This window comes from Cotesia glomerata, unplaced genomic scaffold (assembly GCF_020080835.1).
Source record: "Cotesia glomerata isolate CgM1 unplaced genomic scaffold, MPM_Cglom_v2.3 scaffold_13, whole genome shotgun sequence".
NCBI lineage: Eukaryota > Metazoa > Arthropoda > Insecta > Hymenoptera > Braconidae > Cotesia > Cotesia glomerata.
In genome coordinates, this window is record NW_025401664.1 from 167198 (window position 1) to 233010 (window position 65813).

Consider the following 65813-nt stretch of genomic DNA (forward strand, 5'->3'; position numbering starts at 1 on the left):
TGCATGCAAAAAATGATTATCGGCCGCCAGAATCTTTCTACTTACCGTTGGACTGAACAAGATGTAAGAAGAATGAAATATGCACCTATAACAGGGTCGGTTGACGTTGAAAAGGTCATTTAGTCAATATAAAAGTATGATTAAAGATCAAATCGACGAAGTTTTCTCGAAAAAAATTTGTTTAAATATGTAATTTATTGTAAGAGTTAACAATGCACTTGTATAGAAGTTCGTTATAATAAATTTTATAAAAATTTACGCAAAGTTTATACGAATTATCATTGAAATTTAGAACTCCGACGAAAAAATCAGAAAAGGTATAAGTAGTATATAAATTCATTTTTCTACACTATTTTTTGTTATATAAATATTAAACAGAAAAATAAGAGGCAACTACTGCTGGAGAACAGTAAATCGTGACGCAGTGGCTGTAACTTAATTGCATTAAAATAATCTTCGTTTTTACAATCTCAGTTTATCGGAAAAAAGTAGACTTTATTAAATCATTCAACTCTGTAAAGAGAAAAGTATTGAAAATAGTCAATTATAAACCAATTATAAAAATCACTGTATTGGAGGAGTAGGAAAAAAATTTTTTTATTTAACATGAAAGACACATTTCTGGGGGTATCTTTAGTATATAAGAAATACTGTACAACTGCAGTAGAGCAAAATTTTACAGTAAATGACCATTTTACCATCCAAAATATATTTATCTTTATCATTAAACAAGATTTAATCAATTGAAACTGACCTAGATAACGTACAACTCATTATGATATTGACAGAAGATAATTTATCTGCAATTAAATTGTTACAGCATTACTGCAGTACATGAAAAATTTATAATTGAGGTAATGTTGTTGTTAAATTTATTTCTTGAGTTATGAAAGGCGATTTAATAAGTTTGCTACGATTAAAATATCAAAGATTTCCGGGATATATTGATTGGTAACCAATTTTTCAATTAAAAAACGCATACTGCATAGTCGCAGTAAAGATGGAAAATAAATATTAATTGAAATTTGAACCTTTAACTTTTTTATCTAATGTGAAATACTACTTAATTAAGCCATTATTACCAAAATAGTGTACTTCTAACCAAAAATTGTTAGAAATGAGATTCCTTAACTATAAAATAGATACTGCATAAATGCAGTAGAGCAAAGTTTTACAGTTAAAAAAATTTTTATCACCAAGAATATTTTTTCGTTACTATTAAACGTGATTGAATTGGTTGGTACTGACGCAAATAATGTACAAGTCATTGTGATATTGACAGAAGATAATTTATCTGCAACTAATAATTTTATTGCAGAAAAATTATTTTCTATCAATACCGCGATGAATTTTTAATTACTCATGTCAGTAGCGACCAATAAAATCGCTGTTAATAAGAAAGAAAAACATTTCCGATAGCAAAAGCTTTATTAACTGTTAAATGTTGCTCTACTGCAGTTATGCAGTATCGTTTTTATGCTAAAAAAAATCAGTTTCTAACAATATTTGGTTAGAACTACATTATTTTGGTAATGACGGCTTAATTTACTAGCAATTCACATTAAACAAGAAAGTTAAATGTTCAGATTTCTATTAACATTTATTATTCATCTTTACTGCAACTATCCAGTATTGATTTTTTCATTAAAATATTAGTTTCCTATTAATACTTACTAAAAATCTTCGATAATTAAATCGTAGCAAGCTGATTAAATCGCTTTTCATAAAGAAAGAAAAAAATTTGACAGCAGAATGTCCTCACTACTAAAATTTAGCTCTACTGCAGTGATGCAGTAACACTTTAATTGCAGATAAAGTTATTTTCTATAAATTCCATAATAAGTTTTTAATCACTTACGTCAATGGTGAACAGTAGAATCGCTTTTAAGAAGAAAAAAAAATATTTTCGGTGGCAAAAGTTTTATTAACTGTAGATTATTGCTCTACTACAGTTATGCAGTATCTCTTTTATGGTAAAAAAAAAAAGGTTTCTAACAACATTTGGTTAGAATTACGTTATTTTAGTAATAACGGCTTAATTTACTAGCAATTCACATTGGATAAGGAAATTGAATGTTCAAATGTCCATTAATATATATTTTCCACCTTTACTGCAGCTATGCAGTATCCATTTTGATAAATATATTTGTTTCCTATCATTACTTATTGGAAATCTTCGATATTTAAGTCGTAGCGAACTGATTGAATTGCTTTTCATAATAAAAGAAATAAATTTGACAGCAGAATGTCCTTACTACTAAAATTTGGCTCTACTGCAACTAAGCAGTATCTCTTTAATGATAAAAAAAATCGGTTTCTAACACCATTTGGTTAGAACTACGTTATTTTGGTAATGACGGCTTAATTTACTGGCAATTCATATTAGATAATAAAGTTATATGTTCAGATTTCCATTAACATAAATTTTTCGTGTTGACTACAATTATGCAGTATTTAATTTTTAATTAATATAATTGTTTCCTATCAATACTTACTGAAAATCTTTGAAATTTCAATTTTCACAAACTGATTAAATCGCTGTTCATAATGAAAGAAATAAATTTGAGAAAGCAAATTGTCCCTCACTACTAAAATTTTGCTCTACTGCAGAGATGCAGTAACAATTTAATTGCAAATAAAATTATTTTCTATAAATTCCATGATAAATTTTTAATTATTCACGTCATAACGACCGATAAAATCGCTTTTAATAAGAAAGAAAAATATTTTAGACGGCAACAGTTTTATTAACTGTAAAATTTTGCTCTACTGCAGTTGCAGTATCTTTTTTATGATTAAAAAAATTGATTTCTAACGACATTTGGTGAGAACTACATTACTTTGGTGATGACAGCTTAATTTCCTAGCGATTTATATAAGACAATAAATTTATATATTCAGATTTATATTAACATTTATTTTTCACCTTTACTGCAACTATGCAGTATGCATTTTTTAATTAAAAAATTGGTTACCAATCAATATTCTCCAGAAATGTTTGATATTTAAATCGTAGCAAACTTACTAAATAGCTTATTATGAGGAAAGAAATAAATTTGACAGCAGAATGTTCTCACTAGTAAAATTTTGCTCTTCTGCAATTATGCAGTATCTCTTTTATGGCAAAAAAAATCGGTTTCTAACAACATTTAGTTAGAACTACGTTATTTTGGTAATGGTGGCTTAATTTACTGGCAATTTATACTAGATAATAAAGTTACAAGTTCAGCTTTCCATTAACATTTATTTTTCATCTTGACTGCGACTATGCAGTATTCAATTTTTAATTGAAATATTTATTTCCTATCAATTCTTACTGAAAATCTTTGAAATTTCAATTTTTACAAACTGATTAAATCGCTTTTCATGAAGAAAGAAGTAAATTTGACAGCAGAATGTATCCACTATTAAAATTTTGCTCTACTGCAGTGATGCAGTAACAATTTAATTGCAGATAAAATTTTTTTCTATAAATTCCATGATAAATTTTCAATTATTTACGTCGTAACGACCAATAAATTCACTTTTAATGAAAAAAAAAAAAAATATTTTCGACAGCAACAGTTTTATTAACAGTAAAATTTTGCTCTACTGCAGTTATGCAGTTTCTATTTTATGGTCAAAAAAATCGGATTCTAACAACATTTGGTTAGAACTACGTTATTTTAGTAATGACGGCTTAAATTATTAGCAATTTATATTAGATAATAAAGTTATATGTTCAGATTTCCATTAACATTTAATTTTCATATTGACTGCAACTATGCAGTATTTAATTTTTAATTAATATATTCGTGTTCTATCAATATTTACTGGAGATCTTTGAAATTTAAATCGTAGCAAACTGATTAAATCGCTTTTCATAAAGAAAAAAGTAAATTTGACAGCAGAATGTCCCCACTATTAATATTTTGCTCTACTGCAGTGATGCAGTAACAATTTAATTGCAGATAAAATTTTTTTCCATAAATTCCATGATAAATTTTAAATTATTTACGTCGTAACGACCAATAAATTCGCTTTTCATAAGAAAGAAAAATAGATAAAGATAGATTTATTTGCATTGTACAACAGTAAAAACTGCTTTTTACAATTTTTCATCACATTGTCTTAATTTGTACTGCATCTTAATAGTTACTTAAAGCTCTGGCTCTAGCACCATATTTACTTAAGTATTTCATTTCATGTTAACAATAATATCACTTTTTTACCAGCTTAAGAATTTAAGTATTTTTTAAATATTATAGAATTATTTTAAGTTCAATCACATTACAATACATTAGAAAATTAAAGAATCTACAGACTAACTTTTATGGCACTTGTTGTCTAAAAATAAGAAATTTAATACAGCCTCTTTGAGGCACTTATGAGTATCAATATTACTGCACTGGGTATCTTCTTCTTTTGGCTGCCATCTAATCACCGTCGTTTGGGACTTGTTGGACTGCTGCATCATGTTCTTCCCACAAGGGCTCAATCCCTTCCCTTGTGAGTTTTAGAAATTTACCGATTATCTGGCAAATTTCTTGTACTGGTTCACCTCTCAGAGTCTGCAGTAACAACCAGTAAAATCTGCTCCCTGCTTTACCACCAATCCAATCCAGGACAAAACCTCTCACCTCTGCCTTGACACTGTTCAAAACAGTTCTGCATCTTAAGATGTGCTCTACGGTCTCATCTTCACCTTGGCATAAACGACATTGCCAGTCCCTGAAGCCCTTTCTTTCCTGCCTTCCCAATGTTGCCGCACCTGACTCTGCACCAAGGGAGTTTCATCCAGCTTGGGATTTTTCTGTCTAACCAGTAAGGTTCAGTTCCCATACTGGTCTTGGAGGAATTTGAACATGGGGTTGTAGGACGATTCCATGATTTTTCTGTTCTCTTCCTCTCTCATTGTAGCTTGAAGATGGAGAAGGCCCTCCTGCAATCTCTGCTCTATCAGATTTATTTCCACTTTTTCCCAGATCATCTTTATTATGTCCTTGCAACGCATTTCCTCCAGAGTTTTGGCCAACCTGCCACCCCACTTTGAGGCCCTGCCATTCAGGATCCCTCTGCATTTTTCTCTCAATACGACTTTCGACCATCTGCCATCCTCCATTCTCAGCACATCTAGGAGGTACCCGCCTTCTCCCTCTCTACAGATGTAATTAAAATTTTCAAGCCCACCCTCGCACCTCCAGATATACTCAGGTGTGTTTCTGGCTAGACCCATCGCTGTCTTACAGTATCTGCTATACACTGCTTCAATTGCCTTGCTGCCTTCCCAACCCCAAATCTCTACTCCGTACAGTGCCTCTGATCTTACCAGAGATCGTTGTAGAGATACATCCTGTCTTTAAGTGAGTTCCTGCCTGTTCTCTCAATGAGCCCCCACGTAGAGTTTAGATCTTTCTTGGCCTTGACTGCCATCTCGTTGGTGTGCTTCCTCCAGCTGTTGCTGCTGGAATCCAGCAGCCCAGGTGCTTAAAGTCTTTTACTTCTTCTAGCTGGTCATCTCCATATTTCCAATTTGCAGAGGATTTCCTGTCTTTTCCGCCGATCACTAGCACTTTTGTCTTTTTTGTGTTTACCCTGAGAGAGTTTTTGGCTGCATAATTTTCCAAAACTTTTAACATCTGCTGGAGACTTGCTTCATCTGGGGCGATTGCTGCTATATCGTCTGCATATTTCCCCAGATACACCTTGATTTTGCCCATGGCTATTCCTCCGATGTTTCTCTTGCTGAACTCTTTGTCAATGTCGTCCAAAAAGATGTTGAAAAGCAGCGGGCTTAGTGGACAACCCTGCCTTACCCCTTGTGAAGCTTCAAACTTCCCTTTCGTTTCTCCATTGGCCACAATTTCGTTCACAGTCCTCTTGTATACTGCCTTGATAAATTTCAGCATTCTTCCTCTAATACCTGCTTCCTCAGCCTTGGCAAAAAGTAGTTTTCTATCCACGCTGTCTCAAAGTCCACGAAGCAAATAAAAGCTTTCTGTCCCTTTTCTTTCACCCAATGGTTTATGACTGCATTTATCACAAATACCTGGTCCCAGGTACCTCTTTTTCTTCTGAAACCTGCCTGACTTGCCTTGAGTATTTTATTTTCTTCACACCATTTCTCTAGCCTCATCGTGACTATGTTGGTAAGTATTTTATAACCTGCATTGAGAAGCGAAATTGGCCTGTAATTTCTTGGGTTGTTTGGGTCCCCTGCTTTGAAGATTGGCGCGATATGCGCCGATTCCCAGCCTTTCGGTAAATTTCCTTTCCTCCAAATCTCATTTAGTGCCTCCAACAGTTCCTGCTTTCCCTCCTCGGGCATCTCCTTGTAGAATTCTGTGACTAGCCCGTCTTCCCCTGGAGCCTTCTTATTTCTCATTCTTTTCAGTGCAGCCTTTAACTCTGCCATTTTTATCTCTGCTTCCATGTTATCTGCGTTCATCTCATTATCCTCTCCGTCGAGCAGCTCTTCTTCGAGCAGTTCTTCCTGACGCTCCTCCATCCCTTCTTGTATCTCTTCCGCGTGCTAGATTGGCTCTTCACTGGATTCAGCCCGACCTGCTGAGCCCCCCATGGTACCCATGAAGTGACTTGTCCATTGATGACCAGAAATTTCTTTGCTGGCTTCCTTTCTTGGTTTCCCTCTAAACGCGTTCACTGCTTCCCACCACTGCAACATGTTACGATTTTTATTGATCTTCGATCTTTTCCCCTCCAGTCATTCTCCTTATAAGAAAGAAAAATATTTTCGACGGCAACAGTTTTATTAACTGTAAAATTTTGCTCTACTGCAGTTATGCAGTTTCTATTTTATGGTAAAAAAAATCGGATTCTAACAACATTTGGTTAGAACTACGTTATTTAAGTAATGACGGCTTAAATTATTAGCAATTTATATTAGATAATAAAGTTATATGTTCAGATTTCTATTAACATTTATTTTTCATCTTGACTGCGACTATGCAGTATTCAATTTTTAATTAAAATATTCGTTTCCTATCAGTATTTACTGGAAATCTTTGAAATTTTAATCGCAGCAAACTGATTAAATCGCTTTTTACAAGGAAAGAAATAAATTTGACAGCAGAATGTTCTCACTACTAAAATTTTACTCTACTGCAGTGATGCAGTAACAATTAATTGCAAATAAAAGAATTTTCTATAAATTCCATGATAAATTTTCAATTATTTACGTCGTAAGGACCAATAAATTCACTTTTAATGAAAAAAAAAAAAAATATTTTCGACAGCAACAGTTTTATTAACAGTAAAATTTTGCTCTACTGCAGTTATGCAGTTTCTATTTTATGGTCAAAAAAATCGGATTCTAACAACATTTGGTTAGAACTACGTTATTTTAGTAATGACGGCTTAAATTATTAGCAATTTATATTAGATAATAAAGTTATATGTTCAGATTTCCATTAACATTTAATTTTCATATTGACTGCAACTATGCAGTATTCTATTTTTAATTTAAATAGTCGTTTCCTATCAATACTTACTGAAAATCTTTGAAATTTAAATTTTAACGAACTGATTAAATCGATTTTCATAATGAAAGAAATAAATTTGACAGCAAAATGTCCTCACTACCAAAATTTTGGTCTACTGCAGTGATGCAGTATCAATTTATTTGTGGAAAAATAATTTTCTATAAATACCGTGATAAATTTTTAATTACTCTCGTCAGTGGCGACCAGTTAAATTGCTTAAAATGAGAGAGAATAATATATTACACCCCTTGGTAAGGAAAATAAGAAAAGCCTTAGATCACATATAATGCCAAAGACAAACATGTGATCTGAGGTTTTCTTTTTTACTTTTCAAGGCGAAGGCGCAAAATGGCAACTTCGATCAACGCAGTGAAATGAAAGTTGGCACTTTCTGGCAAAAGTTTTATTAGCTGTAAAATTTTGCTCTACTGCCTTTATGCAGTATCTATTTTATGATCACGGAATCTCATTTCTAACAATATTTGGTTGGAATTACACTATTTTGGTAATGATGGCTTAATTAAGTAGTATCTCTCAGTAGATGAGATAGTTAAATGTTTAAATTTCAGTTAATATTCATTTTTCATTTTTACTGCAACTATGCAGTATTCATTTTTTAATTAAAAAATTGGTTACCAATTAATATTTTCCGAAAATCTTTGATATCTCAATCGCAGCAAACTTAGTTAATCGCCTTTTATAACTCAAGGAATAAATTTAACATTAAAATTATCTCAATTTAAAATTTTTGCTGTACTGCAGTGATGCAGTAAAAATTAGATCGTGGAAGGAATTATTATTTGAGCAATTTGAAGCTTCTGCGTGAAATATTCCTTTACTTTTTGTGTTACTTGATTGAGAGAGTAAATCATAGAGATGATTTTCGATTTAATTTAAATAAAATAATTTTTGTTTTACACTTTGAGGACCTCATCGGAAATAATAGACTCTATTTATGAAATCATTCAACTTTATAAAGAAAAATTATTCAAGTTCCAATTATTAACGTTACTGCATTGAAGCAGTAAGGGAAACACATTCATGAAATTTACGGCTTCATTGCAGTAAGATAAATACAGGATTCTCGATTAAATTAAATTGATTCAAGAGACAAAATTTTGATCCAAAAATACCATTTAAAAAAAAAAAATAATTTTCTTAAGTGAAAAGAATAAATTTTTGAAACAAGAAAATTTTTTTGGACCAAGAATAATTCTTCAACTCAAGAAATTATTCTCTTGACTCAAGTAAGTGTGAGAAGAATTTTCCTTTTTTTATAATTCTATATGTTACAAAATACTTAAAGCCCGGTAGAAAATTTCTTAAACGTTTGACAAGAAAAAGAAACATTCAAAAACATTACATATGGTGCCCCGAGGCGGGGGGTCTGAATACACCAAGAAATATTTATTACTCTCTTAAATCGAAATAGCGACTTTGGACTATTAAGTAGTGACTATTCACTATTTAGTAGTGAAAAGTATACCACTATTTGAATTAGTGATCTACTCTACACTGCAAAAATAGTGAATAGCCACTATAGTCACTATTTCGATTTAAGAGAGTAGATATATTAAGCAGACTTGATCATATAATTATGAAGACTTCATTTTGTGAAATAAAATAAAACGAATCAATTTTTACATAAAAATTAGTTAGTTTATCAACAGAAAACGACTGTTTGAATTATTTGAACTATTCGAATTATTGGAATATTCAATTCGAATTTCGAATCGAATAGCACTATTCGATTCGATTCGATTCGAACACTATTCGCACATCCCTAATATATAGATCGAATTTTCGAAAGTATACAACCTTATATTTTTAAAATTAACTATTAATCATTCAGCATTGATTTTATTATGGATTTCAATAAAGTATTTACATAAAGTTATCATGAAAATATGAATTTTTTTAGTTATTTAATAACGATCAATCTTTTCGAAACGTTTATTCAATTACTAGTCTTTATAAGAAATTATATTTTCGTGATAATAATATAAGAAATATTATATTTGTATAGTTTGATGTTATGTTAAATTTATGCTTTGCTCAGCAAGAATTAAGAAATTTAAAAAATAAAATATCTGTCAGCCTTAATTTTTGGAAAGCTCCCAAGCAGATGGGATTTAAATGGTGTATTCTTACTCGCAAGTCGGATCCTATCCTCGGAAAATTCTGTCATAGGAGGACCGCTATTCCTTACTCTCATGTGAATTATTTGAGCTCTAAAAATTTATATTGTTGTAGCTTTCGGAAACTAAAAGCTTCATCAGAAATATAAAATGAAGATAGTAACCTTGCTTACAGATTTACCCTCAGAATTGGAAATTTAGCACATTAGTAAATTAAAGTAAGATAATTAGCGCACTGAATGTTCAAACTGATCGAAAGAACCAGCAAAAAGATTGAGTTTGAGTTTTAGGCTTGAACATTGAATGTTATGATAGTTTTCCTTTTATTTTACAAAAAGTGACGTTGAGATTTCAATAAAAATGTAGGTGATGAAAATAAAATAAAATCAAAAATAATTAATTTGCTAAATCTTTGATGTTGCATAAGTATAGAAGAAAGCATACAATTTCACTAGATATGTACTCACTACCTATGTATGTATTACAAACTCAAAATTTTTTCGTATGCTTTTAATAGAAATACTTGAAGCATGTTTTTTCGTACCCTGGATAACATAAAAAGAAAAGAGAAAAAGGAACAAAATAAGATGCTCAATGTCAATTTCTAGATACGTTGAGGAAAAATTCGTATAGTTCAAATTAAAACTCAAACTTCGATTCACAAAGTTTATATAGTGATTTCGTCAGTTTAAGCTATTAGCCCTACATGAATTTTTTTTTCTCTTTTTCGATATCAATTGAGTCACATTGTTCATCATACAAGAAAGTTTATTAATTATGCACTAAAACCTAAATTAGTCCCAATGAATTTACTCACAAAATAATCAACACCTTCCTATTCTCTCTTACATGAAAAAATTATTCAGTACATACCAAATTTGTGGTTTATTTGAGATTTGATATGAACTCATGTTATTAACCGCGTAGATATTTGAATTTTGGTAGAAAGTCGGTCGAGGATGACTCCATTATTCATCCAAGTTTCTCTCATGGAAATTATCGACATAACTCCAAATAAAGTGAAAAAAACACTGCTATCGACACTAAAAGGCAGGATTGTTCTAGTATCAATGTCCAGGCAAGGGTGATAATTTTCGATGAAATGGTCCATTGCTGAAAAAAAAGTTGATTTTTTACTTAAAGTTCTGAAATATGCAATGTAATCACCAGGAGTCATCATAGTTGAGTTACAGTTTGAACTTAAATACTTGGGGACCTCTTAAAGTCACATAAATAAAGAAACGTCCAACCTGCTGAGAAACTACTATTTTTTCGTAACCTCCAAGTGTATTAAATCTGCAGCAATGATTTGCAAAATTATAAACATCTATGCAAAGTACATGCAACGGCGAAAAAGTTAATGCTGTAAAATATAAAAATAAAATTTCTAAATAAAAGAAAGCTTTTGTACCACATAAATTTTTTTAGCCTCAAAGGCAATACTATGAATATAAACATAAAAAAATAAAAATCAAGTAAGAACATTTTCAAGGGAAGCTAAAATAAGTTTGGTCGAAGAATATATTTTCTTGAGATTCGAAAATTCGACTTCACTCAAGATACTTACCTTTTTTCTGAATATTGTCTTTTCTTAATGAAACTTATGGAGTTAACAATAATTTTTTTTTGTGAAAGGCTTCGGTTAGAAACAAAAAATATTAATGTATTAAGCAAATAACAGTTTTCAAGGAATTAAAAAAATTTCAGAATTTGATACTTGCTAATAAACTAAAAGAAACTAAAAAAATACATGTACGATAAACAGAAGCTGAATGTTTGGATTTACTAATTTCACGCCTACAAATTAATTAATTAACGAAGCTTCGTTTTTTCTGAGATAAGAGTATTTTTTTTCTCAATGTGAAATGCATTATGAATTCAAGAAGCCTCTCACCAAAAAAAATTGTCATTGTGTTCTTCTTATATTTTAGAATATAGTATTGTTAGTTTTTAGAGTCTTATAGTTTTTCTTTAAAATATGATAAAACAGTTGTATGTACTGTAACAAGGTAAAATTACCCTGTATCGATAAGTCGCCAGAGATCGATAACTATTCGACTAGCAATGGTGCGCCTCGATCTTCGAGCCTAAAGAGAGAGTAGGAGGGGGTATTTTGAAGGTTGTTATATAGGTGAGACAGGAGTTGTGACAGGGAGAAGTAATGTAACCCCCAGACAGTGTGCCACAAATCAAGAAGACCCGATCCCCGGAGTAATTACGAGACGACAGAAGCCAATAACATCTAGGACTCCAATCTCGAGTAGTGAGTTAGATCGTCGTATAATCCAACAAGGTATCAATAATTACTTTGTGGGCAAGGAGTGGACCGCGGGGTTTATACTTAGTTTACTTCTCCTCTGATTGATTTTTCTCAATTTATTTAATAATAATTCAATAATCATTTAATTGCAATTAAATTTTATTCGTTAGTTGCCGTTGAGCGTACCTCTAGGGGGTTTATACCCGAAGACTGCTCAAGGACCTTGCGGTGTTAATTGTCGTGAGAATTTATTAATTTACTTGATTAATTCTAAATCATTCTGAACATCTGGAAAATCGGTTTAGTTACATTTATTTTATTTCATAAAATAAAACCGAGAATTAAAAGCTTCGAGAAAATTCCATTGTCTTCTCACGGATTAGCCAAGTGTCGGTTGAATTTTACAACGCAGTTAACGTGTACCCAAGGTCAAAGATTACTATGCACTAACGAATGCCGGCCTCCATTTTGAGCGCGCAAATTCCTGGCAATTATTTCACGTGATAATTAATTAGTAAGAACAATTGAATTATTATTATTTAATATTATTTGTTACAAGAAAGTATTATTTATTTAATATAATGTATTGATAATTGGCTACTGAACTTCGACGCAATTAGGATTGAATACCCGTGGATAATTTTTCGTGAATTTAGTTTACATTGAGATAAATTGTTTTATTAATTATTTATAAATCGAAAAATTCCACACGGTCATATTATAAATTGAACTATTGAAAATTAAAATTATTATTTTATTGGAATTATTTATAAAAATATTTAACGGCGTGGATTAAGTCCCAGAAAATTAGTTAGAACTTTATAAAGAAATATTCTTAAGAATTTATTTAAGATTTAAGAAATAAAATTACGAGTTGAAATTGGAATAAAATTTTACGTCGAATGATCCGGAAAATTTATTTAATATTGAGTATTAAACTCGTGATTAATTTGCAATAAATTCAGGCATCGGTTTTTAGTGTAGATTTTTTTGAGAGTTAAATTATTAATTGTGGAAATAATTTATAATTTTATTTGCGAGCTAATGACTGAAAAACTTTAGTAAAAATTAGTGTTGTGATTTTTGGAGTTTAATTTTATAAGTAAAAAATAAAAGTTAAGTAGAGCCAGTGTGTGTGTGTGTGTGTGTGTGTGTGTGTGTGTGTGTGTGTGTGTGTGTGTGTGTGTGTGTGTTTTTTTTTTTTTTAGGGGGGGAATCCTTTTTACGGATTCTAGGCATAGCTGTTTGGCCTGGATATGTGGCGACTCGACGCAGCGTCATACTGAAACTCGACACTAACGCCCCTACCCACTAAACCCTAAACCCCTTTTCCTTCTTTCCTCTAATCTCTCATGGAAACCGCCGTCAGGCATTACTTCGTGAAGGGAAGATCTAGCTACTGCTCTTCCTTCTGGTGGCTAAGGTGTTAACTATCTTCCTTCTATCTTCTGCTATTTGCTCTTTTTCTTTCGGTGGAACGCAAGTCTTTAAGGACTTCTGTTGCAAACGTGTTGGTAGCGTTGCAGGCAGCTTCTGATGACAACATTGCTTCTACTAGTGAATCTGGTTGCATTCTTTGGTTCAGGATCCTCTCCAGTTCTTCACGCTGTGGATCGAAACGAGGACATACAAAGAAGACGTGCTCCGCGTCTTCAGCAGCTCTTGGGCAGGACGGGCACTCCGAAGAGTCATCGTGCTTAAAGCGGTGTAGATACTCTCGAAAACACCCATGTCCCGACAACATCTGCGTAAGATAGTAATTGACCTCACCGTGATTCCGGTTAAGCCAAATGTCGATCCGAGGTATGAGACGGTGCGTCCACCTACTCTTCTCTGCAGCATCCCATTGTAGTTGCCATCGGCCTATGCCCTTCTGCCGTTCTTCAATTCTAAGTTCTTCAGTGATCAGTGCAGTTGACCTTTTTCGTTGGTAAAGGGCCCGTCTTTCCTCTACTAGAACTCTAAGAGGTAGGGTTCCAGCAATGACGCACACTGCTTCTTCTGATATAGTGCGGAAGGCACTAGCTACTCGTAGGGCACTCAGTCGATATACTGGTCCAGCCTTTCTCCATGATTCTTGTGTCTTTAATGCGTCGGCCCAAATGGATATTCCGTAAGTGAGCACCGATATGACTACTGATGACAATAATAGCCTCCTGCTCTGTTTTGGGCCTCCGACGTTCGGCATCAGTCGTGCGAGACTAGCCCTCACTACTGACGCTTTGGCACTGACATGTTCCACTTGCTGCTTGAAGTTGAGTCGGGCATCAAGCATCACTCCCAAATATCGGATATAAGGTTGTGATGTGATTTCTTGTTCGCCGACTTTCAGCTTAATGGTCTCTACCACTTTTCTGCTGGTAATAAGTACTGCCTCAGTCTTGTGTTGCACCAGTTGCAGGTTCACTGCGTCCATCCACCGGTTAACGTGCTCAAAAGTGAGATCGAACATATGATTTATCTCGTCAAGGTGTTTGGCAAAGATCACTACGGCTACGTCATCTGCATATGCTACGAGTTTGACGTTTCTTGGCAGAGTTAGTCTTAGTAGACCGTCATACATAATGTTCCACAGGAGCGGGCCTAGAACTGAACCTTGTGGTACCCCTCCAGTAATATCATACTCCCTCGGACCGTTCTTCGTGTCATACTTCAGGACCCTGTTTTCAAAGTAGCTTGCTACGATCTTAAGCAGGTATTCTGGTACATTCTTCTGTTGGAGGGCCTGCATGATGCATTTCCAATTGGCGGAGTTGAAGGCGTTTCTGATGTCTAGTGTCGCCACCAGGCAATACTTCTTCGTTCCACCTTTCCATCTGGTTCCTGCGATTGCTTCCTTGGCCGTATCAACAACCTGTTTGATTGCGTCCATGGTTGATCGTCCTTTCCGGAATCCATACTGATTATCTGCCAGGAGTAGGTCGACTACTGCTTCAATTCTCTGGTGAATTATGCGCTCAAATATCTTACCCGCCGTATCTAACATGCAAAGTGGACGGTAAGATGACGGTTTTTCTGGTGGTTTCTTCCCTTTAGGCAACAGTACCAATCGTTGCTGTTTCCACTTACGAGGAAAAGTCCCCTCCTTGAGGCATGCATTATAAGCATCGAGGAATAATGTTGGAGCTGCCTTTATGATGGTTTTCAAGGCTATATTAGGGATTCCGTCCAATCCCGGCGCTTTATTATTCCCTACACGCTTACAGGCCTCCAGTAGTTCTTCTTCAGTGACAGGTGGAATGTCGTCCAGTTCGCCAGGTGCCAACTGGTAATCGAAGTTGCGTTGCTGTGGGAACAGTGCAGTGACGATTTTCTGAAGAAGTTGAGGACACGTAGGTGATGGCATTTGTTGTTTTTTCAGGTGGGTCATAACCACCTTATAAGGCCTACCCCACACGTCTTTATCCACCTCGTATATAAGCTCTTTCGAGCATCTTCTTTTGCTCTCTTTGATGGCTTTATTCAGTTCACGACGCGCCTTTTTGTACTCTGCGATCAGCTCCGCAGAGTTAGGTCGTCGATAGCCACGCTGGGATATTCTTCTTTTCTTTAGACACTCTTTCCGAAGAACACTGATGTGGTCGTTCCACCAGTGCACTGCCGGGCGTTGGCTTATGCTGTGTTTCCGGATCATACTGGCGTCACAGGCCTGGACAACTCTTTTCATCAGGTCCTTGGTCATTTCTTCTGCGGATCCAGTAGTAATCGGTTCACTATTAAGGGCTATTACCAATGTGCTTGTGTCAAAAGGCTTCACTTTCCATCCAATGGTATTGAATGACTTGATTGGTCTTCTTGTATTCCGGTCATGTGATATTTCACAGAGAATTGCCTTGTGGTCGCTGGCTGTGTAGATATCCATCACCTTCCAGTCGTATTTCCCACTGATAAGGCTGCTGCTGACGAAAGTGAGATCTACGATAGAGCTTGTTTCTCCTTTAGTATAGGTTGGCGTATCACCACTGTTGAGCTGGACTACATCTAGTGTATAGAAAGCTTCTAGGAGTGCTTTTCCTCGCGCATTTGTCTGCTTGCTGCCCCAGTCTACTGCCCAGAAGTTGAAGTCACCGGCAATCGCGACCGGATAATGCTGCTTGGCGTCCTCGGTCAGTTTGTCCAAGAATTCAGTGAATTCAACAATGGATAGGCTAGGTGGTGCATAACAGCTGTAGAAACGGATGCCGTTAACTGTTGCTGCTACAAAGCCGGCATTATCATTGTTAACTACACTCTGGAAGGGATGCTTACCACAAGACCAGATGACAGCCTTGGTGGTGCTGTCAGATTCCCAAGGCTGGGTATTCAGGTATCTGTATGGCTCTGCTATCATAACTAAGTCTAACTCTAGTTCTGTTGCTGTTTGCATAAGCAGATCATGTGCAGCTTCGCAATGGTTTAGGTTTAGCTGCAATATCTTCATGTCTGTTTGTTTGTTATCTTCTGGAGTGCCTCTTTAAATACTGGGCACCTGGATGCGCCAGCATGATGAGCCGAGTTCTCCGCACTTTGATCCGCGCATAATACACATTTCACTGGGTTTTTGCATTCAGCAATCTTGTGTCCCTCTTGTCCGCACCTAATACATAGCTTAGACCGATCCACATTGCTCTTGCACTGGGATCCAAGATGTCCAAAGTGCCAGCACTTGAAACATTGGATTGGTCTCCTCGTAGCTCTGATTCGGCAGTTGGTCCAGCCGATCTGGACTTTACCGCTTCCTGTCAATATCTTGCGCGCTGCAGCTGCTGGTAGTGTCACAACAGCTGTCTGAGTACCTCTGTAGGCCTTATGAATCTTAATTGTCCCTAGTGGTATCTCGCAGGTTTCTCCGATTTCCGTTTGCAAGGCAGCCTGAATATCCTCCTTGGTTGTGGTACCGTCAAGATCTCGGATTTCGACGTCTTCCTGTGGCCCTTTGCAGATTACCTTCGCGTCTTCTTGGAGGATGTCCGCGATGGTCTTCTGTAAGGCTTGGCCTCGGTCAGCGCTCTTCCTCGAAAGCGTAATCAGCAAGCTCCCGGTCCTAGTTCTTTGGATCTTATCCACTGTAGTACGGACCTGTTCGTCAGGGACGTCCTGCTTTATTCGTTTCAGAATTTCAGCATACTTTGCCGTCTCTGCGGGACGGGTGATCAGTGCGTCCGGCCTGATCCGTTTGCGCGGTTCTTTCCGATTAGGCTCTGGCCTGGACTCCTTCGGCGGTTGCTTCTGGAGCTTTTCTACTGCTTGCTCTCTCTTGGACTTCCTTGACTGGACTTTTTGCCATTCATTCACCTCCTTTTTTCCGCCGTTCTGTGTTACCGCGTTTTTCGGGGGACTTGGTTTAAGGTCCTTCTTCTTCTTAGTACGGCTGGTCATTGAGTCTGGGGAATTTCGTTCTTACCTTTTCCCGGGCCTGAAATCAGTTCCAGTTTCCTCTCCGTCTTCGACAACTGACTCGACGTCACCCTCGCCACCTGTGTCCATCTCCTCGACAAACGTGTCGGCTTTTGCTGGTGAAACCGCTGTCACACTCGTCTTCATCACGATATTACCGTGTTGTTGTTGGATCTCCTGCCATTCTTGGTCCAGTTTTTTGAACCTTCTCAGGGCACTGCAGATGTTCGTCGACTTCGACTCGATCTCCTTGTGGACATTTTGCTTGGTTTGGAGAAAGTCCTGCAGTCCACTGACTAGCTTCTCCAGATGTGCCAGCGCATCTGTCCTCTTCATCTTTGCACTAAGTAGCAGTGCGTCTTGCTGGGCATGAGGCCGGTTTTCACTCTTGTTTGTTTCTTGTGCATTACTCATACTTTTTAATTTACCAGCGCATCGTACGGAGTGGAGCGGGTTGCCATAACTAGGAATGGGTGTACCCTCGGAGATAGTACTCCTACCCCAGTTCCCTGAGGCCTAGCCGACACTTAGCCAGTCCCGGAATACACGGACGGACTAGACTCGCTCGGAGCGGTGAAGATTCCGATCTCTAACACTCACTGCGTACTTCCTGATCAAGGCCCGAAGTGGCTGGCTCCTGATCCACTGCTGCAACTTACACCTCGGTAGAGCAAGCTCACATCAGCCGTGGCCTGCATCGTCGGAAACTACGATACAGGTTCCGGTCACTCCCAGTGGGTCACAGCAGAGAACGATCGTCTTGTTAGGTCAGTTAGTACGACCAACCCATTAAAGGGGAGTTTTGTCCACGGGAGCGTATTTTGTTTGGTTATTTTGCTTGGCTCCTACCCGCTGTACCTCATCAACTAAGAGATTAAGTGTCATCCAAGGACAGCGAGCGTTCTCCCATCCGCTCGGGGAGACGCGCCCGGTAGCAGTATCTCTTCTGCCCCGAGTGTGTGTGTGTTTTTTTTTTTTTTTTTTTTTTTTTCCTTAGGGGGGGGGAATACTTTTTACGGATTCTAGGCATAGCTGTTTGGCCTGGATATGTGGCGACTCGACGCAGCGTCATACTAAAACTCGACGCTAACGCCCCTACCCACTAAACCCTAAACCCCTTTCCTCTTTCCTCTAATCCCTCATGGAAACCACCGTTAGGCATTACTTCGTGGGGGAAGGATATAGCGACTGCTCTTCCTTCTGGTAATTAGGTATTATTTTACCTTTCTTCTAGTTGTTGTCATTTGCTCTTTTTCTTTCGATGGAACGCAAGTCTATAAGGACTTCTGTTGCAAACGTGTTTGCGGCGTTCCAGGCAGTCTGATGACAGCATTGCTTCTACTATTGTCTCTGGTTGGATTTTCTTCTTCAGGATCATCTCCAGCTCATCGCGCTGTAGGTAAAATCGTGGGCACTCAAAGAAAACGTGCTCCGCGTCTTCATTGATTCCTGGGCAGGACGGGCACTCCGGTGAATCATCATGCTTGAAGCGGTGAAGATACGTCCGAAAACATCCATGTCCTGACAACATCTGCGTCAGATAGTAATTGACCTCGCCATGACTCCGGTTTATCCAAATGTCAATTTTCGGTATGAGACGGTGTGTCCATCTTCCTGTTGTCACGGCGTCCCAATGCGATTGCCATCGTGCGATGCTGTTCTGCCGTTCTTCAGCTCTGAGTTCCTCGGCACAGTGTGGTTGACCTCTTTTGTTGGTAAAGGTTCCGTCTTTCCTCAGCTAGAACTCTAAGCGGCAGAGTTCCGGAAATGACACACACTGCTACTTCTGATATCGTGCGGAATGCACTGGCTAGTCTCACAGCGCTCAGTCGATATACTGGTCCAGCTTTTCTCCATGATTCTTGCAACTTCAGCGCGTCTGCCCAAATGGATATTCCATATGTGAGCACCGATGTGACAACTGATGATAGTAGTAGTCTCCTGCTCTGCTTTGGCCCTCCGACGTTCGGCATCAGTCGTGCGAGACTAGCCCTCACTACTGACGCTTTGGCACTGACGTGTTCCACTTGCTGTTTAAAGTTGAAACGGGCATCAAGTATCACTCCCAAATATCGGATGTAAGGTTGTGATGTGATTTCTTGTTCGCCGACTTTCAGCTTGATGGTCTCTAACACTTTTCTGCTGGATATAAGCACTGCCTCCGTTTTGTGTGTAGCCAGATGCAGGTTTACCGTATTCATCCACCGATGGACTTGCTCGAAGGTGAAGTCGAACATGTTGTTAATTTCGTCAAGGTGTTTAGCGACGATTACTACGGCTACGTCGTCTGCATATGCTACGAGTTTTACACTTCTTGGCAATTTCAATCTCAATAGGCCATCGTACATGATATTCCACAGCAGTGGACCAAGTACAGAGCCCTGGGGTACACCTCCTGTAATATCGTACTCTTTTAGACCATTCTTCGTGTTGTATTTAAGAACTCTATCGGTGAAATAGCTGGCCACTATTCTACACAGGTATTCTGGAACATTTTTCTCTCGAAGAGCTTGCATGATGCAATTCCAGTTGGCGGAATTGAAGGCGTTTTTAATGTCTAATGCCGCCACCAGGCAATACTTCTCTGTGCCACCCTTCCATCTGGTTCCTGCGATCGCTTCTTTAGCCGTGCTAACAACCAGATTGATCGCGTCCAGGGTTGATCGTCCTTTCCGGAATCCATACTGGTTGTCTGCCAGGAGTGGGTCGACGACTGCATCTATTCGTTGATGAATTATGCGCTCAAGTATCTTACCCGCCGTATCTAGCATGCAAAGTGGTCGGTAAGATGACGGTTCTTCTGGTGGTTTCTTCCCTTTAGGTAACAGTACCAAACGTTGCTGTTTCCACTTACGAGGAAAAATCCCCTCTTTGAGGCATGCATTATAAGCGTCTAGGAATAATGTTGGAGCTGCCTTTATGATGGTTTTCAAGGCTAAATTAGGGATTCCGTCCAATCCCGGCGCTTTATTATTCCCTACACGGTTACAAGCCTCCAGCAGTTCTTCTTCAGTGACAGGTGGGATGTCGTCCAATTCGCCTGGCGCCAACTGGTAATCGTAGTTGCGTTGCTGTGGAAACAGTGCAGTGACGATTTTCTGAAGAAGTTGAGGACACGTAGGTGATGGCATTTGTTATTTTTTCAGGTGGGTCATAACCACCTTATAAGGCCTACCCCACACGTCTTTATCCACCTCGTATATAAGCTCTTTCCAGCATCTTCTTTTGCTCTCTTTGATGGCTTTATTCAGTTCACGACGCGCCTTTTTGTACTCTGCGATCAGCTCCACTGAGTTGGGCCGTTGATAGCCGCGCTGAGAGATTCTTCTTTTCTTATGACACTCTTTACGGAGGACGCTGATGTGGTCGTTCCACCAATGCACCGAAGGTCTCGAATTTATGCCACGTTTACGAGGCATACTGGCATCATAAGCATGTGTTACTCTCCTCATCAGGTCCTTAGTCTGTTCTTCTGCACATCCAGTGTTGATCGGATCACCATCGAGGGCTATTAGTAATGCTTCTGGGTCAAAAGATTTTACCTTCCAACCAACGATGTTAGACTGCTTGACTGGTCTCTTGGGGTTCTGGTCGCTTGATATTTCCCAGAATATCGCATGATGGTCGCTGGCAGTGTAGATGTCCAACACTTTCCAGTTGCAGTCGCCTCTGGCAAGGCTATTACTGACAAAAGTGAGGTCTACAATTGAGCTTGCGTCACCTTTGGTGTAGGTCGGCGTATCACCACTGTTGAGCAAAACTACATCTAGTGTAGTAAAGGCCTCCAGTAGTGCTTTCCCTCGTGCGTTTGTATGTTTGCTGCCCCAGTCAACTGCCCAGGAGTTGAAGTCTCCGGCTATCGCTACTGGATGGTATTGCTTCGCATCTTCGGTTAGTCGATCCAGGAAATCAGTGAAGTCAACAATGGAGAGGCTAGGTGGTGCGTAGCAGCTATAGAAGCGGATGCCTTCTACTGATACTGCTACAAAGCCGGCATTGCTGTTGTCGACTGCATTTTGGAAAGAAAGCTTGCCACATGACCAGATGACAGCTTTGGATGTGCTGTCAGATTCCCAGGGTTGGGTACTCAGGTGTTTATATGGCTCTGCTATCAGTACCAAGTCCAGCTCTAATTCTCGCACAGATTGCATGAGCAGGTCATGCGCTGCTTCACAATGGTTGAGGTTGAGCTGCAATATCCTCATGCTTGTTTGTTCGTCAACTTCTGGAGCGCCTCCTGATATACCGGGCATCTGTAGGTGCCGGCATGGTGAGCCACGTCCTTTGCTCCTTGCTGGTCAGCACATATTGCACACTTGGCAGAATTTTTACAGTCCGCGATACGGTGCCCTTCTTGTCCACATCTGATGCAGAGTTTAGATCGGTCTACTCGGCTTTTACATTGGGGCCCAACATGTCCAAAGTGCCAGCATTTAAAGCATTGGATATGTCTTGTCGTCGCTTTGATTCGGCAGTTAACCCACCCGACATGGATCTTGCCGGTTCCTTCCACTAATTTTCGCGCGATGGTCATAGGTAAAGTGACTGCAGCCGTCTGCGTACCTCTGAAAGCCTTACGGATTTTTATTCCTTCTAGAGGTATCTCATGATCTTTTCCAACTTCCTCTTTCAGGGCGGCCTGGATCTCTTCCTTCGTCGTTTCTTCGTCGATGTCTCGAATCTCAATGGTCTCCTGTGGACCTTTACAGACTACCTTAGCATCGTCTTGAAGAATTCCTGTGATGGTCCTCTGCAAGGCTTGGCCTTTGTCAGCACTTTTCCTTGACAACGTGATCAGCATATCTCCGGTCATTGTCCTGCGGATCTTCTCGACGGTATTTCGAACCTGGTCTGCTGGGACATCACGCTTTATGCGGCGCAATATCTCGGAATACTTCTCTTTTTCGGCAGGGCGGATTATCAGCGCGTCAGGTCTGATCCATTTGCGCGATTTTTTCCGCTTAGGTTCCGGTCGTGGCTCCTTCGGCAATTGCTTTGGGAGGTGATCCTGCTCCGGCCTTCTCTTCTTCGATTCTACTTTTTGCCACGCGTCGACCTCCTCATTTTTGGCACTCCGTGGAGTGCCACTTCTTTCGGAGGACTTGGTTTTGTGTCCTTTTTCTTCATTACTTGGTTGACCGTTGGGTCAGGAGAGTTACGGTCTTTCCTCTTTCCAGACCTGACACCAGTGTCGCTTCTGTCTTCTGTTAGAGATTCACCATCGCCTTCGGCACCGGTGTCCATCTCTTCGACGGTGTCTGCGGCAGGTTGTCTGCTCTTCTTCGGTGTGACATTGGGAGTTTGCCGTTGTTGTGCCTGCCATCCGTCATCAAGTGTTCTGAACCTTTGAAGGGCGTTGACTACACCGGTTGTCTTCGTCTTGATCTCTTTGTGGATGTTGACTTTAGACTTAACAAACTCATGCAGCTCTCTAGTAAGCTTATCAAGGTGTTCCAGCGCTTGTGCCCTCTTCATCTCAGCGCTTGCTACGATAGCTGCTTGCTGGGCGTGAGCCCCGTTTTGATTCTTGTTTGTTTCCATATTTCTACTCATACTTTTTTGATTTACCAGCGCATCGTACGGAGTGGAGCGGGTTGCCATAACTAGGAACGGGTGTATCCTCGGAGATAGTACTCCTACCCCAGTTCCCTGAGGCCTAGCCGACACTTAGCCAGTCCCGGAATACACGGACGGACTAGACTCGCTCGGAGCGGTGAAGATTCCGATCTCTAACACTCACTGCGTACTTCCTGATCAAGGCCCGAAGTGGCTGGCTCCTGATCCACTGCTGCAACTTTCACCTCGGCAGAGCAAGCTCACATCAGCCGTGGCCTGCATCGTCGGAAACTACGATACAGGTTTTGTTTGGTTATTTTGCTTGGCTCCTACCCGCTGTACCTCATCAACTAAGAGATTAAGTGTCATCCAAGGACAGCGAGCGTTCTTCCATCCGCTCGGGGAGACGCGCCCGGTAGCAGTATCTCTTCTGCCCCGAGTGTGTGTGTGTGTGTGTGTGTGTGTGTGTGTGTGTGTGTGTAAGAGCGGGTTATGTGTGTGAAGATCGTGCGGGATATGTGTGTGTGAGTGTGTACATTCTCTACTTGTTGATGTTTTGCCGAGTAGAGTAGTTCGTACCGTCTAAGAGCGTGAGGGTCCGGTGGACAGCGCGACTTGGTTAGAAACTGCGGTATAGACGCTCCATAAGAGGGTACCGTCAGGATTAAGAATTTTGATATAACGTGAGGGTCCGGTGGACAGCGCAAAGTAGCTAGAAACTGCAGTAAAGCGCTCCTTATGAGGGTACTGTAGGATTAAGAATTTTTGTAACGATCTCTACTTGTTGATGAATTGCCGAGTAGAGGAATTAACATACCTTAGAAGCCGTTGTATAGATGCCAAAATGGGGTACAGCGGTAGTAAGCTAGAAACTGCAGTAAAGCGCTCCTTATGAGGGTACTGTAGGATTAAGAATTTTTGTTAGTTATAAGGAATTTACACATCGCCCTCGTATACGATAGCCTCTGTACGAGGTGCTTTGCTGGCTACTTAGGTTGAGTTGACGCGTCGGTTTTAGCCCGGAATCCTCGGTAGTAATAAGTCGTAGTGTTAAGTTAGTCTTAAGTGAGTCAGTGTACGTGCGAGTGAACAAGTTGTTATTTTATTTTGTTGTTAATAAATTTTTGGTACCATTGTTAAATAAAAATTTATTCATTTCAGATCACCTTCCTCCACTCTCTCTCCCTGTAGATAAGCTCAGCTCTGGCTCCGGTTCCGGGAACCGCGATTAAAAATCCCGGTGGCGCCCTTTTATTAATTAATTTAGATCCATTTGTTGGTTTTATTATTTCAATTAATTAATTTAAGGCGCCAATTGAGCGGAATAAACACCCGTTACAGTACATTACCATGGGCGAGACAGTGAGATGATTAATTTTCCCTTGTCTCGTTCTTTCTCATTAAAAGTGAGGAGATTGTAAATGAATATTTGTGACTGTCGAGTAAATGACCTGCCGTTGTATTTTTCAACGTGAATATCCATATCTTTCAAACGTCATTCTCTTTTTTTTGTATTTTTATCGACTCCTTTGTCTTCCATCATTGATGATTTCTACAAATGCAATAATAATAAAAATTTATTAATATATGTAAAATATCAGTATTTAAAGTATAAAATAAAAGTAATAAAGCAGTTGCGTATTTATACTTACATGATTATCAAAATGTAATATTAAATACAATGCGATGTTTTTAAATAAATAATGACCGTATCCAATTCAGCTGACTAAATAACCACAGGATATTGAATTTCGCAACAAACAAAATAAAATTTATTGAACATTAAAACAAAAAGAAAATGTAATGTACACTATTAATTTTTACACGCTCAAGTTATTATACTGAAATAAACAAGCATACTACAGTTTTTACATAGAACATGCGAAAAAATTCAATCTGTAGTAATGTAGAAAAACGTTGGATGTCAATTTTTAGAGATATTTTTCAATCACTAATTATTTTGTTGAAGAAAATATAAAAATTATCAGATGTCCGAGGATTCAGTACCATGTTCAAGTTAATAACAAAAGACATTCGAAACGTTTGCTAAATAACATATACCTGTACCGGTCATTAATTATTATTAACAAAGAGTACAATTAAAATACTAAAATATAACAAAAACAACATACCATAATGCAACAAAACCTCAACAGGAAAGAATTAACTGCGAAATTAAAGATGATATCCGTAATAAAGGAAAACCAGTGTCGAACTAAAATCGAATTTGTCAAATCTCTCCTTACAACGTTATTCCCGTAGTGGCGTTTTTGAGAAGTGCAGAAAGGGTATGGGCAACTCTAATGTACGGTCCCACTACGCGACGCGATTGTTTTGACAATTCGCGCGACTTCGTATGATAGCAGGGTGAAGGGAAAGTAAATAGTATAGAGTCAGAAGAAAATATAGGTTTTCATTGGTTTGAGTATGTTGCGAGTTTATTTTGTATATGTAGCGTTCACTTCATCTTAAAATTGGTTCTTTTTGCATCTATATGAATAAACTAAACCTACATTTATTGCTATATATCGTTAACAACAAAATTTTTCACCATAAATGATTATGAAAAATATACTACGCAAAATTCGACACAGAAAAAAAGTTTACTTGAGCCAAGAAAATATTTTTTTGGCTAATTATTTTCTTGAGCGAAAAAAAAAGTTTTTTTTGACACAAGAAATTTCACTTATTCCAACAAAATGAATTATCTTGCTTTAAAAAATACATATCTTGATCCAAAAAAATTTATTTAACTCAAGAAAATATTTTTGTTTTGAGAAAATTCAGCCTCTTGCCCCAAAAAATATAGTTCTTGATAGAAGTAAATTTTCTTGTCTTGAGAAAATTTCTCTCTTGCTCTAAAAAATTAAATATAAAGATAGACGTAAATTTTCATTAATTTTTTCATTTATTAACATGTCAAATGTTAAGATCAAATAATATTGAATAATTTTTTTCATTCAATATGTATAATTGCACGTAAAAACATTATAAAACGGGTATCAAATAATTAAGAGAAAAATTTTTTCACTGTGAGAAAATTTTTTTCTCAACTGAAGTAGGTGGGCTGCTTCCCTAAAGTATTCAAAAATCTTGATCAAATATAAAAATTTATTGTATCAAGTATTTATGATAATTTGATCATACACGAAGATTCATACATAATTTCGAATCTGTAGAAGTTACCATTTGGAAATTGAAATTGAACATTCTAATAACACCACCCCTGCTATCGTTGTTGGGTGTGGGTTGTCGTAAAAAACCCTTGTACATCACTTCTTCATCATATATAGAAGATTCCTACCAATTTTTGAGCCTATAGGAGCTATAGTTTAAAAATGGGGATTTTTTTTATCCTTAACGCCCTCGCAATCCTCTTTGGAGATGGAATTTCGTAAAATCCGTTCTTAGCTGACCTTTACATGGCAAAAATAATATTCTTATCAAATTTTAAGTTTTTAAAGCTCATGGTTCCCGAGGTTTCGTGATAAGTGGCTATAGATGGAAATCTTCTTTAATGGGAACGAATAGGTGAATGCGTGAAAAGGTGTAGATGGAAGCGCAGAATCGTGACTTCAAATTTGTTAAATTGCTGCTATGAATATAATCGCTAACTTCATCCAGACCATGCAATTAATTATTTAATAGAATTATTTAGTGACAAAAAATTTGGGTTCAATTCAGAGAAAAATTTTCTAACACTAAATTTTGATTTCGTTTATTATTTATACGCATACTTAATATTTATGTAAACATATATGTCTAAATATTCTCTAGAGATCATTTTTTTATATTGAAGAAAAATTGTACATTTAACAGTTGTTGATACATGAATTTTTGATCGGTATTTTAAATTATTTGTACGTAAATACTTTATTACAGTAATAATGGCAATCAATATTGCGATTAATTAAATTGATTTAATAATTTCGTTGAAATTTTTTGAATCATTTGGCCATGATGGTTCTTTCATTCTGCAACAAAAAACAAAAATTGATTTTTAAAATCGTATAAGTTTTTAGTGAAATAGGGGGACAAAAATGTTTTTTAAATTCCTAAACTGTAAAAACATTTATAAGATTACCAAAATAAAATGTTTTTTATTATTAAAAAAAATTTTTTGCGATAGAATATTTTTAAAAAGTTTCATATTGTCAAATTCATAATATTATTTGTGACATTTTTTAATAATTTTAATATAATTTATAAAAAAAATAATTGTCAAGTGTCTGCTGATTTTTTATTAAGACAAAAAAAATTAGTTTCTTACTTATTAATAAACATTATGTGTCAAGTATAATTTAGTTATTTGTGGAAATAGATTAACGAATAAATTTTGAATAAAATAATAAATTGCATGCTTCTAACATTTTGTAACGTGGTAGATTTTTATTCGACGCCCAATACTTGGGGTATTATAGCCTTCCAGGCTCGAATCCAACGTCGTGAATGTTATGTGTGAATGAATGAAAATTTTACCAATTTTTATGATGTAACGGGTGTTTTATGCCTGTTCATTGGCCCCTTAATTAATTTAATAAAATAAAACAATACCTAGCAAAAATGATTGTAAATTAACAAGGGCGCCACCAGGATTTTGTATCTCGGTTCCTGGAACCCGAAACCAGAACTGAGCTTATAATCTACAGGGACAGAGAGTGGAGGAAGGTGATCTGAAAGAAATAAATTTTTATTTAACAATATATCGATATTTATTAACCATATAAAATAACAAATGGTGATCACTCACGCACTCACACTACAATTAACAACTTAAGACTACAGCCTTACTAACGGCTGACCAGGACCTCTTAAAATTAAGAGCGTAACTGATGGCTGACCAGAACTTCTTAAAATTAACAGCCTAACTAACGGCTGACCAGAACTTCTTAGATAACAGCGAAGCACTCCGCAAAGAGACTAATCGTATGCAAAGGAACGCTGTTAACACTCACACACACATAACCCACGCGTCTTCACACACATAACCCACGCGTTTTCACACACACTGACTCTACTTTACTTTTTACTTCCGAACTTATAAAATTGAACTCCAAAACTTACAACGTTAACTTTACTACAATTTTTCCAGTCATTAGCTCGCAATTAAAATCATAAACAATTTCGACTATTAATAAAACAGAACCTTCAATAACTTCGGATTAAAACGACGCCTAAGCTTCTTCCAAATTTAACACGAGTTTAATACTCAACATTAGATAAATTTTTAAGAACATTCGATGTAAAATTTTACTCCAATTTCAACTCGTAATTTTATTTCTTAAATTTTTAATAAATTCTTGAGAATACTCTTTATAAAATTCTAATTTCTGGGACTTAATCCATGCCGTTAAATGTTTTTATAAATAATTTCAATAAAATAATAATTTTAGTCTTCAATAGTTCAATGTATAAATGACCTCGTGGAATTTTTCGATTTATAAATAATTATTTAAACAAATTATCTCAATGTAAAATAAATTCACGAAAAATTATCCACGGGGAATTCGATCTCAATGGCGTCGAAACTCAGTAACCGATTCTCAATGAATAAAATATTTTTAAATAATTAAATAATTTCCAATAACAAATTATATTGATAAATGATAATTCAATTGTTATAAATTGTAATGATAGTCCAATTGTTACTTTTATATTTTCTGCGTATTAAAATTAACAAGGAATTTGTGTGCTCAAAATGGACGCCGTTGTTCGTAACTGCGTAGCAAATATGACCTCGGGTATGCGACCGACGCTTGACCGGTTGTGAGCCGCCGATTGGAATAATTCTCGATATTCAAAAATTAAATTAATGTTTTATTAATGAAGTAAATTTATTTAAACCGATCTTAAGATGTTAATAATTATGAACTGGCCAAATTAATAAATTAATTACTTACGACTTCCAAACCCAAGAGGTCTAGAACATTCTTCGGGTATAAGATCCCCAAGAAGAATGCTCGGAATGCTAACGAATAAGATTTAATTACAATTAATTAATTATTTAATTACTATTAGGCAAAATATTATAAACAATTGAATTATCAAAAATTTGATTTAATAATGAGAAGTAGTAAAATTGATGAGCCGGGTATACGACCCCCTAGGCTCATCAAAAATGTGAAAGTCTCAATACCTGGTTAAATTTGTGCTGAGGAAACTCTTTGTTCAATACTGGCTTCCTTCTTGGACTTTTTGGATGCAGATGTTGTTGAACTGAGCACTGCACTACTTCGAACTCACCGCAGCTACGCGATCAGCCAAGAAACCTCAGACTTACCCCCACTTAACGCTAATGGGTCCCGAAGACTGAGACACGCCAGTGCTGCGTCGAATAATTATCATGCGTGATCGGTTTTACCGATACAGGGTAAATTACCCTGTTACAATGAATTATTTTGTATAAATACGTAACGCTGGGCGAGTAACGAAGACAGAGGGAGTCAGAACAAGTACGAGGCTATGCATTGGAGCAACAAGGATAGAGCTACGACGATAATAAGCGAGTACCGAAGCCAGCGAGGCACCGAGCGGCGTAAGCACCCTAGAGGTCTAGGGACAAGAGGCCAAGATTCTTCTAAGAGGCCAAGGATTCTTCAATTAGGAGGGAGGAAGAAGTTACAACACCTCCAGAAATAGAACAACATCCTGAAAATCCAAATGATGACTTGTTCAATTGGGATTCTAGTTTAATAACTAGAAATACAATTAAGCTAGATGACATCGAGAGCATTAAGAATTTAGAAGAGTTATTCACATCAAATCCATTAGAGCAAAGGACAACAGAGTCAAGTAAAACAAATGAAGTTATGGCATGTAAGACTTGGTCATGCTTCATTGAACTATCTCAAGAAATTGCAGAAAGTATATAATAAATTAGAGAAAGTTAAATTCGATGATTCAATTTTAGACTGTGAAATATGTATTATGTCAAAGATGCAAAAATTACCGTTTAAAGAAACTAGACAAAGAGCATCAAGACCACTACAAATAATACATACGGACACGATGGGTCCAATAAAACCAACTTCGCACCCAGGACACAAAAGATTTATTAATGTGTATATAGATGATTACTCCAGATTAGCTAGAGCATATGCAGTAAAGACTAAAGATGAATCAGGAGAAACATTAGAAAAATTTCTTATATCTACAAGAAATTTACTTGGCAAAGATGAAAAAGTATGCTACGTTAGATCGGATCAAGGAACAGAATCCACTGGTGGAAAATTTCTAGAGGTTTTAAGAAAAGAAAAGATAGAATTAGAATTAACACCGCCTTATACCCCTGAACACAATGGAGTCTCTGAAAGATTCAACGCTACGTTGCAGAGAAAAGTCAGAACCCATATGTTAGATTCTGGTTTACCCAAGAGTATGTGGGAGTTAGCAGTAGATGCAGCTGTACACTCATACAATAGAACACCACATAAATCTATAAATTATGATGTACCATTGATGAAATTTAATAAGAATGAAAATTGTCATTTTGATAAAATTAAAAGATTTGGATGTATTGGATATATTAGAATTCCAAAACCAGAGCACAAGTTCAGCGAGAGAGCAATTGAAGCAGTTATGGTGGGATATGAACTCACAGGATACTTGTTATGGCACCCAAGTACTGTAAAATTTCTAGAGTCACGACATGTTAGATTCAATGAAAAATTAGTGTACAAAGATGTATATAAGAATAAACAAACAGAAGAGACTGAAGATGAAATTAGTTGGAAGTCAGATGAAAATGTACCAAATAATTTAGAAGACACAAATAACGAAGAAAAGAAGGAACTGGAACAAAGAAAAAGAGGAAGACCCCGTAAAAATCCACTAGATGTTAAAAACTTAACTGAAAAGAAGAATTCATCAGAAGAAATTAGACCATGTACTAGAGGTGAGATGAAAAGAAAATTAGAATCTGAAAAGGATAAAGATAGAAAATTGATTGAAGACATAAGCTTTGCAAGAAGCGTCAATGTGTCTGAAGATCAATCTCAGAAGGATGAAGAAGAATTAATAAGTTGTTTAATTACTTCTTTAAACAAAGAACCTATCAATTATGATGAGGCAAGCAACTCAACTGAAATGTCTGGAAATTCGTAGATTTGGAAGAAGCAAGTAAAACTGGAGGAAAATTAAATATCATTGATTCAAGATGGGTATTTAGAAAGGAAGTAGAAGTAAATAAAGATGTATTTTATAAAGCACGACTAATATGTCGAGGTTTTAAAGATAAGAATGGGTATGATTCAAAAGATACATATTCACCAGTATCTAGACTATCAATCATACGAGCATTACTTTCAATAGTAAATAAATATGATCTATAAATTTGTCAATATGATGTGAAAACGGCATTCCTCTATGGGAATTTAGATGAAGACATTTATATGGAGATACCAGAAGGTTTAGATGTAGATAAAAAGACAAAACAAACAAAGATACTTAAATTAAAGAAATCTTTGTATGGATTAAAAGTAAGTCCTAAGAAGTGGAATATAAAATTCAATCAAGTGGTAAAAGAAATTGGTCTCGAAAATGACCTACATGAACCATGTTTATATACTTGGAGGAAAAATGGAACTGTAGCTGTACTGCTAATTTATGTAGATGACATTTTAGCTGCTAGCAATGATCCGAAGAAGTTAGATGAAATTGGAAACCATTTATGCAAGAATTTTGAGATGAAAGTTCTTGGTGAACCCAAGAAATTTCTTGGAATTGATATAGAAATAAATAGAGAAGAGAAATACATTGTATTAAATCAAAGTAGTTATATAGAAAGCATTTTAGACAGATTTAAGATGACTGACTGTAATCTGCAGAACACCCCAATGGTTACTAGACAAGCTGAAAATAGAAGTAAAAGAAGAAAATTGGAAGAGTTAGAATCATCTGAATGTGAACAATCATCTAATCACTAGAAAAGCTCCATACAGAGAGGCAATTGGAAGTCTTATGTACTTAGCAAATGGAACTAGACCAGATATTTCTTTTGCTGTACATTACTTAGCTAAAAAACAACTAAGTGCTACCGAAGATGACTGGAAAGACGTAAAAAGAATGTTGAGATATTTAAAAGGTACAGTAAATTTAAACCTGAAATATACAGGTAACTCAAATGAATTAGAAGCTTTCTCAGATGCTAGTTTTAGAGATAATGATGACTCCACGTCATCAGGAGGATACATTATTAGATTGTTTGGTGACGTAATTGCTTGGAGAAGTCACAAACAAAATTACGTTACATTGTCAACTTGTCAAGCAGAATATTTGGCAATGAGTGATGCTTGTCAAGAGATAATATCTCTAGATAAAGCAATTAGGTATGTAATTGGAAGGACATTATTTCCTACTATTATTTGGTGTGATAACAAGTCAGCCGATGACTGTATTAAGAAGGATGGAAGTCATAAACTTAAGATGTTCGATAATAGCGTAAATGAAATTAGATTAGAATTACTAGAACGAGAGAAAACAGGTAGTAAAAAACACATGGCACAAACCCATGGTGATTTCATTAAACAATGTGTTAATGAAAATAGAATAAGAGTTTGTTGGATTTCTACAAAAGAAAATTTGGCTGACATACTAACTAAGCCATTACCTGCAGAACCTTTTAGATACTTAAGAGATAAATTATTAGATTGAGCAATTAGAAGTATATTAGAAGTTATTTTGAATTAATTATAATTATCATTTCATTATGTTACAGAAAAACCTACTGACAAAAAGAAGTAGAGCAGTGGAAGCTGGAAACAAGAAAATGGAGGGAGTGTTAAGTGTGCAAGTTTTTCTTGTCCAGATATTTGATAACTTAGATATTTATTATATTTAATATTTGTATTTGCCGCTCAAGGCGACAACTAAATCATTATTATTATTTATTCTGAGATAGCGTCGGTCTACACGTAGCCTAGCTGCGCATACGACTTACTCTCCGGCTTGCTTGTTGTGTGACACGCACTTGTTGCTTGGACGCTTGACTGTTGTATGTACTAATACGCAGTTACAACTCAAGTTTTTTTTATATTATTAATTTAGTTATACGAATATAAGTTCATATCAAAGAGTGTTTAGAATTGTTCATAATTATAAGAAGAATAAATAAACTTAGATTCAGTTTAATTAAAACCTTGTGTTCTAACTTTCTTCATAATCCTAAAATTTATCTTTATTTCAAAATTATTATTTGATAAACTAATATAAGACAGATTTGCCATCTATAGTCAAATTCAAAAATCTTCTATCGATATATTTTTAAAAATCAATATTCACTCTTTATTTTCAATCGGTTATATAAAATAACATACGGCTTTTAATTAAAACAAATAATAATAATAATTAGAAAATAATAATGAATATAACAATAAAAATTAAAATGCCTTTACGTTATCTACAGATGTGTATGACTATTACTATCAGTAATAGTGTTGTAAAATTATTTGAATATTCAAAATAAAATACATTTACGGCATCTGTAGATGAGTACTTCTACCAACAACAGTGCTGTGAAATTATTTGAACTTAATAACTAACAATAATTAATTCTATTTTAAATTAAATGTAATAGGATATAATAATAACAACTATAATTCATGTATTTTAGATTTATTGACTGTTCAAAAACCAATCTTTTAAATTTTTCACATTCTCTAAAGCACATAAATCAGATGAACAATCATAATAATTACAAAAATGATTATTACTTATTTTCATGCTTTTTAAAGATGGACATTTGAAATTTTCAAGATCGATTACAATTTTATTGGTACAATCAATTAAGTTTTGTATCCATAACTTTTTCTCGATACCTTTTGCATAAATAATTTTTTTATAATTAGTTAAATAATTAAGAACTTCTTTGAGCTTGTAATATGAAGTTGTTCCGGCGTTCCAACCGATGCCATGATAATTTCGGATCAACCAGGTATTCAGACGCTGATAGTCGACTGGTAACACTTTCCAGTGATATGGTGGTTGAAAAAGTGTGTATGATAATTCGTCAATATTATCAATATCATGTTGAATTTTTATTGAGGCTAATTCCTTGACAATAAAGCGATTATTAGGTCCTCTGAATCCTTGAACGTCCAGAATAATCTCTATTATTACTGCTCTCGACAACGAGGGGTGATTGAATGATGATTCCCAAAGTCAACTCAACCTTTTATAATCCGATTTCAGAATTTTACCCCCACCACTCGATAATCTTATTGGTTAATTATTTTTTCTTGTTTAATTAATAATTTGATTGGTTTTTCAAACTACGCGGTAGATTTTTTGAACTGTGTAGTAGATGGCGTCATCCAACAGTTCTGAGTCTGTTCAAGGTTGTGTAATTTTTTACTGTATAGTTGATGATATCATCTCAATTTTATAGGTTATAATTTTTCCCCGCCATTTAACTTATGAGTTTGAGGTTATGTCCATCCTTTCCCGCCATTTAACTTATGATTTTAGGTTATGTATATGGTTTCCCGCCATTTAACTTATGATTGATAGGTTATATTCAATAACTACGCAGTTTCTATTTTTAGATTATGACTCATACTATTCTAGAATTTTTTAACTGCGCAGTTTCTATTTTTAGATTATGACTTATACTATTCTAGAATTTTCTTAATGGACTTAATGTAGAGATAGATTTAGAAAACAATTTTTCAACATTTTTACCATCTTTCGCTAACCTGGATGCAAAGTCCCACACATACATGTAATGTATGGTAAGTTTGGGATCAAACTGTACCATTAAGTAAGTTTTCTTACAGTGCTGCTGATTGGATTGTATTTCACTATTCGGTCATGAATTATAAAACAGTAAGCAGTAGTTTGATTTGGAAACTGTGCTGATGATTCAAATTCCAGACGTATATCCACAGGTCCAGACTTGATTGACTCGTTCTGCTTGGAACAGTCAATTATATACAGAGGTGCTTTATTCAGAAAATCTTTCTTAGCCAATAGTGGTTCAGATTCTTTTCCATAGTAAGCACTTTGAAAATTTGTGTACGTCATACATCAAGGCGTACTGATTATTCGTAATGTTGAGGTTCAAATTTCCATATGGATAACTCTGAGAGTTCAAGAACAGCTTAATGTCTCTTATGCTGCAGTGGTCAAACTCGCTTGCATTTTGATTCGATTGATTTTTTCTTGCTGTTTGAAATCTAATGATGACAAAACGAGGTTTCTCGAGTTGATTTCTTGTTTTGATTGTACAAATGTGATTGGTTGTAGCTGGTAGCAGTGGATACTCATACAATTCCCAAGTCCGAAAACTAATTGGGATACCTGGATCAGAGGTTATGTAATTCAAAACCTCAATTTTTTGCTTGTCAGACATTGTTATATACGGTACAATCCAATCAATTTTTTAAATCGTAATTGAAACATTTTCATCCTCACGGTAACAACATAAGCATTTTGATCAGTATTTGATCTGATCAGTATCAATTCATGCTTAGCATTCACAATAACTCGTTGATAATCTTCAGCAAATCCGAGGATAAAATTCAGCGGTACTGAGACATCAAAGTAGCCATTATCATTGATCAGCTTGTTATTATCTTCATTAACAATCCAACCAGCATTTTCCAGAATATTTTGCTGTCCCGGACTCAGAGAAGTGAATCCTTTCATAACACTGGTAATACCAGCATTCTTACATCTGTCAATTTCTACACTATTCAACTCATAACGTATCTCTTCAAACATATGACAGACAGCCATGTTGATTATCTTTGTAGTAGCACTTACAGCAGTACCATCAGCTTTCTTCATTCTTCCATAAAAATGTAATGTGCTCTTGCTTGGGAGCAAGCACAGATCTTGATGCTGAACAGCAATCCTGATTTCATCACTGTTGTTGAACGTTGATGATGCGTATGGTAGGTGTGAATGAGCTTCACAGTGTGCAATAGACTCATCAAAAATAATCGATTTTATTATATCTAAGATTTCCGCCATGGTATTACACAAGCTAGACAATAAAAACTTATTTTTATCTTATGAATTTTCCACGTAATTTTAGTCCTAGACTTTTTAGGAAGTCTGCGTTCTGACGTGTTAACACTTTCAGAGCTTGATGATGACTGATGATCTTTGGGCATGCTGCAATCCTTTTAAACCCATTACCAGTCTTTGTCTCATATACGATACCCATTACAGACTCTTTATATGCAGTCTTATCGTTATAGTCTCACCACGGAAATTTGCTATTCTCCCGTAATGATCAACAATGCGGAGCCTCAAGTTGTGTATTACTCGTACGGCGACTGGTAGGTAAATGATGTTTGTTGGCACTTCCACTATTTTATATCCTGCTGGAACCCTCGGGAAAAATTCATGGATTGTATGATTCTTCTCACCATTGATGTATGATCCAGTAGTTATATTACACTCGACTCTCAGAGAGTTGATTTTTAATATTTTTACTGGTAAATCAGATTTATGAGTTGTGTTAGGTTCAAGAACACGTTTGATAAATCCAAGTAATAGTCTAATGGAATCTTCAGGTTCAAAATTTATATACTGATCACTAGAGCCAGGAATCTGGTATTTTTATTAAAAAGAGACAAACGATAAATAATCTGATTGGTTGAAATAAAAATGATTTTTTTTTGTTTTCTGAACTCGACTGAAGCTATGAGCAAAATAAAATTAAAATCAGATGATTAATCCAAAAAAAAAAGTTAATGGATAAAAAGTCAGGTTAACCTAAAATTTACCGCTTTTGATCTTAAAACCTGGCGGTGGTATAACCTAAACGCCTAAACGTGGAAAAATAAAGAAGTTTTGGTAAAAAAAATCGGATGTGAATTTTTGCAGATAATAGTTTCTTAAGGTTTAAGGTTCAGGGGTGGCGACCGAGAAGCATGTTCCATGTTGGTAAAATGACCTGAGGTAAAAATAAGTGGTAGCATGGTCTGTAAAGGCAAAGTGTGAGCTCAGTTTCCTAACTTGGCAATATTGACTGTCATGTCCTGGACTAAAAAAATACAATTGACAAGTAGGCGGCTCAAACACTATGCTAGTGGCTTGAATGGAATGTATCCTACGCTAGTAACACATCGATGGAGTTGTTTTCAGTTCCAGAGTTTCTATTTCTAGATTCCTTGCTTTAGTCCATCGAATGATTAACTCTTGACTATAAATAAAAAAGAAAATTTTCTCAACCTAAAAGTACCGGGATACTTTCTTCTCAGATTTAACACAAAAAGAAAAACAAACTAAAAATTGATGTTACTAAAAAATGAGGTTCTGTATTGCCATTTTTTCTGTTTACCTGGTAGGGTTTAACTAACAGCTAGTGATTATAGGATTCAATATTCTCTACATAAAGTATTGATTGATTTTCCTGCCTAGTCAAGCCCAAAAAAATTTACAAAATAATCTCGGTCAAGAATTTCAACTTTCATAGAAAGTGAGGTTCTATATTATCATCCCATTTGGTTGACTGACTAAAGCTTGACTCTTAGCTAGCGATTATAAAAAAAAATATTTTTTACAAAGAAGTGTAAATGTATTTCATGTCTAGTCATGCCCAAAAAAAAATTACAAAATGATCTTGGTCAAATAAATTGAGATTTACAAGAAATACAATGTTAATTTATTTAAACTTTTTCATCAGGCTCAACTTTTTGCTGGTAAATATGGAAAAAGATTTTCAAGTTTAGATTTTTCCTATAAGAGAAATCTAAAAGTTTTTTTTTTGCTCAGACAAGCCTAAAAAAAGTTACAAATTAATTTCGGACAAAAAACTCGAAATTTACTAAAAAATTAAGTTTTCCATTGTGATTTTTTTCTGCTGACCTATTTAAGCTTAACTCTCAGGTAGTAATTATAGGACAAAGTAATCTTTACAGAAAAGTAGACAAGTTTTTTTACTTAAACAAGCCCAAAAAATTTTACAAAATGATGTCAATCCAAAACTTGAAATGTACTAAAAAATGAGGTTTTTCATTGTCATTTTTTTCTGCTGTCCTTTATAAGCTTAACTTTTAGCTGGTGACTATAGAAAAAAATATTCTCTCCAAGAAAGTATAGAAGTATGTTGTGTCTCGTCATGCCCAAAAAAAAAAGTTACAAAATCTTCTTGGTCAATAAAATTAAAATTTACAAGAAATATAATTTTAATTTTTTTACACTTTTCCGTTTGGCTCAACTTTTTGCTGGTAAATATGGAAAAACATATTTTCTACAAAAAAAAAATTTAGAAGTATTGTTTGCTCAGACGGGCCTAAAACGTTACAAAATGATGTCAATCAAAAACTTGAAATTTACTGAAAAATGAGGTTTTTCATTGTCATTTTTTTCTACTCACCTATATAAGCTTAACTCTTAGCTGGCGAATATAGAAAAAAATATTCTGTACAGAAAAGTATGGAAGTATTTTATGTCGTCATACCCAAAAAGAATTACAAAATGATCTTGGTCAAAATATTGAAATTTACAAAAAATATAATTTTATTTTAGGCGCGCAGTAGCCTATCGCATCCGGCCCTTGCTTACCAAAGCATTGGACCGGGTTCGAGTCCGGCGTACACCAATGAATATTTTCAATATTTAAGTGTATTACTCTGCTCAGCCTAAGAAATAAAAACGAGTTCCAATCTCGAAAGTTTATCCCCTACCGTAGTCGCTCATGACCTTAGTAGTTTATGCGACTTTAAACAAATTAAGAAAAAAAAAAAAAAAAAATTTTATTTTTTTTTCTAAAGCTAAGGTTTTTGCTGGTAATAATGGAAAATAATTTTTTCTACTAAAAAGTATAGAATCATTTTTTAGCACTGACAAGTTCAAAAGAAAATAATCATGTGGCTCAGTCAAGAAATTAGATTGTGTAAGAAATGAAAATTTATTTCGGACTTATTTTCATACAGATACGTTAATGCTTACATTTTTGTTACGATTTATAAAAAAAAAATTCTCGCTGCAATAAAAGCGATGCAACCTCAGAGTCGCTGAAGTGTCGTCAATTTGGGACATAGGTGTCACATAGGTGACACTCAGGTCTCGCGAAAGTGTTCCATGAGTGGCGGATCGGTGTTGAACTAATGTCTTTTAAGTGTTGATCAAGTGACGTTTGATTGTCGCATCATTATCGCGTAATTGTCTCCCAGGTATTGTAAATATGTCGATTACGTGTCACTCATGTGTCGCTGATATTTCCTTCGTGTGTCACTTAGGTGTCGATAAATTGTCGCGTAGGTGTCGCTAACGTGTTGCACATTCTTCGCGTAAGTAACACACATGTTGATCATAATTAATGATCCACAAGTGCCGCTCAAGTATCGCAAATGTTTCGCTCAAATGTGGAATAAGTGTCGCTCAAATGTCGCACTTGTTGCATATGTGTCACTGATGTGTCACGTAAGTGTCGTTCAATGTTAGACATGTGCCACGTAGGCGACGCACAAGTGTCACTTAGGTATCGCGTTAGCTTCACTCATGAATCTCTTAGGTGTCCTTTAATTGACTCAACCATCGCTAATGTGTTGCTTAGGTGTTGATATGGTGTCCCCCAAGTGTCGCTTATGTGTCGCTTCATTGTGACTCCGGCGTCACCTAACTATCACATGTGTCGCTAAAGTATCTATCAATTATCGCTCAATTGTCACTCAGTTGTAGCTCGAGCTTCACGTAGTTGTCACTTAGGTGTTGATCAAGTGTCGCACTTGCGTCAGATGTCGCTAACGTTTCGCACATCCGTCGCGTAAGTAACGCACATGTTGCTTATGTTTCGCTCAAGTGTCGTATATGTGTCGCATATGTGTCGCTGAAGTGTCACTCAAGTGTCGCACATGTTTCGCTCAAGTGTCGTGCATGTGTGTCGCTCAAGTGTCGCATATATGTCGCTCAAGTGTCGCAAATGTTTTGCTAAAATGTCAAATACGTGTCGCTTAAATGTCGCATATGTTTTACTGATATGTCACGTTAGTGTCGCTGCGGTGTCGCTCAAAATTATTAGGTGACGGAATGGTAGTTACGGACAATGTCTCGGATAGCTTAACTGGTAGAGCCTTTGGCGCGTAAACAAATGATCCGGGTTCGAGTCCAGGTCTGGGCTGTCTGAATTATTTTTTCGGTTACCGAAAAATTCCTACTGAGTAAGGTCCCTCCTCCCCCCTTTATCCTTTATTTCCCAAGTTCCCAAATTTGTCTTTAAGTTTTCGTCGGATCTCGACGTTTCGAGGTCCTAGGAAGCTTCCCTGACTATTTCCGCGATGGTGTCTGTATGGATGTGTGTGTGTGTGTGTGTGTGTGTGTGTGTGTGTGTGTGTGTGTGTGTGTGTGTGTGTGTGTGTGTGTGTGTGTGTGTGTGTGTGTGTGTGTGTGCGTGTGTGTGTGTGTGTGTGTGTGGATGCAAGCCTCTCATAACTTGTGAACGGCTTGACCGATTTAATCGCAGTTGGTGCCATTCGAAAGGGCTTGACTGAACTTAGATTTTGAATATACTTTGGAACGATCCGGACAAAAAAAAAATTTTTTCTGAATGTGCTTTTTTGGAATAAATTTTAAATGACTTTACCGATCAATTCCAAAAACTTATCAGCTCTTAACATAAAAAAACCACGTCGATTGCCGCCGGTCCGGTCAAAATCGGTTGATTCATTCGTGAGTTATCGTTGACGAAAGAAAACCGAAAAAAGTGTTTTTTCGGAATTACTCCGAAATTTTTGGTTCTGTCAATTTAAACTTGAAGATTTCTTATGAAGCTTAGAAAACTTCCTCAAATGCCACCAACCGCGTGAAAATCGGTTCATTCATTAAAAAGTTATTGTGATTTGAAAATTCTAAAAATAGTGTTTTATCAAACATCTATCAAGCTTTTGATCTCGAAGAGCTCAAAAGCATACATAAGTTATTTTTTTGAGCTTGGAGAGCTCAAAATAATACACAAATTGTATTTATGAGCTTGAAAAGTTCAAAAACGTCATAAGTGCAATTTTAAGCGTTTAGGTGTAGAATTGGCGGGAAGTTGCAGGGATGTCCTTCAGGGTCAACCGTTTTCCTAATTTTTTTTTGTTTTGAAGTTGAAATAAAAATTTTAGGCCTGATTGTATCTTTAGAATTTTTCAAAAAAACTTTCAAAAATACTACTCCCCAAAGTACAAATTTTTAGAGAAGTCCGGCAATGGGATACCAGTTCATTATATTTTTTTTTTTAATTTTGAAAATAATAAATAATTATTTTAATTCAATTTTTTGCTCAAAATTTTTTTGTGACTACTTCAGTAGACACAGTTCAAGCATTAAAATCATAAGAAACACTTGAGCGACACTCAAGCTACATCTGAGCAATACCGAAGCAGTACTAAAGCAATATTTGGGCGAAGCATACGCGACACCTGAGCGACACTTGAGTGATACCTGTTCGGGACTGGAACGACATTGCGGTGATACCTCAGACACTCACGCGACACCTGAGCAATACCTATGTTATACTCAAGTAATATTTAAACGACACTTGAGCAATATCAATGCGACATTGAAGCAATACATACGCGACATCTGTCTGACACTTGAGCAGTATGTAACGCTCGATGAATATCTATGCGACACTGGAGCGATATAAGAACAATACCTAAGCTGCAAGCAACCGAAACATATACAACTCCTGACGAGACTGAAGCAAAGTTTACGAGACACATACGCGACATCTAAGCGACACACTTAAGTGATGTGCGACACTTAATTTCTATGTGACACTCGAGTGACATTCGAGCGACACCTGAGCAATATCTATCCGACTCTCGAGCGATATTTGAGCGACATAAACAACACGCGGTACTTGAGCGATACCAATGCAGCAGTAAATAATATACCTATCCGACCTAAGCGATATTTGAGCGACACTTGAGGAACACTTACGTAAGATCTGAGCAATATCTGTGTAACACCCGCAAGATATTATAGCGACACATGAGTGACATGGTACATTTGAGCAATACCGATGTGGTACTAAAGCGACATTTTGGCGGCACATACGCGACACCGGAGCAACACTTATGCGACACTTGAACTATACCAATGCGATACTAAAGCGACATTTCAGTGTTACCTCAGTGACACTCACGCGAAACTTGAACCATACATGTCCGACACTGAAGCGATATTTGGGCGACATTCAAGCGACACTAACGTGATGCCTGAGTAATACCTATGCAACATTCGCGCGATATTTGAGCGACACAAGAGCGATACGGTATACTTAAGCAATACCGATGCAGTACTAGGGCGACATTGGGGCGACGAATACGTGACACTTGAGCGATACTATCGCGTCACTCGAACAATACCGTTGCGACACCCGAGCGACACGTGGCACTTAAGCGATCTCAATGCAGCACTAAAGTAATATTCGTGCGACACATACGTGACACCGGAGCGACACTTATGTGACAGCTGAGCAGTACCTGTCCGATACTAAAGCGATACTTACGCAATGCCTGAGCAATTCTTATATAACACTCGCGAAATATATGAGCGACATGCTACACCTGAGTAATACCGATGCAGCACTAGAGTGACATTGGGGCGATACATATGCAACACTTAAGCGACACTTGGGTTAAGCAACATTTCACCGATACCCGAAAGACACTAAACTGACACCTAAGGGTCACACAATTACCGGCTATAAGTCAAGCCGTACCTGGTCTGCAAAAAAAATGGCAGTACAAAACTTTACACTTGGTGAAACTCAACTTTTTGAACGAAATCATTGTCTAACTTTTTTTGGCTATCTGGGGTTAAAAATTAAAATATTTTTTATAGAGAACTTTATTTTTTATAATTTCCAGCTAGAAGATAAGCCTTAATCAGTCAGCAAAAAAATCAGTAGTGCCGAACCTCATTTTTTAGTAAATTTCAAATTTTTGACCGAAATTATTTTGTGATTTTTTTTGGACTTGACTAGGCAGGAAAATCAATCAATACTTTATGTAGAGAATATTGAATCCTATAATCACTAGCTGTTAGTTAAACCCTACCAGGTAAACAGAAAAAATGGCAATACAGAACCTCATTTTTTAGTAACATCAATTTTTAGTTTGTTTTTCTTTTTGTGTTAAATCTGAGAAGAAAGTATCCCGGTACTTTTAGGTTGAGAAAATTTTCTTTTTTATTTATAGTCAAGAGTTAATCATTCGATGGACCAAAGCAAGGAATCTAGAAATAAAAACTCTGGAACTGAAAACAACTCCATCGATGTGTTACTAGCGTAGGATACATTCCATTCAAGCCACTAGCATAGTGTTTGAGCCGCCTACTTGTCAATTGTATTTTTTTAGTCCAGGACATGACAGTCAATATTGCCAAGTTAGAAAACTGAGCTCACACTTTGCCTTTACAGACCATGCTATCACTTATTTTTACCTCAGGTCATTTTACCAACACGGAACATGCTTCTCGGTCACCACCCCTGAACCTTAAACCTTAAGAAACTATTATCTGCAAAAATTCACATCCGATTTTTTTTACCAAAACTTCTTTATTTTTCCACGTTTAGGCGTTTAGGTTATACCACCGCCAGGTTTTAAGATCAAAAAGCGGTAAATTTTTAGGTTAACCTGACTTTTTTATCCATTAACTTTTTTTTTTGGATTAATCATCTGATTTTAATTTTATTTTGCTCATAGCTTCAGTAGAGTTCAGAAAAAAAAAATCAATTTTATTTCAACCAATCAGATTATTTATCGTTTGTCTCTTTTTAATAAAAATACCAGATTCCTGGCCCTACTGATCACATTTTATTTCACTCTTCAACTCATTGTTGTTTGCTTTTAAAGTGAAACTCAGTTCTGGTAATGTCTTGTTTATATAAGTTTCAATATCTTCAATTTCACAACTCCCTGTCGGTATAGTTATTTCTTGAAATCACTTGATTGTACTTCTCTTGGATCTTTTTGATGATACATAAAATTTATTAGCTCTAACATCAATATTTGGTATTGAATTGAATGTCAGGAGCTTAACAAGTCCAAGTACATAATTTTTTGTTGGTGATAGCTCAATCGGTGGAAAATAATTTGCCTCCAATACGGAGGAGTTTCCGGATAGTGTCAAGGTGAATGACTGCCATGACTGAGGCTTATAGTCCCGAGTCATTTCAATTTATAGTTGTCCAGCCAGGAATTTCAAGCACAAATGTCCACATATGATTGTATCAAAATCTTGATATCTTTTATGATTGTACTTTACGCTACCAACATCGAGATATTTCATCAAGTCTTGTGGGGGTTGTGGATTACCAAAACTGTCAAAGTGAATTACTTTATTATGATTCTTCTTGTATGCAACCCAGTGAGTTCCAGGTCCAAGTTTATCATCCAAATTTATTATTGCTGATTCATTTATCTTCGGTACAGATTTTGGTAAATCATTTCTCATGAAAACTCCACGGAAATTTTGAATTTTAAGCAGCTTAGCATACTTTAATAAGTCGATGTTAGTTAATGCTCGATGTGGTAGCTCTACTGGTTTTTTGACATCTTGCAACCAGCTCCCTCTGGGTATGGTTTCAGATAAAGTCCCATACCATTGCGGTAAGGTTTAAAGTATAATCCTCTACCTACAGCTATTTCTTCCATCTTCAAATTGTGACGTTTCTTTTCTACAAGTTGATTTTTAGCTGCGCTGGCATCGTTCACAGCTTTTGCAACACCTGCAGCTCCACCTGTCAGAGCGCCAACAGCTGATAACCCTGCGAACAGGGGAATCAAGAATGGAAGTACTCCACCAAACCTTGACGGAACTGGTAGAATACGAGGCAATCGTACGTTTTTCTTCCCACCAGCTTTCTTGATAGCCTTGTGAGCACCTTTAAGGGAGGTTTTAACTGGATCTCCACCAGGCTGCATGGACTTTTTAGCTCCATCAACAATCTGTCTTAGAGCAACATCCTTCTTCTTGGAAGTCTTGAGCTTAGTTGTCTTTCTTTTGGCTACCTTGCGTTTGGTCATCTTACGCTTTGTCGTTTTTCGCTTGGTTGTCTTTCGTTTAACAACTGTCTTACGCTTCATTGTTTTTCTTTTAATTGTCTTACGCTTAGTAATTGGTTTTTCTTTTTTAAGACCCATACCGAAACGTCTTTTTAACTTCATGATTTTATTTACACTCCAAGCAGCAGCTTTTTCACCAATAGCAGCGTCTCTCGCTTGAAATCGTTGCCACGCTTTCTCAGCAAGAATTTTATCAGCCTCGTGACGGGCTTCCAAATTTTCACGATTTTTCGAGTAAGCTATATCGTGTTCCTTACACGCAGCGTCCAAAGGATTTATACCTGAATCACCTCGAGCTAACCTCTTGGCTAACTTTGTACCTGGACCACAGTACTGATAACCTGGTATGTGAAGTTCAAGTGGGAGCTTATTGATTATCTTGTTGAACAAACTTTTACCACGTCTGTTCTCAGACATGTCACATCAAGGACTGACTTGATAATCTATATGAGCCGGTAGATATACCCCTTGATCTCAGAATATAATCAGCAGTCATGAATAACAAACCAAGAGCTCAGTTTCCAGTTATCAATTTCGATCAAATTGTTCAAGGAACCGGTGTGAAAAAAGTCAAACGACACGGTGCTTTACTTCCCAATAGTATCTATGCAGTGTTTTGCGGGCCATCAAACTGTGGAAAGACGAATGCTCTACTGTCTCTTATTGTACATCCAAACGGTTTGAGGTTTGAGAATATATATCTTTACTCAAAGTCTCTTAACAAACCAAAGTATCAGTTTCTGGAGACACTAATTGAACAGATTGATGGTATTGCATTCTTCACATTCAGTGAACATGACGCTGTAATCAAGCCTGAAGATGCTAAGCCTAACTCCCTGATGATATTTGACGATGTTGCTTGTGAAAAACAGGATCACATCAAAGCTTTTTTCTGCATGAGTCGACAAAAGAATGTTGATAGCTTCTATCTCTGTCAAACTTATACGCGAATACCCAAGCACCTGATTAGAGATAATGCAAACTTTCTCGTTTTGTTTCGTCAAGATAAAATGAATCTGAAGCATATTTATGATGATCATGTCAATACAGACATGCCATACAACTCATTTAGAGATTTATGCTCGGCATGTTGGAATAAATATGGGTTTGTGGTAATAGATAAAGACAGTGAATTGAACAGTGGCAGGTATCGAAAAGGATTCGACTGCTTCATTAGTATAAATTGAGGTATTTTAGAGTGTGATAGTCATACATGCTGTCCACTTTGACCTGTCAACATGAAGCCTGAAGAAATTTCAAAGCAGAAGGATATTCTGCATCAGATATCTCAAGCCAGCGATGCCATCCGACGAAAGCACAGGATGTTGAAGTTGGGCAAAGATACAGCTGAAAAAGCCATGGAGAAATGATCAAGCCTATTGTAACATTACTCCAGAGTAAAGTTGAAAGTTCAAAGCTGAAAGAAGAAAATATTAAAAAAGAAGAGGTTGAAAACCAGCACGTTGATAAACAAGAAGTTGAAAAATCTTTATATGTTGATGCAGGCGACTACAACTGTTTAATATCAGATGATGAAAGTTCATTTGACAATACAGCACATGCTATCACTCAGCTACTGCCATCAACAAGTACTCCAACTCGTAAAAATTCTCTTCTCACTAATTATTTACAACATTAAGAGAAACTCACATTAAGATGATCCTCTCCACATTCCTTTCTCAATCCTTTCCTACCAATATCCTGTTACGTGAATGTGGAACGCTTTACGTAATAATTACCGTAACTCCTATTCTTTCCCGCTTCACAGCATTATTTATATTTGTAAAAAAAATGCTTGCCGTAAGATGGACGGTGTGGCTTAATGTATATAGAATAAGCGAAAGGAAATTTAGTATAGAACGGATAGCTTAAATGGTAGAGTAGCTGATATGTCTTCGGAAGGTTCTGGGTTTGAATCCCAGTCCGAGCTATCTAATAATTTTTTTCTCGCATATTCTATAAACTCACATTAAGATGATCCTCTCCACATTCCTTTCTCAATCCTTTCCTACCAATATCCTGTTACGTGAAAGTGGAACGCTTCACGTAATAATTACCGTAACTCCTATTCTTTCCCACTTCACAGCATTATTTATATTTGTAAAAAATGCTTGCCGTAAGATGGACGGTGTGGCTCAATGTATATAGAATAATCGAAAGGAATCCTCATTCTCTTCAAATTATTTACAACGTTTAAGTAAAAAACACAAAGATGATGATATGAGATATGGTGTACGCAGAAAGCATGGTGAAATGTATATGGGTGATTCACCTATTTCATTTGCAAATGATACAATAAGTGTCAAAGAAAGAAATTATCCAATAACTTCTGGGTTGCTGGAATTATTATTTATAAAATCACCAGATGATGCACTCATCACCCCAGATGATGAGAACAAGTACTTGGATATAATTCAACATACCAACACTCATAGAAAAAATTATGATTCAAGTCGTACCATTTATGAAGACACAACAATCGAGTTCAATAAATACATTGATGATTTTATCACCAAGTTCGGTAAAGAGTTATCAAAATATATGATTGCAAGAAAACAGAGATTACCAATGGACTATGTTTACTGGGATGATCCAAATGAACTAGTCGATCGTTTGCGACTACTGATGACATCTCAAGCTGCTGGAAATCCAAGTCACACGAATGAAATTATGTCAATTATTGAAGAGCTTGGGGAGGCTGGGGTTATATATTAAAAGCTTCTAGAAAATTACATCATTCACACACCGACAGTCAAAGTGTTTACAACTATGAATATCGATATATTTGGACGTCCACTAGACAATGACAAGTCAGTTCAACGAAGACCAGCTGGTAGAGGTTTTAATGTAACTTCTGATGGAAACTATAACATTGAGAATAAAAGGTTGTGCAATCTCGGTAATCCTTCAAATGAATATGATGCAGTGACAGTGCAATTTTTACTGAGACAGATAGCTGAACTGAATAAAAGTAAAGACAGTGAAATAATCTAGCAAGCAGTAAGTACATCTACTCCTAATAGAAATCCGTGTACAGTCTCAAACGAAGGCGTGGTAAATTCGTACATCGAAAACGTCCCACAAAAATAATTAAAACAACGGAATTAAAACCTCCGTTGCGTATTCTTTAAATCGTTAGTCCAAACCTCCACCGTTTACGCTACCACTTAAACGCCCTTGGACATAACATCGTAAACGATATAATACGTCCTAGAAGGCAGGCAAAAGCTATAGGCCGTCAACAGTTTGCTAAAGTACTGCAAACATTAAACATACCACGCGAGTTCATCGGCAACCGTGCTTATTTCAACAACGTCTCCGAAGAAGAAGAAGAGCTATCAACCTCTACACCGACAAGACGACGATCCGGTAATATTACTATACCTGAAATAATAACAGAAAACGTGGCCGTCGATGAATCAATGTTAAACCAGAGTGGTAATGGTACTCTGAATAAAAGTAAAAAAATATCATGGATAAGGTTGAAATAGATAAAAAATTAAATAAAGTTTATTACAATCCCTTACGGTCAGAAAGTTTTTCAGGAGCTAGAAATATTTTGAAATATGTTCAAAAAAACGAATCTAAACTGTCAGAAAAAGATGTTAACGAATGGTTAAATAAACAAGAAGTTTTTACGAAACACCGTATGAACAGAAAACACTTTATTAGGAGGACTTATAATGTTGAAACAGTCGACGATGTGTGGGAAGCCGACTTAGCTGATTTAAGAAATATCTCAACTTATAACAAAGATTATAAATATATATTAATGGTTATAGACGTGTTGAGCAAACATGCGTGGGCTGATCCATTAATAAACAAAACCAGTGTAACCGTCGCTCAAGCTTTCAGCAAAATATTAAGTAGAAACGGCAAACGAAAACCGCGATTACTGCAAACAGATAGCGGGAAGGAATTCTTAGGCGCCCCTTTCCAATAATTATTACGCAAAAAAGAAATGCAGTTTAGAACAACACGCAATCCTGATATTAAAGCTTCTATCGTGGAGCGTCTAAATAGAACTATAAAAGAAAGAATATGGCGGTATTTTACACATACACGTACGAAAAGATATTTAGATGTGTTACAAAAAATCATGCATGCCTACAATCATACGGTACATAGCGGTATCAAAATGGCTCCTGTTGATGTTAACGAAAACACAACTCAAACAGCTTATAATAATCTTAAAAAGCGGTATGAAAATAATAAACGGGTAGCTGTCTTAGCGAAGCGTAAGCTTAAATACTCTGTCGGTGACTTGGTGCGTATCAGTAAGGCGAAAGCAGCGTTTACGAAAGGTTACGAGAGCGGTTTGAGTAGTGAGATTTTTAAAATTTTAAGAATTTCCAATTATCGACAGCCTGCGGTTTACATACTGATCGATTTGCAAAACGAGCCTATAAATGGTATATTTTATGAGGAAGAGTTATCTAAGGTGGAATAAATGGCTTTAACACGTGATAATTTTTACATAGTATTACCTAGTAATAGCAGCATGCAATATTTCCCTGATAATTCAACAACACATTTTATCACTAGACTGCCTCAACCGCTAGATCTTAACGGATGTTGGGCGGTTGCTTTAGTAGAAATCCAGACACCTATGACAATATTACATGTACCGAAAGAATTTTCAAAAGCTATGTTAATCGTCGAATACTTAGATTTGGAAGAGTCTAATGCGATAATCGACACTTTTTCTTTCACTGACAATATACCTCATGGTCAATATCAAAGTCTAGGAAATCTAGTGGATGCTCTCAACAAACTTAAACCAATTTCGGATCATTTAAGTTTTACTTATAATGTTGGAGGTTTTATAAAAATTTATACTGTATGCAGTTGTGAAAATGCAAGACATACGCTGGTGTTAAGTGAAAGACTCTGGAGTATATTAGGTTTTGAAGAAAATATATTATCAAGAGTTATATCATCTGAACCGTATAATTGTTGGGGTTCTAAACCAGCTTCTTTATCACAAGCTATACCTGGAAAAATATTTATCTATACAAATATATGCGAGGGGTATATAACAGGCGATGTCCAGACACCTTTACTACGAGTGGTCCCGCTTGATCACGACCAGTATAATTACGGTGCAACCAAAATTAAAAGTTTTTCTCCAGGACAATACACACCTCTGTTACGTAAAAGTATGACCACTATCGAAATCGATATAAGAGATGAGTATGGCAAACCTATACCATTCGAATACGGGACGTTGACGGTGACGCTACATTTTAAAAGGTTTTTTTAAAATAAACATAATGGCTGTCTATGAAATACAACAATATGGCGAAGGTTCTCGTAATTATTCCGGCATCAGCCATATTTATGTTGGGTCGCCGTATCAAAAAGGTCACGGTATAGGTAGTTTCTTAGGAGGATTATTTAGAAGAGTAATACCTTTCTCAAAGACGGGACTTAAAGCTGTAGGAAAAGAAGCTTTAAGGTCTGGTGTGAATATAGCTACAGACGTATTAGATCATAAGATACCTGCTGAGGAGGCTTTTAAAATGCGCGTGCGTGAATCAGGTAAAAATTTAAAACGGAAAGCCCAGCAAAAAATTGATAGTCTTATGAGTGGTTCTGGTTATATATCCGGTCAGTTAGATTCTGCAGACGGTATGAGCCGTACGTTGGCACGCTCAAGAAAAATTTCTGTCAAAAAAAGACGTGTTGTAAAACCTAAGGCTAGATCTAAAGTGAAAAAAAATAAAACTAAACGTAGAATTAATAAAAAGAAAAATGTTAAAAAAAAGAACAATAAACAGCGTACAGTTGCGGACATTTTTTCATAAGGTTTTTAAAATGTCGTTCTTACATGTACACTCGTGCGAGTGCGCTAAAACGGAATTAGAATTATTTTCTCTACCGCCAACTCAGACAACAATTGAGAGTGGTCTATGGATTTATTATAAACCAATTTCATCGTTGGCTGATAATTCACCCATAGAGTTTGTTGTTCAAGGGCAGGGTGATGAATACATCGACCTAGCACATACGATGTTGAAACTAAGTGTACGTATTATTCGGAAACAGTCAGTTACTGCAGCGGCTGCGGTTCCTAAAGTAGCGCCTGTTAACAACTTTATGCATTCAATGTTCAGCCAGGTTGATGTATTATTTAATCAAAAACCTGTTTCAACACCTAATAATTTATACGCTTACCGTTCATACATTGAAACTTTATTAAATTACGGTGTTGATGCTAAAACATTACATTTAACAACAGTAGGATGGTGGTGTGATACGCCTGGAAAAATGGACAGTTTAGACGATGAAAATGTAGGATTGAAAAAACGCCGTGAGTTATTGACATGCGATAAAACTGCGGATTTTATCGGACATCTACATTGCGATGTTTTTAATCAAGAAAGATTTCTCATAAACGGTGTTGAAATGCGTTTGCGTTTAACATGTTCTCGCGACGCGTTTTGTTTAATGGACGCTTCCACCAATGGGTGCGTTTTTAACATTGTCAACGCTAATCTGTTAGTAAGACGTGCGAAAATCTCACCAGGGACGCTTTTATCACACGCTCGTATGCTAGGTAAGACAACAGCTAAATACCCTCTGACACGTGTTGAGGTTAAAGCTATTTCAATGCCTGCTGGTGTACATGGTGAAACTATGGACAACATAATTCATGGTCAAATACCGAGACGTTTAATCATAGGTTTTGTTGATAATAAAGCTTTCAATGGCGACGCTACAATGAACCCGTTTAATTTTCAAAATTTTGGAATTAACTACTTATCATTATACGTTGACAGTCGGCAAATACCGTCAAAACTTCTTCAACCCGATTATGGGGCACGTATGAATTAGATAGACGCTTACCACACACTGTTTTCGGGTACAGGTATCCATTTTTTGAACGAAGGAAACACAATAGACAGGTTTGAGTAGCCTAACGAGTATTGCTTATACGTTTTTGATTTAACGCCCGATTTATCAGCTAATAGTAATCCACATTGGAATTTGATCAAGCATGGGATGGTGCGTATAGAAGTTAGATTCGACAAAGCTTTAACAACAACCACAAACTGTATAATATATGCAGAGTATGAGAGTGTTTTGGTAATAGACGCTTCTAGACAAGTAACTATAGATTTTGCAGGGTAAACACCTAATACCTGCAAATAATTTCAGTAAGTGATAGGAAGTTGTCACGTAAAGATCGTTATGTCGTCTGTAGTTATATACATTCAAGGTTTCGTTAATAACGATCGTGAGTTTTTACCTAAAGAGATAGGTGTGACGTGTCTCATTAACGGTAATACAGCTCACTGGGTCTTGGCTCCCGAATTTTCGTTTAATCATCTGTCAGAAGAAAGAAAGCTTGATAATATTAACCCGCATTAACCCGAAAACACGGTCTTGAGTGGTATGATGGTGAATCGTTGACAAAGTACGTGCATACACAGTTACGACTTTTTTGTCAGACTGCTATGAAAATTTACACATACGGTAAAGCGCAAAAAACGTACTTAGAAGCGCTACTTTGTAAACCTATCATAAATATCGAGGAATTGCAAGACCATCCATCAGTAGCGACGTTACATCAGGCGCGTTTGACTTGTGCCTTACACAGCGTATTAGAAGCTAGAAGAAATAAAAGTTTAGCGTATAATCAATGCGCATTATCTTGTGCAGATTTGCTAAAACAGTGGTTAAATAAAAAAACAAATATCAATACAACGTCTGCGCTTTCTTGTCCTTGGAGTTGTCAGGCGTGTAATGAACACGGTCCAGGTATTGAAAGCTATTCAGTATATACCATACCACACGATCAGTGTATATCCAGCGGACAGAATTCCGAAAATTTGGGATAAACCGGCGGCTTTTGTTGTGAATACCGATGGCTGCAAAAAACCAGGACAGCACTGGGTTGCCATGTACGTCGATAGAAATGGAAGAGGTTGGTACTTCGACAGCTATGGATTGCCCCCGTATGTTCCTCAACACCTTAAAAGCCTCAAAAATAATTGTAGATGGTTCAGATACAACAGTAAACAACTGCAGCAAGAAGATTCGCAAGTGTGTGACCAATACTGTGTCATGTTTTTGCATTGCATGTCTACTTATCCTTCACTTGATAAATTTTTATCTATCTTTGACGACAGACATGACAGAAACGACAAGATCGTCGAAGAATACTACAATACGTTTATGAATGTAAAACAGAAAAAATATAGAATACCTTATGTAAAATGTAACATTATAAATAATATTCAAACATGTACTTAAATATTATACTTGCTTTATAACTGTAACAATAAACTTAAAAAGCACAATATTTTAACACTTATATTAATTATTCAAACCCTCCTTAATTTGTATTATTCTTAAATTTAAGATAACATGAATTTAACATAAGTTTATTGATTTTTTTTTTTTTTTTTTTTTTTTTTTAAGTAAAACTTCTGTTAAACACCACAACAACTATACAAAGCAACATTGGTAGATATGAGCAACATTTTATTTCACAAACTGTCATTGTATACCTGTAGGTAATTAAATCTTTTATAAACCTGAGAGCTGTAAGTCAGATTATTATTATCTTATAGATAGCTGGTCATAATAATAAGTAATTACGGAGCTATGAATAGATCTCAAAGCATAATAAGCATGGATTCTTTTTTATCTGCCTGATAAAACACGGGGGTATTTCCGCAATTATATATATATTAAATTAGAAATTTCTAATTGTAAAATTAGAAATTATTAATAAAACAGTAAAAGGTAAGTATGATTTTAATTCACGTAAACTATATATGAAATGGTACGTGTTTACAAGTCTCTGTAACACTGTTATATATATATATATATATATATGTGTTTGTGATTTCTACATTTTGGTGACTTCATTTTTTTTGCTAAATATGAAAAAAGATATTGCATTTTTCTCATGTATATGGAAATTTTTGATAAATAACATCATTTCTTACCGATAAAGAATTTTGTCATTTTGGTGACTTATATACATTTTTATATATAAATTGTATATAAGTCACCAAAATGATAAAAGCCTTTATCTATTAGAAATTATGTTATATATTAAAAATTTCCATAAACATGAGGAAAACATAATATCTTTTTTGATATTTAGCAAAAAAAAAAAAATAAAGTCACCAAAATGTAGAAATTGTATGTATGTAGTAATTGTATGTATGCAACATATACAGTTTATATACAACATAAACAGTTTTCCATGCAAAAAATGTAGTAATTTTTCAACTTAAAATATAAATAAACTACAATGCAGTGAATAAAAGCTTGCAGAATTTGGCAACGACTATCACTCTACCTTTTTTGTTTATAACATTAAAAAGAATAAATGCAAAAAATAAATCTTTAATTTTTATTTTTTTTTTTCATAAATCTTTATTTAGTTCAGTCGTACAAATTTGAGTAGTATTTCGTTGAGTAGTACAAATTTTGTCTTTTAAATTAAAAACATTTTTTTGATTTTATCAATATCATTTAATCTGTAAAATTTTCATGAAAAAAATTGGGCATCTTATAGTAATTTTTAATATGTACTTTAAGACATATTTCAAGTCTTAATAAAAAGTATGACGTTCTACTTTCACTCAAGTTAACAAATATTGGCGTGAAATACAAAAATATATTATTTTTAAATATAATAATATCGTCCAGATAGGAAAGCGTAAGTATTTCCTATCGGATTTTTTGAATGAAGAAGAAATTATTATCGTTGAATAGAAAATAAAATATCAGGATCTTAACTTGAAGATCAACTTTAAAAGTTAAAATATAAATTGCACATTGAATTGCAAGTTCAAAATGTGAATTCAAAAAAAGTCGATAACAGCATAAGAGTTATAAACATGTAACATTCACTTAAAAAAATAAGTAATAGAGAATAATGAGTAGTATTCGTAGTAAAATATAAATTAAACTTTTAAGTTTATAATAGCTATAATAAATAGCTAAAAAGCTAGATTGCTAGCAATAATCTTATTATATCATTTTAGAGAATATTACGATTATAGTCTCTTTTTCTTTTTTTGTAATTTTTGTGCATATTGATTATGGATCAATAAGCGCAGTTGGGGTACAGATCTTTTAACACTTGGATTAACTTCTAAAAACTACGTCATGACTTCTGTAGTCGGAGTTTTCAAAAGTTTAATTAAATGGCCAAATGTTTTTAGAACAAGCGTCTTCTCCGTGCTTGACCATGATTCTTTCGTATTTATTCCCCTGCGTTTTGCTAGAAAATATCAAAAATAGTTGAGAAATTTGTGTTAAAAAATCAGTTTACTCATTTATCCAAGACAATTAAAAAACTCTTACCGGTTAATGCATCATCATAATAAGGCTTTGTTTTTGAAATTTTTGGAATTTCATCAGCCCTTGAAGTTACGTCATCGAACTCTTCATCTGACATTTCAGGATCATCTAACTTGCGTGTTTTTGTTAAAAACTTTTTCATACGAGCCGTAACAGTAGAATTGTCTTGATCTGAATCAGAATTCGATTCTACGGTACGTTGGTCCACATTCACATCTAGAGAGACATCCATGTCTAAATTGTCATTTTCACTAGCTGTTAAATATAAAGTTTAGTCAATAGAAGTTTTCAATTTTATAATTAATGTGAATCATGCGAATCGATGAAAAATAAATATATACATTTATTGATCTATATTTATTGTGCACACAGAAAGAAAGGTCCACTTGAACCAAGAAAATATTTTTATTCCGAATTATTTTCTTGGGCGAATAAAAACTTTTTTTTTTGACACAAGAAATTTCATTTATTCCAACAAAATTAATTTCTTGCTTTAAGGAGTACGTATCTTGATCCAGGTCAATTTATTTAAGTCAAAAAAATTTTCTTGTTTTGAAAAAATTTCTCTCTTGCTCCAAAAAATTAAATATCTCGATGTAAATTTTTATTAACTAACATGTCAAATGGAAAGATCAAGTAATATTGAATCATTTTTTTTTCATTCAATATGTATAATTGTGCGCTAAAATAATCTAAAATGGGTATCAAATATTCAAGAGAAAAATTTTCTCGAGGTGAGAAAATTTTTTTCTTAGCAGAAGTAGGTGGCGCTGCTTCCCCAAAGTATCTAAAAGTCTTGATCAAATATAAAAAGTTTTTGTATCAAGTATTTATGATAATTTGAATTAAGAAAAAATTACTTCCACCAAGAATAAAATTTCAAGAAAATTTTTACTTCGGCCAAGACAACTTCGGTCTTCCTTCGGGCACCCGAAAATTTACTTGAGCCAAGAATTTTGTTCTCGAGTCAAGAAATCTTTCTTTCTGTGTATTAGCGCATATCAATTGAGATAATAAAAGTTGAAAAATATCATCAGATTGTTTCTGGGGCGTAGACGAAGATGCAGAACGGTCTTGATCACGTTGCAGGACTCTTTTACCACCGGATGCTACATCTAGAATTTGGGAAACACCACAGACGTCCCGAGTTACTACAGTTTGTCTTTAGTGATCCCTGTGGATTTTCTCAGCATGACCCATGAAATTGGATACATCGTAAATTGGACATTCGTCAATTTTCAGCGTTGCAAAGTGTTTACGAAGACCTGTTGCTCGTATCCGTTCTGGATACTGTGCATCACATCTTTTACTATAATTCCTCATGAAAGCACATACTTCTAAATGGTAGTAATGCGTACCGTCAAATCCTGGTAACGCAAAAATGAACAGGTTATCAGGGTGTATTTTAGCTGCACTACGATGAGCAAGAATTAAATCTATGAAACCACGCATACTGCTTGATAAAAGTAGTGGCACCTCTCGGCCTTTCTTCCCACCAAACTCAATGCGTAAGTACTCATCAACTAATTTTTTATCATTACTTGATAATCGGTCGTACTCGTAAACTTTATTTGTTTTCTCAAACGTCTCAGCTCTTTTATAGTCATCGATAAGAATTCTCTCTAACTCACCTGGTCGTTTGCGAATAAATAATAAAATAAATATCAGTATGCATGGAGCTAATTTTTTCCAAGCACGATACGTAAAACCTTTAACCAACAACTCGATTGCTGAAGCAAGATTTTTTTCAACATAATCTCGAAAGCAATTTATGTCACCCATAGTCGGAAGGAATTTCTGCTTGTATCTTTTTTGTTTTACTTGTGCGCTTCTGGCAAGAGTATTGATTCGTGTAGGAAACTCAACTTTGTGAACTTTAAGAATATACTCTACATTTTTAGCTTTGTCAAAGTCTAAACTTTTAATTAATTCTTTCTGATAGACCTTGGCTACTTTTGTAACCCATGTACCAGCCGTAGTAGCCGTCGATGAAGCTCTGCACTCACTTTTTTCGACACTCACGCCAACTATGTTTTGGATTGCTACAATCATGTTATCATAAAGCATTGGGTCAATAATATCGGCAAATTTGTTCACATTTACAGGATTAGGTTTTTGATTAATTTTACCACCTTTGAATACAGCTTCATTGTACTTCATCACTTTCAACAATATACTGCCCAACATTTTGAAACGAGAGCGAATCATTTTATGCTGATGTTGGTTGGTATATCGCTCTGTCAAATCGTTAGCAAAGATTATTAGTAAAGGATCGTATCGTACAGCTTCAGAAATTTTATCATCGTTGTTAATCGCAAGAATTTTTCTCGTTAATTCATTAGCATTCTCATGTATTTGACCCATCATGATTTTTGATTTAACTAAATGTGAGCGATCGTCATAGTGATCTCGTTCTTGAGGACATTGGTGACGTTTAATATCTAGTCACCATCTGCCACATTTAGAACAAGGCTTATAATAAATAACATTTTCCACTGAACTTTTACGAGGTTGCCAACAGACGAGAAGTTTTCCTTTGTTAAAGTCTCTGTTGAGATTGTAAATATTATTTCCACGCAGTCTTAATTTTTCAATCGCTGTTTTTCTTTCTACTGAATCTGTAATAACAGTTCTGGTTAATATACTCATTTACACATACCAGAAATTATAATTTTAGCTTTATCAAACAACATGAATGCTTTTAAAAATTCAAGTTAATTTTTATGGACTCAGATAACTAAAATAGAAGTAGGTGCTAAATACTACCATCAAGAGTTTATATGACACACATCAAATTTGTTTTGTACAATATTAGAAGGTTTTAAAATTTAACAATTCTAGCAGTTTAATGACCAATGCAAAATTATTTCGTTATTCTCAAATAATTTTCGTTAATACCTTAATTTACTCGAGAAGTACAATGGATTAACAGAATTATTGAACTATTTATAATATAAACCGAACATATTTTCTAATTAAGGAGTTTTTTTGAGCAAGTTGCTTATTTTGTAAAATAATATCTTAAATACTCTCATTGATCTTAAAATTTTTACAGTGAAACAAAATTCATCATTTTTTTTTTCGATTTCAATTTTTTTCAAATACTACAATATATTCAAACTTCTTAATTAAAACAAAATTTGTTTTATCATTTATGATACAAATGCGTTCGCTACAAACATTTTGATTTTTTAATAATCTGTTATTCTTTTTGTATAAGTCTTATATACAATAACAAATGCTTAAAAAATAAGTAGAACTTCAAAAAGCACAATTATCTTTAAGATTCTTGAGACGTACATATAAATGAACTTACTTTTTTTCATTGCGAGAAATTTTTTAACTTCTTTTTCGTTGCTATGAACATCTCTATAATGTCGACTTGGAACTGCTTTTAACTGAAGACAGAAACAGCAAAAAGTTTTTTTAGCTTTCTTTCCTGTTTCAGATACTTGTAACTCATTAAGATTGGGTGCTACTGCTTTAGATATAAGTTAAAATGAAAATTAAAAAAAAATCTTAGCTTTTATTATTTATTAGATATAATTTTTCAAGAGCATGAATTATTGCTATGCAACTTTAATTTTTATAAACACTTAACATAGATTTATGGAATTTGAAGTTCAAATTATGAAATTCTGCATGACATATTGCTAAAAAATACTTTATGATTGTCAGAAGAGTATCGATAATCGTTATAAAATTACAATTTGAATCTGTATTTGATACAAAGTATGGACAAATATATTCAGACAAGAAAAAAACGAGGCAATTCGAAATTGAATTATAAGTAATTACGTTGCCAACTTACGGGAGTTATCGAATAATAATGGCTCTGAAACTTGTTCATCATCAAAAACTTCATTCTGTTTATCATTTGAGTCCATATCCAAATTACTGACTCGACTCTCGTCCAATTGAATGGATGACAGATTATAATCCAAATCTGCTGATGCATCAAAATCGTGCCTCACTATGCTGTCTTTTCTTGAATCTTCAGGCTCCTCAAAATCATCTAATTCTTCAAGCTCACTAATATGAGAGTCACTGGATTCAGAATCATAATCTAAGTCTTCACTGTCACCGACTTCATAATTTGGGTCATTAGGGTCTTCGTCTAATTCATTGGGACATTGTTTATACTTGATAGAAAAATTCTTGACTGAGTTATTTGATGTTGACGTTTCATCATCTCGCTTAATTATAGATGAAACTGTTTTATCTTGAAATCTACTATTCGAATTCATGTCTATTTCAGAATCTTTGTTATCAGGAGCAAAACAATCATTATTTTCACCTAATGTGGCTGTAGATGGCAATCATCTTCTAATGATGGGTAGAGAGCTATTCTTTCTTCATTATCATGTTCTATCGGACAATTCATTATAATAATAGGGATTTCGTCAATCGTTTCCAAAGTTAAAGGCTCAGTAAATTTCGTGATAAAACCATTATTAATTGGCAAAAAATTACCTTCAACAACTGATCTCACAAGTGGTTTCCTAATTTCTATAGCTTCAATTATACTTTCATTCTTAGTTTCACTGTCTGAAGATACATTGCATGTTGGTTCTAGACTTCGCTCATCATTTACACCAGTCATATTCACTTGATCTTTATTATTTTCATTTACATTTAAGAACCTTACCTATTTTTTGTTTTCATCTATTTTTCGATTGGTAAAATCGATCAAATTTTTAACTTTAGTATGAAGTTTTGTAGAGAATATTTGTAAATTTGTATTGATATCATTACATTTATCATTTTTAAGATAATCGTTTATTGATTTATTAATATATTAATATATTAATTATATTAATCGACAATACGTTCTTTGAAGTATTAATATTACAAATACTAAATTTATCAGTATCCTCGTAAAATTTTTGTTTTAAGTGGGATGACGAACTATCTGTCCTGTTAGAAATCAAGTTTAACTCTGAACTATTCTCAGTTTTACAAGTTTCATCTTTCATAACAGCTTGATCAGTCAATGAAATTCTTAAAACTGCAGAATTTTTTATTTGAGTTAAATCAGAAACTTCATCAGATAAAACTGTAGCTTTTAAATGAGTTGATGTACTGTTTTGTCTCATTCGTAAAATATAAACTTTAGGTAATTTGTACGATAGTTTTTGTGCTAATTTTAACAAATGTTCTCTTTGACCTAAGAAATAAAAAGAAATTAGTTAGATTTTTCTAAAATCATTAAAAAAGTTATGAATCCATTTATTATAAAAACTTCAGAAATTTAAAATCAATTAAATGAATATTTATGCAACAAATATAACGTTGATTACTGTCAACAGATAATGCTACTAAATAACTTCTATCAGTGTTAGCTAAATGCTTAAAAAAATAATGGATATCTATTACATGAATATTTATTATCATTAAATGCTCCCAGTTATTTACATCTATGATAAATAATAATTATGATCATCAAAATAATAATTACCATATCGCAAAATAGTTATAACTTGAAATTCATAACCTTTATATTTAACAAATAATACCTTTTTTTTACGTGTGACATTTCTGTGTGATGTCACCTGTAACAGGGAAAATCGAACTTTCCGGGGTCATTATCGACCCTATAATTGACACACAGTAGGTAAGGGCTTTCCCTTACCTTTCGATTTTTGACAAGAGTTTTGACTTGTCACCGGGCGTGTAAATTACAGGTCCCCACTACTGTCCCCGAGAATTAAAGCAGGACGGAACAATAGGAAAGTTCGAGAGCCTGAGTTCAAGGTTATAAAAGAGCCGACAAGAGAGTCATCGAGGCTTTTTCCCTTTTGGAAGCCAGTGGCCTTTTGCCTTTTAGATTAGTGACCTTTGTTTTTAGCCAGTTTAAATTAGTACAGTGCAGTTTTGGACGTCGATGATAAAGAGCAACGACGGAGCAATTTTTTTGTGTCGATTGGGATTGGACAAACTCTGACCGGAGGCCAGCAGCCTAGTTTGAGACGACGATACACCAAGCAGATGATCCCGCCAAGTTGGACTGGAGTAGCAGTCGTCGTTGGATAATAACAATAATTAAGTCCAGGTATTTTCAATTATTTTAGACCAATTTTAATATTTAATTCGATTGAGAGGCTAAAATAATTGAGGTGAAACTTTGAAAAGATTTACTGTACTGTCTCGAATAGCCACTTTACATTAGTTGGTTTGATTTAAGTTATTTATTATCAAAGTCAATTAGTTAGTTTTGTCGCTGAACTTTTATATTAAAAATTAAATTTAATTGATTAATTATTAATTTATTGGTAAAAAATTTATAAGTAATTTATTATAGGCCTGTTGGCTATAATAAATTAATTTTAGTTAAGAATTTTCAAGACAAAAATTTGAATAAGAAATGAAAATGCGTAATTAACTAATGAAGATCATTCTAGAATGTTCTATAGTTGTAAATTTGGTTGAGACGCTTGAGAATTACAGTAGTTGAATTTAAGAAATTGTGGTAAATTAAATTTAGGCCAGTGGGCTAAATTTAATTAATTTAGTTAATTTAGCGAATGTATTTATTGAGAAATTTAGTGAATTTAGAAAATGATTACTGAACTTGTTAAGAAAATTATATATTGAATTATATATTGAATTATATATTTAGTGGAGATGAAGAAATGAAATAAATCAGTGTGTTTAGTAGAATAAATTGATCGATAACTTTAGTAGAAAATTTGGTTAAGTAAGTTGAAAATGAATTTAGTTAAGAAGATGTATTAAAATCGAAGGTCGGAATTTTGTGTTGAGTAATTGTTAGGCGTAATTTTAGTAATTTTGGAGAATGCGAAGTTTTGAGATTCAGTTTTATTGGTAATTAAGATGTATGAATAATTTGAGAATTTTGGGAAATTAAGTTAACGTCCGGTGGATGATTTTATATAGAATTTAGTAAGGTTATATGGTATTCCGTCAGGTAGACGAGGTTGTTTTATGTTATATTAGTTCTTGTAGTTGAAATAAACTTTTGTTAATTATTGTCAAGTTAGTGTAGTTAATAATGAGTTCATTTAGTATAGATGCGTAATGGTCTATGATTAAAAAAGTTAGATGTGTAATGGCCTATGATTAAAAAGAGTTAGATGTTATTTAGTTTGTAAGATTTTGGCGAGTGCCTGCGTAGGTGAGAGGTTCTCAGGTTAAGTTAGTTTTAAGGAAAATATTGTTGATAAAATTTGTTAATTTTAAATTGTTCAATTTTAATAAATAATTTAATTGTTGTTATTAATAATTGTTCTCAGCATTGATTTACAGCCTTCTCCCAGACTTCTCACGACCCGATCTTTCCCTTCTCATGCTACCCCGGTTTCTGAAACACCGTGTATAAAATTCCAGTGGCGCCCTTTTCAAAAGAGGAAAGGGGTGACCAATTGGACCGGGCTAACCACCCGCGTTACACACCAAATATTTACCTTTTTTGGTTACAACTAAACAATACATTTTTTTCCAATTTCAGTTATATATCTTGATAATATCAAAACGTAAATAATATTAAAATAATGCGATTATTTGAAGCTTCTTATAAAACAAACACAGCAAATCAGTACAATCTTTCAGCAAAATAGGAGATTAATCAAATGCTTATAATAAATGATTCGTAATTCTGTCCACAGAAACTTATAAGTTTCACTGGATGTAACGAAAAAGCGTGAATTAAATATGATTGCTTTGATATCGTTCTTATACGTATCTTGCTCAACAAAGGTCAGAATAGATCTTATAAAATCAACCGTTGATTATCAACGTGGCAATCCTCAACTCTTAGAAAAGAAAAAGATGGTTGATTTAATTCACCTACTTGGCCACCATGTGTCACTTGTGTTGCGTGAACATGTTGAAAATTATTATTATTGTTAGTAATTTTTTTTAACTTTTACAAATTTTTTTTAATACTAAAATTACTATTTTAAATATATACAAAAAAGTTGAACTTGTAATTGTGTATAAATATTTAGCTTATTAAAATAAAATATTATTGCACGCATATACAACAAAGGTGGCGTGACAGTCTTATTTTCTGTCAAAACTGCATAGCTTTAACAAAAAAAATGTTTAAAAATTTAAAAATGTTTTTAAAATTAGATAAATATATTTAGAACTTTAATACATCTAGAAAAACTATAGGAATTAGGAAATTCTCAAAAAAAAAAAAAAAAAAAAACTAAAAAGACTGTTAAACTTGCATACCTCTAATTCACATACCTCTAATTTACAGTAATGTTTGTGAATATAGATATACGAATACATAGAGGGATCATATACTGGTACGTGATCATTTATTGGGGCTTTTACCTTAGTCAACTATTATACACATAATATCCCGAGAAAAAATTTTTCTATATAATCGTATATAATTGTATATAATCATACATGATTGTATATGATTATATATGAAATCACATAGATAATTATATACAATTATATATAATAATATATAATCATACATGATTATATATGGAATTGTATATGAGGTTATATATAATCATATATAATTATATATGACTATGGAGCATATATAATTATATATGTATATGGAGCAAAATACAACCATGCAGAGTAGATGAGTTAGGGGAGTGCCGCTCCGTCGGTAAAACAGATTTGTGGGTTCGTGTCCATGCTAAGGATATGGTCGGCCTGTTTTACCGACAGTTTGTGGATATGGGCGACCTGTTTTTACCGACGCGGATATGGTGGAGGGTTTTTGTAGGTGGCGCTGGTGGTGAATTCTGTGATTTGAATCTATCCGCCATTTTCCCGCCATTTTAAATCCGCCATTTTCCCGCCATTTGGTGGTTGCTATCCGCCATTTTGATTGTGAATCTGGTGGCTGACATTTTGAATCTAATTTCCGCCATTTTGATTGTGAATCAGCCATTTTGAATCTAATTTCCGCCATTTTGATTGTGAATTAGCCATTTTGAATCTAATTTCCGCCATTTTTAATCAGCCATCTGGTGGCTGCTATCTGAATCGGTGGCCACCATTTTGATTGTGAATCCGCCATTTTGTTAAAAAATGCACCTGTGATCTCAGCGTCAACTATTGTTGCTTAGATCACAGGTGCATTTCATTGTTTAATGTTGAATGGCAGGATTTGGAGAATGCTTTTGCTGGTAACATCCAGACTGGATGTGTTGTCAATCAGCGTCACAAAGATCCAGCATCATTTCTCCAGGCCTCACGGGACATCGTCATCAACAAGGTGCAGAGTGTCTTGAGAGATCTGGCAGGGTTGAAAGTGAATGTGGAATTCTTCTGCACATTCCGGAAACAGCAAGAAGATGTAGAAGAGCGAAAGTCTTTCATCACCAAAAGCCGAGAAATTCTACCTGTTACATCTCTTCAGGATTGGTACAGTGAACATGTCCATGATAAATTACTTCAAAGAATCGAGGAATTTGAACATGAGGGCTCCGGGTGGAGCTTACTTGGGCCCAACAGCTTGATGGTTACCATGTCACGATACACACCTACTCAAGTGGGGAACTCAACTTTCGTGGAGCTTCCAGACGATCTCAAGAGGAAAGATGTCGTGAATATCCAAAACGATGATGAGTTCTGTTTTCTGTGGAGTGTCAACGCAGCATTACATCCACTTGTTCTCTGCCCGAACATAACTTTTCAGTATCGACACTTCAGTGTACGATTGAATTATGAAGGTATCAAATTTCCGATTAAATTTTGTGATATTCAGAAATTTGAAGAGATGAATAATTTAAGTATTAATGTATATGGTGTAGAATCACAATTCACTGATCAGAAGCCAAAAAAAAGTATTTTTATCCCATTATATCTAAGTAACTTCAAGTCCCCTCTAAAGACAATTCATCTATTAGCCTTACAAAAAAGTGTAACTCATTCTGATGATTTGAAAGATATCGAAAAAATTTATCATTTTGCTTTAATTAAAGATTTATCACGATTGATTAAGAGTCAAATATCTAAAGGTAATTCAAAACTGTACTTTTGCGATCGATGCCTGAATCATTTTAAGCTTGAAAAATGTTATAAAGAGCATATTGCTGATTGTTTTAAATCTAATAAAGTTCGTATGGATTTACCTGCTGAGAAAAATAAAATTTTTAAATTTAAAGATTTTAAATTTAAAGACACAGTACCGTTTGTAGTTTACGCGGATTTAGAATGCACACTCGAACCCCAGGGAGATGATGTTAAAGAAGTTCATAAACATGTTCCACACAGTATCGCTTATTACGTTCACTGTAGCTATGACAATACATTGTCTAAATTCAAATTAAATCGCTCACCTGACTGCATCGAATGGTTTGTTACACAATTACACTATTTAGCTCAAGATTTTGAGAAAATTTTGAAAAATCCTATTCAAATGAAACCTCTAACCAAAGAGCAGCAAAATAGGCATAATCAGACAGCTATTTGTTATATTTGCGAAAAACCAATCACTTCTGCAACAGATAAAGTCTATGATCATTGTCATTTTACGGGTAACTACAGAAATGCAGCTCATAAATCGTGTAACGTAAATTATCAAAAATCTACAATAATACCCGTTGTTTTTCACAATTTATCTGGTTATGACGCACATTTTATAATTAAAGCTCTAGCCACAGTTTTCGAAGGTGATATTTCATTATTACCGATTAATAAAGAACGCTACATATCTTTTACTAAA

At 35.2% G+C, this 65813-nt stretch overlaps 3 protein-coding genes across 3 annotated transcripts; 1 reads left to right on the forward strand and 2 right to left on the reverse strand.

The window, feature by feature from the left end:
• Positions 1-21420: 21420 nt before the first annotated feature.
• LOC123273750 lies at positions 21421-22309 on the reverse strand. Its single transcript, XM_044741227.1, has 2 exons — positions 22081-22309; positions 21421-22003 (listed from the first exon to the last, which is right to left on the reverse strand). The coding sequence occupies exons 1-2, from the start codon at positions 22116-22118 to the stop codon at positions 21457-21459; spliced, it is 585 nt and encodes a 194-aa protein (XP_044597162.1). The 5' UTR covers positions 22119-22309; the 3' UTR covers positions 21421-21456.
• A 9460-nt stretch (positions 22310-31769) lies between these two features.
• LOC123273760 (secreted RxLR effector protein 161-like) lies at positions 31770-32462 on the forward strand. The gene has a single exon (XM_044741238.1). The coding sequence runs from the start codon at positions 31770-31772 to the stop codon at positions 32460-32462; it is 693 nt and encodes a 230-aa protein (XP_044597173.1).
• Positions 32463-54813: 22351 nt separating this feature from the next.
• Positions 54814-56867, reverse strand: LOC123273749. The gene is made up of 3 exons (XM_044741226.1): positions 56179-56867; positions 55151-55402; positions 54814-55067 (listed from the first exon to the last, which is right to left on the reverse strand). The coding sequence occupies exons 2-3, from the start codon at positions 55377-55379 to the stop codon at positions 54946-54948; spliced, it is 351 nt and encodes a 116-aa protein (XP_044597161.1). The 5' UTR covers positions 55380-55402; positions 56179-56867; the 3' UTR covers positions 54814-54945.
• Positions 56868-65813: the final 8946 nt, after the last annotated feature.

Coding starts and splice junctions, on each gene's coding strand:
- LOC123273750 (XM_044741227.1), bottom strand. CDS start 22,118: ATGTCCCAGCAGACCAGGTTCGAAATACCGTCGAGAAG. Junction 22,004..22,080: donor TTCGAAATACCGTCGAGAAG/ATCCGCAGGACA, acceptor AGCCTTGCAGAG/GACCATCACAGGAATTCTTC.
- LOC123273760 (XM_044741238.1), top strand. CDS start 31,770: ATGTACTTAGCAAATGGAACTAGACCAGATATTTCTTTTGCTGTACAT.
- LOC123273749 (XM_044741226.1), bottom strand. CDS start 55,379: ATGGATGTCTCTCTAGATGTGAATGTGGACCAACGTACCGTAGAATCG. Junction 55,068..55,150: donor TTATGATGATGCATTAACCG/GTAAGAGTTTTT, acceptor GATATTTTCTAG/CAAAACGCAGGGGAATAAAT.